At 37.2% G+C, this 72,089-nt stretch overlaps 3 protein-coding genes across 4 annotated transcripts; 2 read left to right on the forward strand and 1 right to left on the reverse strand.

Annotated features, from left to right (window-relative positions):
- Positions 1-20,047: 20,047 nt before the first annotated feature.
- On the forward strand, positions 20,048-21,947 carry LOC127118044 (transcription termination factor MTEF18, mitochondrial). Its single transcript, XM_051048178.1, has one exon. The coding sequence runs from the start codon at positions 20,099-20,101 to the stop codon at positions 21,830-21,832; it is 1,734 nt and encodes a 577-aa protein (XP_050904135.1). The 5' UTR covers positions 20,048-20,098; the 3' UTR covers positions 21,833-21,947.
- Positions 21,946-39,534, reverse strand: LOC127118045 (GDSL esterase/lipase At2g04570). Of its 2 annotated transcripts, none has more exons than XM_051048180.1 (3): positions 39,024-39,534; positions 38,210-38,699; positions 21,946-22,229 (listed from the first exon to the last, which is right to left on the reverse strand). In XM_051048180.1, the coding sequence occupies exons 1-3, from the start codon at positions 39,396-39,398 to the stop codon at positions 22,033-22,035; spliced, it is 1,062 nt and encodes a 353-aa protein (XP_050904137.1). In that variant the 5' UTR covers positions 39,399-39,534; the 3' UTR covers positions 21,946-22,032. The 2 variants fall into 2 exon arrangements, with proteins under 2 accessions (XP_050904137.1, XP_050904136.1); XM_051048179.1 differs by lacking the exon at positions 21,946-22,229 and adding an exon at positions 37,666-38,114.
- Positions 35,251-37,543, forward strand: LOC127118043 (transcription termination factor MTEF18, mitochondrial). The gene has a single exon (XM_051048177.1). It carries the CDS (start codon positions 35,299-35,301, stop codon positions 37,060-37,062), a length of 1,764 nt encoding a protein of 587 aa, XP_050904134.1. The 5' UTR covers positions 35,251-35,298; the 3' UTR covers positions 37,063-37,543.
- Positions 39,535-72,089: the final 32,555 nt, after the last annotated feature.

A 72,089-nucleotide genomic window follows, 5' to 3' on the forward strand; every position in this document is an offset into this window, starting at 1 on the left:
TAGAACTTGCATACCTGAGGTTGCTGCAACTTTGAAGATGGAAAAGAGAGAATGAAAGTGTGAAAAAGTGAATGAAGTGAAGGAGTGAAAATGTGAATAGCAAAAGTGAAAAGAGTGAAGAGTTTCTAGGGTTTAGTGAGAGAAAAAGGTGAGAAAATCTGAAAAGGTAAGACTAATACGAGACATAAAGGCTGGTAGGTTAGTAGGTGGAGTCTTTTAATTTTCATGAATGCAGGTTTGACCACTGCATATTCGCTTCGCAAGATTAGCTTCACATAGTGAACTTTATGGGTTTGAACGTTCACTTAGCGAATTCTGTAGCAATTCAGAATTCTGCAGTTTTGACAAATGTTGTATCATTCCCTTTGTGAGCCTTTAAAGTTCTCTAACAAAACAAAGTTACTTACAGAGTCGGGTTACCTCCCGAAAAGCGCTCGTTTAACGTCATTAGCTTGACGCTTTGTCACTTTTATGGTTTGTTCAACGAAATTGTGGTGGTAACTCGATCAATCTCACCACCTAAGTATAACTTCAGCCTTTGGCCGTTAACTATCCAAGTTGCATTAGTGTTTGGATTTTCCAGTACAATTGATCCATAAGGCCTGATGTTCTTTATTTGGAAAGGTCCAGACCACTTTGATTTAAGTTTTCCGGGAAATAATCTTAACCGCGAGTTAAAGAATAGAACCATCTACCCTACTTTGAAATCTTTGGGCAGGATTCTATCGTCATGATATCTCTTCACCTTTTCCTTGTATAATCTTGAAGATTCATATTCTTGTAGCCTTAGTTCATCAAGCTCATGCATTTGTAGTTTCCTTTTCGCACCAGCTTATTGTGAATTAAAAATGAGAGACTTTAAAGCCCCAAAAGCCTTGTGTTCTAATTCAACCGGTAAATGGCAAGCTTTATCGTATACCATTTGAAATGGAGTAAGGCCTATTGGTGCTTTGTAAGAGGTACGATATGCCCGGAGAGCTTCATCAAGCTTTAACGACCAATCTTTTCGTGAAGTTGAATTTGTCTTTTCTAAGATTCTATTTATTTCACGATTAGATACTCCCGCTTGTCCATTCGTTTTTGGGTGATATGGTGATGCAACCTTGTATTTGACGTCGTAATGTTCAAGAGCTCTTACAAGTTGTGCGTTACAGAAATGAGAGCATCCATCACTAATCAACACTCTTGGTGTACCAAATCTTGTGAAGATGTTTCTTTTCAAGAATTTCACCACTGTTTTGCTGTCTGCTTTTGGCGACGCAATAGCCTTTACCCATTTGGATACGTAATCAACCTCCACTAAGATGTATTCATTACTGAAAGGCAAATGAAAAGGCCCGACGAAATGAATCCCCCAATAATCAAATACCTCTACCTATAACATGCTTTGTAATGGAATTTCATTTTGCTTGGAAATTCCACCGGTCCTTTGACAATTATTATAATTATTGGCATGTTCATATGTATCTTTGAATAAAGAAGGCTAATAGAATCCTGCTTGTAAGACTTTGGAAGTTGTTCGTTCTCCACTATAGTGGTTGGCATATGGTGAATTATGGTAATGCCATGTGATGCTTCTAGCTTCCTCTCTAGTAACACATCTTCGTAATAACCCATTGGATCCGATTTTGAACAAGTATGAATCATCACATACATAATGAGTGGCATCACGCATTTTTTTTCTTCTTTTGTTGCCAATTGAGATCTTCGGGGATGAGACCAGAAGCCTTATAATTTGCAAGATCTGCAAACCATGGTGTTTCCTCAATCATGAGCAATTTTTCATCTGGAAATTATTCAAGTACCTCTCTTTCTTCTTTTGTAATCTCGGGATTCACCAATCTTGATAGATGATCCGCAACCAGATTTTCGGTGCCTTTCTTGTCACGGATATCTAAATCAAATTCTTGTAATAGGAGCATCCATCAGATTATTCTTGGTTTTGAGTCCGCTTTATTGATCAAGTACTTGATGGTTGCATGGTCAGTATAACAAATAATCTTGGATCCTATGAGATATGACCGAAGTTTTTCTAATGCGTACACTATAACAAACAACTCTTTTTTGTGGTTGCATAGTTAACTTATGCATCATTTAACACTTTTCTTGCATTGTGTATAGCATGAAAAACTATGGTTTTTCTCTGTCCTAAAACAGCCCTGACCGTGTAATCACTTGCATCGCACATGACTTCAAAATTGAATGTCCTACCGGGTGTAGTGATTACAGGTGCAGTACTTAATTTTTCTTTTAAACTTTCAAAAGCAATTAAAAAATCTTTAACAGCAATAGATAACCTGTCTATGTTGAGGAGATTGCTTAATGGTTTTGCGATTTTTGAAAAACCCTTGATGAATCATCGATAGAACCCGACATGGCCAAGAAAACTTCGAATTACCTTGACGTTGGTTGGTGGTGGTAGCTTTTCAATGACATCAACCTTGGCTTTATCTACTTCGACCCCTTTGGCTGAAATCTTATGCCCCAGGACAATGCCCTCAGTCACCATAAAATTACACTTTTCCCAATTTAATACCAGATTCGTCTCCACGCACCATTTTAAAATACGGTGTCCAAGTTTTTCAAGCATAATTCAAATGATTAACCAAACAAGAAGAAGTAGTCCATGAATACCTTGATTCACTTTTTGATCAAATCTGAAAAATGGTCTGCATACATCTTTGAAATGTTACAGGTGCGTTGCATAGACCGAAAGGCATTCTTCGATATGCGAATATTCCAAATGGACAAGTGAAGGTTGTTTTCTCATGGTCCTTGGGGTTTATGGTGATTTGATAGTATCTTGAGTATCCGTATAAGAAATAATAGAACTGTTGCCTGAATAATCTTTCCAACATTTGGTCCATGAAAGGAAGCGGGAAATGATCTTTTCTTGTTACCTGATTGTGTCTTCTATAATCAATGCACATACGCCATCCGGTTACTGTTCGGGTTGTAATCAACTCATTTTTCTCGTTTGTTATCACTGTCATACCACCTTTCTTTGGTACTACTTGCATAGTACTCACCCAAGCACTATCCGAAATTGGATAGATCATTCCTGCTTCTAATTGACTGCCTCTTTGCGTATGACTTCTTTCATTGTTGGATTCAAGCGTCGTTGTAGTTGGGCAATTGGTTTGTAATTCTCTTCCATCATGATGTTGTGCATACAGTATGATGGACTTATGCCCTTCAAATCTGATAGCACCCAACCGATTGCGCCTTGATTTTCCTTAAGAACTTGGATAAGCTTCTTTTCTTCATGGATGGCAAAAATTTGCTAATTATTACCGGTTTCTTGCATTCATCATCAAGGAACACGTACTTCAAGTGATCCGATAATAATTTCAATTCCAATTTGGTGTGCTTTTCCCCATAATCTTCTTTTAATTCCTCAATTTTTGCCTATTTCAATGGTATTTCTTTTATTGAATCCAATTTTGTTAAGCATTCATTGAGTTCCTTTTATTCTTTCAGATCAAGAACATTGAAAACATTCACGAGGGCTCTTTCTAATGATGCTGTCAAGTGTGTTTGTTTTTGTATTTTCAGTATTTCTTCATCAATTGTATCAACTAGAAAACAAGCTCCCTTATCCTTGGAATGTTTCACGGTGTCAAAGAGGTTGAAGGTAACTTCTTCATCTTGAACACGTACTTTCATTAAACCGTCATCAATATTAATCATCATGTGTGCGGTTTTCATGAATGAACGTCCCAAAATTAGTGGTACATCAACATCTTCCTCTATATCCATGACAACAAAATCGACAAGGAATAAAAATTTATCTACCTTGACCAGCACGTCTTCGGTAATACCAGATGGCTTTGTGACCGATTTGTCAGCTAGTTTCAAAATCATCCTAGTATTCTTCAAATCCAAATCACCAATTCTTCGTATTATTGAGAGTGGAATAAGGTTGATACCTGAGCCAATATCAATCAATGCTTTCCCAACATTTATGTTTCCAATTGTGACAGGTAACGTAACTCTTCCTGGATCTTTTTATTTTTGTGGAAGTGTTCGTTGAATGATCGCGCTGCCGCTTGCATCAAGATGCATTGTTTCTTCATCAGTAATTCTTCTCTTCTTTGTGAGAATTTCTTTCATGAATCGTGCATATGTAGGAATCTGTTCAAGTGCCACTGCAAAGGGAATATTGATTTACAACCGCTTGAAAATATCCAAAAATCGAGCGTATTGCCTTTCTTTATCCTTTTTTGTTGGAGCATGAGGGTATGGTAGGTTTTGTACTGGTGGCTTTATCATTTTTCCTTTTTCTTCCCTTGTTCTTTGATTTTTTTGACCTTCATTCGTTTATTTCTCATCTCTACCTTTTTCTCTCTTGCTCCTTTTCAACTAATTCTCCTTCTTTCTCCTCTTCTTCTCTTTTCTTTCCTTCCTCTTCTTTATTTCCAGCAACACTCCTTTCTTTTTTTCTCATTTTCGTCACTGTTTGCATTTAGAATTTTTCCACTTCTCGTTGTTATTGCCTTGCAATGTTCTTTTGGATTTGGTTGAGTTGTGGTTGTGAAGGTGCCTTCATGTTGCTTCGTCAATTGCTTTGCAATTTGTCCGACTTGAGTTTCAAGGTTTTTGATCAAAACGTCGGTTTTTTTCCTGATTTACCATAGATTGTTGCATGAATTGTTGCAAGGTATCTTCAAGTTTGGATGTTCTATCTGGATGATTTGCATTTTGTGGTTGTTGGTAGTTTTGATAATGATTTGGCATGGCGTTGTTTCCGTGTTGATAATTTTAATTGCCTTGATATGGTGCTAGTCTTTGTTGATTCCCCATATACTTGACTTCTTCATTGATTGGGGGACAAAAGTCAGTTTGATGGTATCCCGTACATAACTCGCAAAAAGCTACTTGTTGTGGTGTACTTGCCGAACCGTGTATTTCCTTAAGTTGTTGCGGCAATTTGGGCAGTTGTTTTGTCAATTCTTCTACAGTTTGAGTGAGAAGTTTATTTTGTGCTAGTATTGCATCGTTCATACCCAATTCCAGAATTCCGGGCTTCTTTTGTGTGGTTCCTCGATTATATTGGACTTCATTATCGGTGAGAGCCATTCGGTTGATAATTGAAACTACTTCTTCTGCACTTTTTGCTAATAAAGAACCACCATCTGTTGCATCAAGTAAGATCTTTGGTTGAGGCTGCAATCTGTTGCGGAAGATGTAGGTTTGTGTTAGATTGTCAAAACCATGATTCAGACATTTCCGTAGCATGGTTTTGTAACATTCCCAAGATTCACATAGAGTTTCATTTGTAGATTGAGAAAAAACAACAATGAGGGAAGAATCTGTTAAGAAAATTCACTTCCAATAAGTTCCAATTGGTCATGGTTTCAATAGGTTGGTCAAGATACCAATCCTTTGCTTTGCCAATCAAGGAGTGCAGAAACAATCTCATGAAATCAGCTTCCTCTTCAGCTTCGGGTGCACCTAACGTACTGGCCAGTTTATAGAACTTTGTGAGATGGGTGTATGGATTTTCATGATCCAAATCTACAAAAGGGTTAGCGTAAATAATCTGCAGCAACCATGTTTTCATTTCAGATTGCCTACTAGTTGGGTTGTTGGTGAGATGGGCATATCGCCTTGGGCTGCTTACCCAAGGACCGTTAATAGTCTCGTCTACCATGGTTTCTATGATAAGAGTTATTGATAAAAAAAGTGGATTCCTTCTCTTTTTTTTTTGGTTAATTGCTTTTGTTTCCCTGTATGTCTTTTGTTCTTTCAGACTATTCTTCCGATCTTGGGATCAAAAGGTACTAATTCCCTTGAGCTTGTACCTCGCATACACAGAGCTTTGCAATTTCTAACAAATAAATGTTAGGAGAAAGTAAGATAAAATATAGGTGTAAATATATATAAAGTATTTTTAATAAATATACAAACTTAAAAGATAACAATAATCGTTATGTTCGTAATATCTACATGTCGGTCCCTAGTAACAGAGCCATTTTGATGTTGTGTAAATCAAATGAAGTATTTTCTTATTGTATCCACAGAGACTGGAGCGATATTACCAACGTTTTAGATTATTGATATAGTTTAAGTTCAAGTTTTCAGAAAATTTAAACTTTAAAGCGAAAGTAATAGCGAAACGTAAGATAAACTGAATAAAATAAGAGGAATTGTAATATGACAAATTATATTGCAGGGATTGGATTTCTTCTACCGTTTACGTATGCAATGTACTGATTAATTTTGGCATAACCATGTATTCATTCATACTTCCACATACTTTTCAAAACAACATGTATGTCTACATGAAAGTTTCAAGATTCCAATCGGCTTGTTGATTCAATGATGTCTCAACCAATTAAACAATCCGATTGTATGAAGATCAAGTATTTTGAGGTGGATATTAAAACTAATTCTATGTCTCTAGCAATTAGAGTTTAATTGATTCATTATCTTTGATTCATGAGTTTGAAAGCAATTTTCATTAACAAATCGAATTCATAAAATTTGATGATAATAACAAGATAGAATCAATAATCATGAAATCATGTCTATATTAAGAATATAATCGGTAAATATACATATGATTACGGTAGATTCTTCTAATCCTAGTAAGAGAGGGAGATTAGCTAGCCATTTTCATGGTAGCTTGTACAAAAGGGAAGAACTGGAGATGAATGAGCATCAATGATGATTCCTCGATCCTTGATGTGTATCCAGCTTGATTCTTTGATTCCCTCCCTCAAGTTTCTATTATAACCCTTTTTGACAGAATATAACAACTATTACAAACTGTTATCAAAACACAAGATGACTCATTCTACATTGCTCTTGGTCCCTTTTTATAATGGCTCTGGCCGCCTGAGTTCGCTTAGCGAGATGAAGTTTCGCTAAGAGAACTATCTTATCTTCTCCATTAAGTTTTGAGTTGTAAAACTGCCTTCCAGGAGTTTCCAAACTTTGTTAAGCGAAGTATAGTTTGCTAAGCGAACTTCCTTCACTGCTCCTCGCTGCTAGCGAACTGGGATGTTTTGCCTCTAACTTGGTTTTGCTAAGCGAACCAGAGCTCGCTTAGCGAATTGGGCCTTCGCTACTATTCGCTGCTAGCGAACCTGGATATTTTGCATCTAACTTGGTTTCGCTAAGCAAACCAGAGCTCGCTTAGTGAACCGGGCCTTCGCTGCCTCTTCACTACTACTCGCTGCTAGCGAACCTGGATGCTTTGCTTCTGACTTGGTTTCGCTAAGCGACCCAGAATTCGCGTAGCGAAATAGGACATGCTTTTTACTTTGCTTTTTCCTTCCTTTGATCTATTCCTGTAATAATTAACCACAGATCATTAGAAGTATCATTTTCTTGACAAGGTGTGTATAATTTCATGAATAAGTGTTTTCTTAATTCGATAAATGCTATTTTTCATAAGTAAATACTATCCATTTTTGGGCATTTATCGGTGACACAAGAAATGAATCATAACATGCATAAGATGAAAGGAAATATGAGTTATTTTGTGATTAAAATTGATTTAACTAAAATATATGATATGCTAAAGTGGTCTTTCATTAAAAATATCTTGAAGGATATGGAATTTACTTTAGAGTTAATCACTATTATTATGACCTATACAACTTTGACTATTAATGTGAAATGAAACATAACTAGATCAAAATTTTTCAAACCTCGGAGAGGTATCAGACAAGGTGAACCTATTTATCTATACCTATTTGTTGTTTGTATGCATAAATTATCTCATCTTATTTCTCATAGTGTATCAGACAAGGCTCTTGGAAAATTATAAAAGAGGGTATAAATGGTCCTCTCATATCTTACTTGATGTTTGTAGATGATCTTTTATTGTTTGGTCAAGATACAGAGGTTCAAATGCAGTGTGTGCTCCATATTGTTAATCAATTTTTCCTATTATCTTGTCAACAAGTTAGTATTAATAAAATAAATATTCTTTTTCTCTAGAAACACGTTTGTGTCTATTCCACATAAATTGGTTGTTATGTTTGGCTTCCGTGAAACATAATCGCTTGGCAAGTATCTGGGTGTCCCTTTTCTCGGTAGAACACCTTTAAGATATGATTTTAATTATATCCTAGAGAAAGTTAAGTCGAATTTGACCTCTTAAAAAGCTCGACACATTTCTTTTATGTTGGGTAACTCTCTCTAAAGTTGTTATTGAAGCCCTTCCTATCTACACTATGATGACTACTTGCGTTCCTAATCCTTATTTGCCTGAGATTCAAAATTTCCAATGTTATTTAATCTAGGGTGATAACTGTAACACCCTTCTAAAATACCCCAAATATTTAATTTACAACAACAAATATATAAATCAGAGTAATTATTGCAGTTAAGGGTGTCACACAACACTTCACACATTTCACCATAAAAATCAGTCATGCTCATTATTTAATTCAACATAAACACTTCTTGCAAAATACGCAGCGGATAGAGATCATTCAACATATGTAATACATTACACATAAAATTATTCAACAAGTTAAAACATCCCGTCCCGATGTTACATCTATCAGAGCATGACCCACTAAAGAGACCACACTAGACTCCAAGCACTAGCTTCTACTCACTCACTGCTCGTTACCTGAAAAATAGTTGTAAGGGTGAGTTCCTCAATCGATATAATAAGCATTATAAATCATCATGTAATGCTAAGTAAATTTACACGTTAATCACCCTAATCATATCATGCATTCAGTAACGGCACATCAACTCAAACATCATACTCAATATCAACACAAACACCACTTCTCAAATTAAATTAAATATTCATACAACAACCAACAAAATGCAACTCTAATGAGACTCGACTCGTCATGCATGTGGTACCATTCGGAGTAAAACTCCCAACTTAAATCATTGCCATTTTATTGGGCATCAAGGCATAAGCCTTCAACTTTCAACTTAAAATTTGCCAATCCAGGCCAACGTGGTGTGAGCAAAGCTCCGACTTAATGCATATGAATGTACATGGCATACACGACTTTACAATTCCGACAACATAATAATAATAGCAACACAACAAGGTTTTCAACATAATCAACTTATAATCAACTTTGGCTCATCAAGCCTACAACTCAGTATTTTTAACAACTTTCCGTACACGGAACAACTTAACAACTCAGTCATACTTGCATCGACACTTTATAACACAAACCCAACAAATTTTACTCATCAAAATTGACTACAATATTACTTCATAACATAACTCAATCCCTACTATGTCACACACCAACCTAGGCAAATCACCAATTATGCTCACAACATTAAAATATCAATTTTTCACTTTTCCAACAGTGTTAACCGGTTAACGCCTTGGGTTAACCGGTTAACGCAGGACAAAACACACTTTCTGGCAAAACGCAACAGTGTTAACCGGTTAACGCCCTGGGTTAACCGGTTAACGCAGGAAAAACAGCACCTTTTCACAAAATATAACAGTGTTAACCGGTTAACGCCCTGGGTTAACCGGTTAACACAGACAAAACAGCAGTTCCTGCGCTAACACAAGGCAGAATGCAGAATTCTCCGCATTTTCCGCCGTTGGAGGACTTCCGGACCTCCGATTCCAATTCCGTAAAAAGCTCTACGTTCGGAAAATCACAACACACTCGAATACAAATTCAATTACAACTTTAACACAACTTATTCATCACAATATTTCAGCATTCAACATCCCAATTATGGTCACTTCAACGGTTTATCACTATCCATGACATGTTAATCTATAATACCCATTAAACGACGATAAACCCCCCCTTACCTGAGATAATCCGGCAATCTCTAAGCTTCAAGCTTTTCCGTTCTTCAACCTTTGCTCTCTAGCTCTTCCTCTTTGTCCTTTCTCCACTTTCCACTTTTCAGCCGCTTCTCTGTTTCACGTGAAAACTCTTTACCAACAATGAAAACCCTTTTCTCTTATTCCAACTTATATATTTTCCACTAATTATTATTCCAAATAATAATAATAATAATAATCCAATAATTTAATTTATTTAATTAAATTAATAAATATATTATCAACTTAATTTAAATAATTCTCTTATTTTATTCGGGGTGTTACAACTCTCCCCCACTAAAAGAGTTTTCGTCCTCGAAAACATACCTCAAGCAAATAACTCTGGATAAGACTCTTTCATCTGACTCTCCAGTTCCCAAGTCACATTGCCACCTGCTGGTCCTCCCCAAGCTACTTTCACTAAGGCAATCTCTTTACCCCGCAACTGCTTCAACTCTCGATCCTCAATCCTCATAGGCGATATTTCAACAGTCAGGTTATCTCTCACCTGTACATCATCTACTTGGATCACATGCGACGAATCATGAATGTACCTCCTCAACTGAGACACATGAAAAACCTCATGCAAATTCGCAAGTGACGGCGGTAAAGCGATACGATAGGCTACCTCTCCTATCCTCTCCAAAATCTGATAAGGACCAATAAATCGAGGTGTCAACTTCTTTGACTTCAAAGCTCGACCAACCCCAGTTATCGGAGTAACACGAAGAAACACGTGATCTCCCTCTCGGAACTCAAGTGATTTCCTTCTCCTATCATGATAACTCTTCTGACGACTCTGAGCAATTCTCATCTTCTCCTGAATCATCTTAATCTTTTCTGTAGTTTGTTGAACAATTTCCGGTCCAACCACAGCACTCTCACCGGACTCATACCAACATAACGGTGTCCGACATCTCCTACCATACAAAGCTTCAAACGGTGCCATACCAATACTCGAATGAAAACTATTGTTGTAGGTAAACTCAATCAAAGGTAAATAACAATCCCAAGCACCTCCCTTTTCCAAAACACAAGCCCTCAACAGATCCTCTAGTGACTGAATCGTCCTCTCAGTCTGACCATCAGTCTGCGGGTGATATGCAGAGCTCAATCTCAGCTTAGTTCCCAAAGCCCTCTGCAAGCCTTCCCAGAACTTCGATGTAAATCTAGGATCTCTGTCCGAAACAATAGTCGACGGAATACCATGCAAACTTACAATTTTCTCAATATACAACTCAGCTAATTTCTCTAACGGATAATCCATTCTGATCGGAATGAAATGAGCCGATTTTGTCAATCTGTCAACAATCACCCAAATAGCTTCAAAATTCTTAATTGTCCTCGGTAACCCAGAAACAAAATCCATACTGATATTATCCCACTTCCACTCTGGAATAGCCAACGGTTGCATTAGCCCAGACGGCTTCTGATGCTCAATCTTTGACTTCTGACAAGTCAAACAAGAATAAACAAAACTCGCAATTTCTCTTTTCATTCCCGGCCACCAAATTAACTTTTTCAAATCATGATACATCTTCGTAGCTCCAGGATGAATACTCAGGCCACTACGATGTCCTTCTTCAAGAATACTCTTCTTAAGTTCGATAACATCCGGAATACACACCCGATTACCAAATTTCAAAACATCATTCTCATCAACTCTGAATTCGCCACCTTGACCTTGATTCACTAGAGTCAACTTATCAACCAAAAGCACATCGGATTTCTGACCCTCTCTGATCTCATCCAGAATACCACTTGTTAACTTCAACATCCCCAATTTAACACTATTGTGAGTACTCTCACACACCAAACTCAAGTCTCTAAACTGCTCAATTAAATCCAATTCCTTAACCATTAGCATAGACATATGTAATGATTTCCGACTCAATGCATCAGCCACTACGTTTGCTTTACCCGGATGGTAATTCAAACCAAAGTCATAATCCTTCAGAAACTCTAACCATCTTCTTTGTCTCATATTCAGCTCTTTCTGATCAAACAAATACTTTAAACTTTTATGGTCACTGAAAACCTCAAATCTTGACCCGTACAAGTAATGCCTCCACAACTTCAGAACAAACACCACAGCCGCCAACTCTAAATCGTGCGTCGGGTAGTTCCTCTCATGAACCCTCAGCTGTCTTGAAGCATAAGCTATAACCTGCTTATTCTGCATCAACACGCCACCCAAACCCAACAATGAAGCATCACAGAAAACTTCAAATGATTCCGACGAACTCGGTAATATCAGAATAGGAGCAGTAGTTAACCTTCTCTTTAACTCTTGGAAACCTTCTTCACATTTTGAGTCCCAAACAAACGCTTGCCCCTTCCTAGTCAACATCGTCAATGGTAACGCCAACTTAGAAAATCCCTCAATGAACTTCCTATAATAACCAGCCAAACCAAGGAAACTTCGAATCTCAGCAACAGACTTCGGAGCTTCCCACTTAGATACCGCTTCTATCTTAGAAGGATCAACAGCAACGCCACCTCTTGAAATCACATGACCAAGAAAACTCACCTCTCCTAACCAAAATTCACACTTGGACAATTTAGCAAATAACTTCTTTTCTCGTAGAACTCCCAAAACCACTCTCAAATGTTCAGCATGCTCTTCTTCAGATTTCGAATACACCAAAATATCATCAATAAACACCACAACAAACTTGTCTAGGTACGGATGGAAAATCCTATTCATATACTCCATAAATACTCCAGGCGCATTAGTCACACCAAAAGGCATTACAGAATACTCATAATGTCCATACCTTGTTCTGAAAGCAGTCTTCTGAATATCCTCGGTTTTCACACGGATCTGATGATACCCAGATCTCAAATCTATTTTGCTGAACACACTTGCACCAACCAACTGATCCATCAAATCATCTATCCTCGGCAAAGGATACCGATTCTTGATCGTCACTTTATTCAGTTGCCTGTAGTCCACACACAACCTCATAGTACCTTCTTTCTTCTTAACCAATAGCACTGGTGCACCCCACGGTGACACACTCGGACGAATAAATTTCTTATCCAACAGATCTTCCAACTGACTCTTCAATTCAGTTAACTCAACAGCAGACATACGGTACGGAGCCATCGATATCGGCCTAGTACCAGGTACCAAATCAATCGAGAACTCCACTTCCCGCTCTGGCGGTAATTCATTCACCTCTTCCGGAAACACATCAGGAAAATCACACACCACGGCTAGATCGCCAATCACCAGTTTATCTTTAGCCTCTAAAGTCGCTAACAGCATAAACAACTCTGCCCCATCAGCTACTTCCTCACTCACTTGCCTTGCTGATAGAAACAAACTCTTTCCCTCCTCAGTCTCAGGAAAGACCACCGTCTTATCAAAACAGTTGATAGAAACGCGGTTAAACACCAACCAGTTCATACCCAGAATAACATCAATCTGCACTAGTGGAAGACACACTAGGTCCATCCCAAAGTCTCTACCAAAAATACTCAAAGGACAATTTAAACAAACCGAAGTAGTAGTCACTGAACCCTTCGCAGGAGTATCAATTACCATACTACCAAACATCTCAGATATCTCTAACTTAAGTTTCACAGCACAATCCAAAGATATAAAGGAATGAGTCGCACCTGTGTCAATAATAGCTACAAGAGGAAAGCCATTAATATAACACGTACCTCGGATAAGTCTGTCCTCACTGGAGGTTTGAGTTCCGGTCAATGCGAACACCTTCCCAGTTTGAGATTTCTTTGGCTTCTGACACTGACTTCCAATATGCCCTTCTTCGCCACAATTAAAACAAATCATTTCCTTGTGCTTGCAATCAGCTATTGCATGACCAGTCTTACCACAACGAAAACATCTCTTTACTTCAGCAGTGCATACATTACTCTTATGACCAGCCTGACCACATTTGAAGCAAACTATACCAGCAGGAGCACCTCCCCTACTAGTCCTCTGAGCCGGAGCAGCTCCTTGTCTCCCTTTTCCCACTGGAGCATCATACGGCTTGCCACGGTTTTGATGTTGCTTGCCCCTGCGGTCACTGACAATCTTGTAATGAGCATTATTGTCTTCTTCAAATATCCTGCAGCTATCAACCAATTCAGTAAAAATGCGTATCTTCTGATACCCAACAGCCTTCTTAATTTCAGAGCGCAGTCCATTTTCAAACTTGATGCACTTTGAAAATTCAGCACCAGCACCAGTGTAATGAGGATAAAATTTGGACAGCTCCACAAATTTCGCAGCATAATCAGTGACAGACATGTTTCCTTGCTTCAGCTCAAGGAACTCAATTTCCTTCTTACCACGGACATCTTCCGGATAATACTTTCTCATGAATTCCCTACGGAATACATCCCAAGTAACAACTTCACCTGCCACGGTCAACCTCTCGTGAGTCTCTAGCCACCAGTCATCAGCTTCGACTGCTAGCATGTGAGTACCATACCGAACCTTCTGAGCTGGAGTGCAATCCATCACACGGAAGATTCTCTCGATCTCCTTCAACCATCCTAAGGCTGCATCTGGATCATGCTTCCCTTTAAACACCGGCGGATTCTCTCTCTGAAAAGTCGCCAAGCTACGTGATCCAGCATCCCCACCAGCATTTGGCAAGTTCTGCACAGCTTGTGCCATCGCTTGCATTGCGGCAGCCATTGCAGCGTCATTCCTTCCAGTCATTTCAACTTATCAATACCACACAACTTAAAAGTTAGATTAGTAACAATACACAATTGTTAGACAGTAACGACACGACAACTGGCCGGACAGACCGACCTGCTCTGATACCACTAATGTAACACCCTTCTAAAATACCCCAAATATTTAATTTACAACAACAAATATATAAATCAGAGTAATTATTGCAGTTAAGGGTGTCACACAACACTTCACACATTTCACCATAAAAATCAGTCATGCTCATTATTTAATTCAACATAAACACTTCTTGCAAAATACGCAGCGGATAGAGATCATTCAACATATGTAATACATTACACATAAAATTATTCAACAAGTTAAAACATCCCGTCCCGATGTTACATCTATCAGAGCATGACCCACTAAAGAGACCACACTAGACTCCAAGCACTAGCTTCTACTCACTCACTGCTCGTTACCTGAAAAATAGTTGTAAGGGTGAGTTCCTCAATCGATATAATAAGCATTATAAATCATCATGTAATGCTAAGTAAATTTACACGTTAATCACCCTAATCATATCATGCATTCAGTAACGGCACATCAACTCAAACATCATACTCAATATCAACACAAACACCACTTCTCAAATTAAATTAAATATTCATACAACAACCAACAAAATGCAACTCTAATGAGACTCGACTCGTCATGCATGTGGTACCATTCGGAGTAAAACTCCCAACTTAAATCATTGCCATTTTATTGGGCATCAAGGCATAAGCCTTCAACTTTCAACTTAAAATTTGCCAATCCAGGCCAACGTGGTGTGAGCAAAGCTCCGACTTAATGCATATGAATGTACATGGCATACACGACTTTACAATTCCGACAACATAATAATAATAGCAACACAACAAGGTTTTCAACATAATCAACTTATAATCAACTTTGGCTCATCAAGCCTACAACTCAGTATTTTTAACAACTTTCCGTACACGGAACAACTTAACAACTCAGTCATACTTGCATCGACACTTTATAACACAAACCCAACAAATTTTACTCATCAAAATTGACTACAATATTACTTCATAACATAACTCAATCCCTACTATGTCACACACCAACCTAGGCAAATCACCAATTATGCTCACAACATTAAAATATCAATTTTTCACTTTTCCAACAGTGTTAACCGGTTAACGCCCTGGGTTAACCGGTTAACGCAGGACAAAACACACTTTCTGGCAAAACGCAACAGTGTTAACCGGTTAACGCCCTGGGTTAACCGGTTAACGCAGGAAAAACAGCACCTTTTCACAAAATATAACAGTGCTAACCGGTTAACGCCCTGGGTTAACCGGTTAACGCAGACAAAACAGCAGTTCCTGCGCTAACACAAGGCAGAATGCAGAATTCTCCGCATTTTCCGCCGTTGGAGGACTTCCGGACCTCCGATTCCAATTCCGTAAAAAGCTCTACGTTCGGAAAATCACAACACACTCGAATACAAATTCAATTACAACTTTAACACAACTTATTCATCACAATATTTCAGCATTCAACATCCCAATTATGGTCACTTCAACGGTTTATCACTACCCATGACATGTTAATCTATAATACCCATTAAACGACGATAAACCCCCCCTTACCTGAGATAATCCGGCAATCTCTAAGCTTCAAGCTTTTCCGTTCTTCAACCTTTGCTCTCTAGCTCTTCCTCTTTGTCCTTTCTCCACTTTCCACTTTTCAGCCGCTTCTCTGTTTCACGTGAAAACTCTTTACCAACAATGAAAACCCTTTTCTCTTATTCCAACTTATATATTTTCCACTAATTATTATTCCAAATAATAATAATAATAATAATCCAATAATTCAATTTATTTAATTAAATTAATAAATATATTATCAACTTAATTTAAATAATTCTCTTATTTTATTCGGGGTGTTACAATAACAAGGAGCGTATAAGACTTCATTCGGTGATGTGGGATGTGATGACACTTCCAAAGTTCTTAGGAGGTTTAGGTATTAGACGATTCAATGTTATGAATAATGGAGTTTGATCTAAGCCGTAACGTTGATGTTTTATCAACGAGTTCTTACTCATATTTCTCTTCTTTTATTAGTTGATTATATTGGAGTTTCTACTCCTAAATTGATTGCTATGCAATCTTTTTTCTTTAGACTTTGACCCTCTTTTCTTCGAAAAAAAAGGGACCAACAACGACATAAATAAAATAACGAGGCCAAAATAACAATTAAAAAATTTATCGTTTAATTAAAAATATTTAACTTTTAAAAAAATAGAATATACATCGTATAAAATGACTTTACACTAACCATCAATCACCAACCGGTATTCTACCAAATCATATTTATATTTTAAAGTTAGTTTAATACAAAATAGATTTGGGGATTTTTTTACTCAAACAACCCATCTTTTCGAAAAAAAATCCCAAAATAACCCTCTTTTCAGATTAATCCCCAAACTATCCAACTTTCAAAAAAAAAAGTTAAGACGTAGGTGCCAGATGAATTGGCGCCTACCCTTAATTTTAAAGAGGGGGCGCCAATTGAATTTGCTACAACACATGGTGCTTCCAATCTAATTGGCGCCCATGTGTAAAAAAGGAGAGAAGTCGCCAATTGGTCTAGTGCCTCTGTGTATTGTTTAATTTTTTTGGTATAAATAGAGGTGTTGTGTGATTTATTTTTCCACATCTCTTTTCATTATATTGCAAACATGGTTCATCTTCGTCGGTGCTATGGAAAGTGATTTATTCGAGAGATAAGCCTCCGATGGAGATGTTCTTCTAGAACACCTGTCGTTTCAAGCAACTACAGAGGGAGTTGATTCATTGGTTAGACAGAAACATACCTGAAGGCCAAAAAATTATAAGTACTGAGAGACTTGATGCCTTACGTGGATGGGTGCAGTAAGAAATGATAAGGATGCTAGGGAAGTGATGTTTGGATCAAATGATATCACTTTGATTGTTGTAATAAGTTAGAAATGTTGTTTTCAAATGTTGTGGTTAAGTTTTTTATCTGTTTTGATATCTGTTGTTTGTGTTGTTTATTCAGACCTGTTCGATTTTAAGTGTGTTTAAGTTGGAGTGATGTTTATTGTTAAACTTGTTGTAACAAAAAGTTATTAATATATCAAAATCAAAGGTTACAAAAATTAAAACGAGGTACTAAATTATGATGCAGAGGTTGATCCGAGATTGAGACATTTTTTCTTATTGTGTCTGGATTGACGACATATATTACATAATCTTATCATTTTATCAGCCGTATCCATTTTCGTTCTAATACGCGTGCTGCTTGGCTGTCCTTTTTTCTTTCTTCGCATATCATCATTGTGCCAAACTATGTCCCCTTGATATGGAGGCTAATACTCCTCCATTGCTAGCACTGAGAAACTTTCGTTATAGGCATTAATGATGGTAATGGCCTTGTAAACATCAAATAGATGGTTGTAAGCGTCCTGGCGAGTATGTGCACATGCTGCAATGGCATGGGAGCAAGGAATACGGAAGGCCTAGAACTTTCCACAATCGCACCAACTTCTGCTTAGTCTCACACATATCCATTGTTTCATGTACACTAAAATTTTGCCTATGACGGTCGAAGATTGTAATCACGTGTGTGCTAGATTTGATAGTTTCCTCTTTCATCATTTTCATACACCATTCACTGAATAATTAACCTGACATTAACACTGCACTCCATATTTCACCTTTGGTTGCGAAGGTCGATGCCAACCTAAAATAAGTTATTTTGACCAATGCGGTTATTGGTAGATTTCTTATGTCTTTGAATACGTTGTTCATGCATTCCATACGGTTTGTTGTCATGTGTCCCCATCGACATCCTCTATCAAATGCCCTTGTCCAATTCTCTAATGGTATGTTAGCCATCCACATTCATGCATCTGCATTTGACAATCTAATTTCGTCACAGTAATATAGAAATGACATGGTTGAAACGCCCAAAAGAGGCAGTGCAAAATTCTATTTCCAGTAACACAAGTTTCGTCTGACGTAAATGCCGGAAATGTTCCATAATTGCAATAGTCCCCGGTGCGTATGTTTTAATTGCCCATAAAAATTGTGGCAATTCTTTGTATGAATCCTCCCAATTGCCAAATACCTGTTCAACAACCTTTGTCCTTGCAATCCATACTTTCTTGTAAGAGGGAGTATAATTAATCGTGTGACGACCAATGGCATCTACGAAAAGTTAACGACCAATGGAACTTTAACCCTTGGCAAAGTTTCGCTAGATCTAAGTGCCAAAAATGGAAGCACCGACAAGACCATGTCTTAACTGACACTGTGATACCAACCGAAGAAAAACTAACTCGTAATTATATGGCTTGGTACAAATCGGTTAAATTTGAGTTCCTCGCCGAGGATATGTACCCATACGACCCGTGCCGGGTAACTTACACACAAGAAGGTTTAACATCTAACCCCTACCAATATTGCCAGACCGGTTATTCACAACTCCCTATCCATCAAAATTTTCGGCCCACAAACAGATAAACCTACGACCTTAACATGCCAAACTCCCAACCACAATACCAAGAGCATACCCCGTACCACCATCAACAAGTAGATCATCATCAAGACACCCAACATTGCTATGCATCCAACACATCACCCTACCATAGCCGCCTTAGCCAAAATACTCAGCGGTTATTTAACACCAACCCTTCATCCTCCTACTATAGCCAAGAAGCCCAAACATCACAAAACTAAAACATGCAACAACCATATGGATATAAAACACCACAACAATCATTTTAACCTTTCCTCGACGCATCATTCACACCAATGTCGCCCTTCAATCGTCATGGTCGCCCTCCAATAACTCAAACACAACTCAACTACTCTGCCATGGGTCACGAACTCAGCTATGACGGTAGCGCTTCATTGCATACGCAAGACTACGCGGATATGTCTGAATATCTTAGGTAATCTCCTGCAGGTGATGGTGATGTTCATGGGCACTCAAATCCTCAAACACCTGGGTGAATCATCAACGTGGGTTAGAACCACATGTTTGGGTAGCTAGAGGATGTGGTACTAGAGGTCGGTTAGGTCATCTCGGTCAACGACATTAGTCTTTTTGATTATTGTATGTAAACACATATTAATATTAATATCAAGTGGTCCGATTTCGACTTTTATTTAAAATGTATATTGTTTTAAAAAAAAACTACACAACACACACAAGTGTCATATCAATTAATTGACGCCTTCTTTAAAACTAAACACACATACCTCAATTGGATTGACAACACTAGGTGCATAAGTCAATTCAATTGGTGTCACCTCTTTAACTTAGAGAGCAAACGCCAATTCATCTGATATCACCTCTTCAAAGTTGGATAGTTTGAGAATTAATCTAAAAAGTGAGTTATTTTGATTCTTTAATAAAATAAATAAGTTGTTTAATAAAAAATTCAGATTTAAATGTTTATTGAAATTGTGCATTTCCATGAAATTCTTGACCTTATTATAATAGTGACTTTTATACTCCGTAATAAAAAAAAAAAAATTTACTTTTACCATATAATTTCCTCCAAATTTGAGTCTCTACTTTACTAAAACCTGTTAACAAAAACAGAAATCCTCATCTTGTTTTTGTTCCCAATGGTAACCCTTTCGCTTCTGCATAATCTAAAACTCGTTCCTCTCTTCAACCCTATTCTCTCCCACCAAAACCCTATTTCTTCAATCTCTCTCAAACCTTCAATACTCCGCTGTTCAAATTCCGCTAATGTTCCCGCTCAATCTCCCTCACCTCCGATTCGCATCCGACGCTGCACAAAAATCGAAGCGCAACGTGCTCTATTCGCTTACCTTCACTATACTCGACATTACACTTTGGTTCACGCAGATTTCATTGCCAAAAACTCTCCACGTTTCATAAATTCGCTTATAAGTAGAGTCAGAGTCAACGAAACAGACGATGATTTTGGTTGGGCTCTCAGAAGGTACCTTATTAATCACCCTATTAATGAATTTGAACCCTTTTTAGAGAGTATAGGGATTAAACAAAGGGATTTGAAGTTACTTTTGCCTAAAGATTTGTTTTTTCTCTGTGGTGATGATAGTGTTTTGGTTGATAATTTTCATGTCTTGTTTAATTACGGGGTTCCAAGGAATAGAATGGGGAAGATATATAAAGAAGCAAGAGAGGTTTTTGGGTATGGGAGTGGTGTTTTGTCCAAGAAATTTGAAAGTTATGAAAGTTTGGGTTTGAGTAAATCATCTCTTGTCCAGCTGTTTGTTTGTTGTCCATTGCTTTTAGTTGGCAACGAGGTTGATTCTCAATTTGTTGTTGTTCTTGATTGGTTGAAGAGAATTGGGATTGAGACCGGATGGTTTGTGAGTTGTATGTGTTCTAAAAGAACATATAGATGGGAAACGATTATTGATAGTATAGAGCTTTTTCATCAAGGGGGATATTCTGAGAAACAAATGTATGATTTGTTTAAAGCGGATCCGAAATTGTTGTTGGGGGGTTTAAGAAAGAAGACATTTTTGGTTATAGGTCGGTTGATTAAGTTGGGTCTTGACGTGAATGAGATTTGTTCTTGTTTTAGAGAGCATCCTGATATGTTGTCAAGTCCGCGAATGGAAAATTTGATGCTTGTGATTGCTTTTTTGTATAATATTAGAATGGAACAAGATGCTATTGCTCATGTTTTGTATAACTACATGCATCTCCTTAGCAGACATTCAATAAAAGGTTATAAAATGATGTCTAATGAGCTGGGAGTTGGAAAAGCTAGTTTATGTCAAATGATACAGGATGATCCATTACAATTTTTTAGTTTGGCTTTAAAACGGAAGCAGAAGAAGAATATAAATGAATTCAGATATGACCCGCAGAAGCATTTGGAGAAAACAAGTTTCTTGCGAAAACTGGGGTATACTGATAACTCTGAGGAGATGGAAATAGCTATGAAGAAGTTTCAAGGAAGAGGTGATAAGTTACCAGAAAGATTTGATTGCTTGGTTGAAGCTGGTTTGGAATATAACACTGTAGTTGCAATGGTAAAGCAAGTTCCTTCGATTTTAAATGTTAGGAAAACTGCATTGCAAAAGAAGATTGATTTCTTAAAGAACACTTTAGGTTACCCGATAGAATGTCTCGTGGGATATCCAACATATTTATTCCGTGATTTGGACACAATTTATGCAAGATTTGCGATGTATGAGTGGTTGAAGAAGAGAAATGCAATAGATCGCGAGTTATGCTTGAGTACCATAGTTTCAACTCCTGAGAAACAGTTTGTAGAACTCTTTGTGAAAGCGCATCGTGAAGGTCCAACAGCTTGGCAAACTATAAATAGTTTATCCAACAAATTTAAGAATTAACGGCTCCTTATACGTTTAGTTCAGAGATGTAAATACACGCGTGGCTAAACCTTGCACTTACTTTGGTTTCATTTTATCTCTCTATTTAATCCAATCCTGTTATATCTTTTATACAAACACATCAACATGCAGAAAACCATACTGGTGAACATCTAAAAGTGGTGAGATTACAATACATAAAATTCCACAAGTAATACTATTTATTCTAAAAGCTGAGCTAACACATGTTCCATCACATACTTTGCAACAATACTATTCGTTTTCTCTGTGGGATGAAAAGAGTCCCAAAACACAAATTTGGAAGCATCAGAACAACTGAACATGCTTCCCCTGCTGCATGCATAACCCATCTCGAACATTCCAGTAGCACAACATGCTACTGAGGCTGATTCAAACCCTGTCATCGATCTAAAGAAAGACAGATCAAAAGACAAATCAAGTTTATAATATGTTTCATAACTTTAAATAATTTGTTTTAACTTTCTTATTAGGTGGTCCGCCCGTGGGATGAGTTACGATAGATGTCCTAGACACTGCACCACGTCCTATCAAAATCTTTTGGATCACTTAGGACCAGACGATGTATTAACAGTAAATTATTCATTTCATGATAATTTATTTTTAATATTAATCATTTACTAATCCAATTTATTTTTTCTCTATAGTTTATTTGGAGGCCATATATGGGTCTGGAACATCAACATGAAAGAAATGAAGAAGATCCGGTTGTTTGGACTGCAACAACACTGATCACCAAATTCACTAATGTGGAGATGCACCATAGTGACTGTGTGAAATTACAATTCAACGTGCATCACGAAATCCCTATCCCTCAAGGTGTCTGGGAAAATGGCTTCAACGTAAAGTATTAGAATAATGGAACTTTTTCGAGAGTCCTAACTGATGTTGGCATGCCAACTGAATCTAAACCAACTCCTAATTATATATATATATATATATATATATATATATATATATATATATATATATATATATATATATATATATATATATATATATATATATATATATTGGTATATATCAATTACAATTGAGTTTCTATCTAAAAATAGGTATTTAGTTGACCCACACTAATAATATTTAACATCTAACCCCAACAAAATTACCAAACTACTTACGCATAACTCTTTGCCCAACAAAATTACCAACCCACAAACACCTAAACCCACCACAATCAATACATGCTATACACCCAAACACAAAACCAATAACATACCTTATACCACCAACAACCACATAATTATTATCAAAACACACAACAAACATATTTCGCCAACACATCCTACCATAGCCAAAACACCCAAGAAACATATGATACAAACACTTCCTACCATGGCCAAAACATCTAAATATCTAAATATCTCAACACCAAAACACCCAACAAACATATGGCTACCTGAAGCTAGTTGAAATATGGCCATCGAACGCATCGCACGCTCGAAGGTATAACAGAGTCGCCATCAAACTTTATTTATCCCAAAAGAGGGAAGGGAAAACATCAAGAAAACCCAAGAGAGAAAAGAAACACAGAGAAACGGATAAGGGAAGCAGTTATGCAAGGGAAATGTATGAGCAACCATCACATCCATGATACTCCATGGGAACCGTCTTGAACGTTCTTGCTTGGATGTGTGTTGCTATCTTCATGTACCTGCAAAACAGAAAAGGGTTAGAAAAAGAGTGATCGAGGAGGTTTGAAGCCCTCATGCCTACGTATTCTCATAGTGCAATGAGAAAGTTAGAGCTCCGTGGTGCGGAGAACCAGAGAGAGAAAGGGGGAAAAGAAAGAAAAGTGCTCGTCAAAGATTCACATCCTCGTGCCTACGTATTCTCATAGTGCAATGAGAAAGTCAAAACTCCGTAGTTCGGAGGATAAAGACTGAGAAAAAGATGAGATTGGGGATGATGTTTAAACCAAAAGAAGAGATGAGGGTTAACCATAAAGGTGTGTCCCAAAAGAAAAGGAATTGCAATGGTGTTTAAGCCAATAGAAAGAAAACTTGTCAAAGTCAGAGACTCACATGACAAGGGTCTTACCAAAGCACTAGGTCTGACATGGTAAGGGAAAAAAACATAAACTTGTCAAAGTCGGAGACTCACATGACAAGGGTCTTACCAAAGCACTAGGTCTAACATGGTAAGGGAAGTAGAAGCCTGTCATAGCACTGGGTCTCACATGACAGGGACCTTACCAAGGCACTGGGATTGATATGGTAAGGAAGAGGGAATAACCATAAAGGTGTCAACTCCAAGGAATAACCGTAAAGGTGTCAACCCTCAAAGAAGTGATTGTAAATGGTGTTAAAACCAACAGGAAAAAACTTGTCAAAGTCAGAGACTCACATGACAAGAGTCTTACTAAAGCACCGGGTCTAACATGGTAAGGAAAGGGGAATAACCATAAAGGTGTCATCCCAGGGAATAACCTTAAAGGTGTCAACCCTAGAAAGGAGATGAGGAGTGATGTTTAAACCAAAAGGATTTTAAGAGATGAGCCACAGGGCAAGGTGCAGACTTGACAGGGAATTGATTAGAATTGCATTAAAGTCTACGAATAGAGGCAAATACTATGAGCAACTGGGTCATTCGTCCCGTACTCAAAGATATTCTAGACAAGTGTAAGGAAGATCTTCTCTCATCATTCTCTATTTCTTAAGGCTCATGGCATGCAAACCCAATCATTGACTGACAAGTTGTTGGAGCAGGGTCCTAGAGATGCTTGGAGATGAGTCGGATGAATGAATGTTGATGAAATTTGTATTAATTTGTATTCCAATGAGGGTCTTAAACTTGTTGGGATGTTGATGCTCCAAAATGACCGAGGTAATTCTCATCAAGTGACCAAGGGACTTATGATCACTTGGCAAAGACAAAGATGGTTGTAACAAATGAAAGGATCTAGTTAATCAAATGGGGATTTGATCAAGCCAAATCAAAGGAAAGGAATTGATGGACAAACAAGGATGCATGAACATACAAAATTAACCTAGGGTCTCATTATTAGGTAGCCCAAGAGAAAGCCATGTGGGTGCAAAATGTATTGTCATATGTCTCATTGTTAGGTAACCCAAGAGAAAGCCACGTGTGTGTAAAGTATGCTAATCCTAAGCAGATAAATGCAAGAGGAAATAGTTATAAAGAAGATGAAACAACACACAAAACCCAAGGTTTCAACAAGAACAAAAACAAGTCAGAGTGTCCATAAGGTCTCAGGGTACAAGATCACTTCAAGTCAAGCAAAGGAGCCTAAATCTTAAGTCAAAGTCCAAAGTCCAAAAGATCCTCAATACTCCAAATCAAACATAGATTTAAGATTAGGTCCAAGTTACTTTATCATGTTTTGATTCATTAAGATTAACAAGCAAGTAATCACACATGATAAGAGGAATATATGAATATGATAAGATGAAATTGTATGATGATAATGGGACATGAAATTAAAATGCATTAAGTAAATGACATAAACTTAAATGAATTGAATTAAATGACAAGAAAGTAAATGACAATAATGTAAAGAGTAAGATTAATGTTAAGTGTTAGTAGTTAGTTAATGATGCCTAGACAATGTCAATGTATGTGTTTGACAAGTTAGAGAAGTAACACAAGGTTAATCTCAACCAACAATGTCCCACAATGAGTAAAGAAATAGAGATGAAGATGGAAAGAAGTGAAAGGGAGAATCAAGCCAATTACATGTGATCATTCTATCCTCAAATCAAAGGACTCAAAATATGGCGCATCGAGGGTTAACATATCATTGATGCAAAGTATTGAAGATGATTTATAATCATCTATCAACAGTTTTGGATCAAAGAAGGTTGATCAAACTCAAGTCCATCTATCAATGATTTGAGATAAGGAAGAACACATCAACCAAGCAATTAAATCAACTCAAAACATCAAGAAGTCAACAAAAAAACAAAGTAAATGAATTAAAAATGATTTAATATTGATTAAATAAAGAAAATAAAAGGAAAAATCTCAAAGAGAGGTCAAAGCATAAAATAAAACTCAAAGAAAAATATGGAAGGTCAACAAAAATATGAGAAGTTTGACCTCAAAAGTTAGGGTAAAAAATATTTAAAAATGATTGAAATACAAATGCAAACAGGAAAATAAATAATAAAACAAAATAAAATAAAAATTTAATGAAAAATGATTTTAAAAAAATGCAAAAAATGGAATGAGGTAGAAAATAATTTTATGGAATTATGAAAAAAATTGGATAAAAAAAGATAAGGGAAATATTTTTTATTAATTTTAGAAGAGAAAGGAATTAAAAACAAATTAAAAACAGAATTAAAACACACCAAAAAACAAGAACCATCAGATCTGATTACTTAAGTCTAGTCAGATGATCACATGGCCAGGATTTAAAGTCAAAGCGCGCTCACCCAATGTATCACTACACCGAATTACAACTAACAAAACATTTGAAAAAAACACGCGTTGCAACATGATTGGTCAGATATTTGAAATTTGGAGTGAAATGATTGAAACGCGAGGGAAGCGTGGTCGTCTTCAACCTCAACTCATATTTTTGCGAAGTCATGAACTCGTGCTTTTAACATGAATCAACCATGGATTCAGATGCGAAACACTTCATCATTCATGTCTCCATGCATCCGAGTAATTGATTTGCTCTGAGCAGGGATAATTTATTCAAAAATTCGAAGAACCCTAGTTCTTCAAAATAAAACTAAATGGTTAATATGAAAAACAAATGACAAAGAGGTTAGGGCTTTTGATCAGTGAAACCTCACGAAGAGAATGGTTACTTGTTTGCTTGAAATGGTAACTCACATCTACCTTCTTAATTGAAGCTTTAGAAGTTAACAATGATGGATGAGGAAGCAAGGTTGTAGAAAGATTCAGACCAAAGCAAAGCTTCAAACACCTTCAGAGGATGCCTATGAAGGATTATGGGCAAAGAAATTGAAGGAAAAAAGCTTGAATAAAAAAAGAGATGTCTGATTATTTGAGGTATTCAGCTTCAAGTGTTTTAGAGTTTTCTTGGCTCTCATAGCTTGAATATAAATGCAATAGCTTCCACTGCTTATAAGAAATTAAATGAGATCAGAATACATGTGAAATTGGCTCGAATTCGTGTGAATTGAATGGGAAATTTTTCAGATCTCAAACGCGTGAAAGTGTGATGCCAAACTCGTGCATTTGAAGTTTTTTCAGGTCATTTCAAGTTGTCATCAGATGCGTTTGGTCATGTGTAATTGATTTGCATGCGTGACAAGTGGTCCTAAAGTGTTTTGTTCAAGTTTCAACATTATAGGTCACAAACCAAAACAAAGTTGGATCCCCAAGTTCAAGCTTAGGCCAAATTCAATCCACTCGTGCATTTTGTGATTTTCTTTGATCCAAATGTTCACTTCATGGAGTAGAACAAGATGAAAAAAGAATCAATCCAAAAGGAGCTTTGAGGTGAAAGTTGTGGGCATGGAAAGTTGAGGTCGTGACTTGAAAAATGGGTTACGCAAATGGTCAAGCACCTTGCAGCATGCTAGGTCATATTGAGGCCCAGTGTTCATGATGCCATAACTTTTGATTCCCTCGTGCATTTTGAGAAAAATTGGACCAAATGATTGTTGCCATAAGCTTAACACAATGCAAAACGAATGAGGCCAAAAGGATATTTGAGTTGAAAATGGCAAGGGTGGAAAGTGGGGGTCATGACATGGTTTTAGCCCAAATTGACAATTTGGCCAATGGCACAAATGAGGTCCTTAAGGCAAGAATTGGTGTTTGACCCTTGAGTCAAAGTTGTAGAGGATCCCAAAAGGCATGTTTGCCTCAAAGAATTTTGTCATTTGGATGAACATTAAGGAAGTTATGGGGTTTGGACCAAAAGTAGGGCATACTTGGAAATTAGGTCAACCACACTTATACACCTCTTGTAAACTTGATGTTTTCTTGCATTTCAATCCATGATGATGATACAATGAGCAACCCTTGATGAAATATTGCTGAGGGCTTAAGTGAACTTGAAGATAGCTTGAAGATTGGGTGATGTGGCATGGAAATAAACACATGAACCACCTTGGAAACACCATGGACAAACTTGCATTCCTCTTGCCCCAAAAGACCTTGTTTTTGCCTTGATTTGAAACATGATCACCTATATAAGTAACAAGAGAAAACAAGTACCATCTCTCAATGTAATTAGGGTTAGTTGACAAATAAAACAAAATGAAATCCTAGTGTTAAGATACAAACCACAATATGGCCATGCTTGAGGCCATGACCAAATGCAATGATCATGTATGATATGGTTTAGATGTATGCAAATGAGGTATGCACAAAGGGAAAAAGGATGATAAATTTTGGGGTATGAAACTACCAAACACCACAACAACCATATCTTTCTTTTCCCTATGAAGCATTCACACCAATGTCGTCATTCAATTGACCAGGCCGCCCACCAATAACCCCATCAACCCAAACAACACAACCAAACTACGACAACATGGGTAACAAAATCAATTACGACAACACATTAATCTAGATACGAGACTTCATAGAATTACGATAATTACTTATGGACGGTGGTGATGGTGATGCTCCAGGGACCTTGTACCAAACACTTTAGTTGAATCAAGGGAGACCTGTACAAGAAAGGGCACCTTGAGAGTGTGAAACCGGTGACCACTATGATCAAGTGGGTCGTTATCATTAGTGTAAAAAATCTTATCGCATGTAATCTGATTTAAATTAAATAAATATTAGTATTTAATAATTTTTTCTTAAATAATTAATTGTTTTAATCAAATAAAAAGTAAAAAAACACATGCAAAAAGGGGATGCGCTAGATGAATTGATGCTCCATTTGAAGATCAAAGTATAGGTGTCAGTTGAATTGGTTTGTCACACTGAAGGAATCAATTGGATTAACTTATTCTGGTGGAAAATAGAAACGTCAATCCAATTAATTTGAAATATCTATTAATTTTTTTTGGAAACATAGTTATTTTTTTATATTATTATCGAAGAAAGATGATTATTTAAAAAAAGATCATTTCCATTAAATTCTTGACCTTTATTATAATACTGAGATTTTTTTTAAATAACCATTTAAAAAAAATCAAAAATAACAAATAATTCAAAAAAAAAACCAAAATAACCACTTTTAGAAGAGGATGCACCAGATGAACTGGTGCATCCCCTAAGCAACCAAAGGAGGCGCCAATAGCATAAGCGCATGCATTAGGCTCCTCATGAGGAGGCGCCAATGCTATTGGCACATGCATTAGCCCTTATGAGGAGACCCCAATGCCCCTGGCGCCTTAGTGTTGCATGTGGTGTATGCGCCAATTCATCTGGCATATACACCCATTGTATTATTATTATTTTTTAATTTTTTTAATTTTTAATTTTGTTTATTTATTAAATAAAAAAGAATAATGTAAAATAAATAAATTTATTGATGTGGTAATAATTGGTTACATTGGACTGACAATAAACTAATGATCGACCCAATTATAATGTCCACCTGTTCCACATCCAGGTGCGTTAGCTTGTCTCCGAGGTCTCCCACGATTTTCTTGAGGTGTTTAAGGTCTTTGTGTACTGACCTGATCGAACGATGGTTGGTGGGAAGGTCCGACGGAAGTTCCAGCGGTATTTGACAGATGTGTCATCATTTGTTCCCAATATCCGGAGGGGCTCTAATCAATGGCGCTTCCGTAATGGAGTTCGGTGCCCATGTCATCGTAGTTAGGTCGTTGGGGTTGGGTGGATTGGGGACAATATAGTTGCCTAAATTGGGCCATTGAATCGTTTTGGAAACGAAGCAATGGTTCCTGAGGCGTACTATAGTTAAACAATGGTTTGGTGTTATGGTGATGAGATGTTTGGGTGGTCATTGGTGGGGGCTACGATGAAGTGACCCATATGAATCATCTGGGCTATAGACTGTTGTGGTTGCGAGGTTTGATTCTTGGTTTTGTGTTTGGGTGGGTGGTATGAATGAATTGCGACGTTGGATGGTTGGTTGTTGGGTGGATGGCATGAACGGGTTGTGAGGTTGGGTATTTGGTTGTTATGTGTATGTGGTAGGTTGATGTTGTGAGGTTGATTGTTGGGTTTGGGTGGGTTTACATTGGTGTTGGGTGGGGAATTGTTGTGGGGCGTACGATGACGAAGCAAGTTGGCGTGGATCCATCAAATACCGCGACTCAGATACAAATTGTTGAGTTGTTACCGACCTAAACCATGTCATATATTATTGAGTCGGTCTTGCATCATGGATGGCTGGTTCGTTTAAGATGTGTTGTCGTCGATTCCTCCATTGACGACACATCTCTTTTGCAAAGTCTCTCAAATCAGAATAATCCCATTGTGCATCAACCCTTTTTTGATGCCAATTCCCCAAACACGTGGGAGATTCTGGAATCTATTGTAGCATGTCGAACTGCAGTTTGACCCGGTCACTCTGGTGCATTTCCACTGTAGTAAATTGGATAATCGGTGTCTTCGCTGTCCAAACTGCAACATCGTCATGGTTCACATCATGATCAAGACCCAAATATGGCCTCTAGATAAACTGTAAAGCAATACGAAACGATTAGGTGAAAAATAATTTGATAAATATTTTTAAATTAAAATATAGTTGTGTAGGAGTATTACATCGTCATGTCCAATATAGTCCAATAGATTGCGATAGACTATAATAGCGTGTTTGGGACACCTATTGTAGTTCATCCCCCTTACTGACCACCTTAGATAAAAAAAATGAAAAATATTATTTACTGTTAATTATAATATAAAATATAATTAACTAAATAGTAAAGTGTTAGACTTACTTAGTTGCAAACTGGAACACGAATGGGTTCTCGTTTATCGGGGCGAGCGACGACATTCTTGACCAACTCCAAACTTGTAGCAAATATGCACATGAAAAAAAAATACATGTATTATTTTTTGCAATTTTACACATTGCACTATATAGATGGGCCAACACACCTGAACCCCAATTATATGTGCTTACCTTATTAATATTGCGTAACAAAGGTAAATATATAATATTTACTGAATTACCTGTACTTTTTGGAAACAAAAAATTACCAAATAAAATCATAATATAACACCGAGCTTTAATTATTTTCTCGTACTTGATTGAATCTTCGGACAATACTATACTGGAATAATATTGTTTAAGGTATTTTAAATTTATACCTTGCCCCCTTGCTTGACCGGATGACTCTCTCTCAATTTCGTCGTCTAACAAAGGGGCACCCAATAATTCATTGAAGATAGAGTTGTCTTGGTTAACTCTACCATTCACAGTCTTTCCATCTATACGGAGATCCAACAACATGTACACGTCCTCAAGTGTGACGATACACTCACCAATCAGAAGGTGAAATGTGTGAGTCTCGGGTCTCCACCACTCCAACAAAGCAAGAATGAACTTGTAGTCCACCGAGTACGAAACAATGTTAAGGAGATTTCCAAATCCACATCCTCTAATATATGGTTCTATTAAATGATCGTGGGGTACATATTCATGTACACGACATCTAAAACGCTTCGGATCCTAATAACAAATAAGTCAGAAATGCAATAAGAAGAAGAAATACATAATACAAACATAGATAACAAAGGTATACGACTTAAAAACGGAATAAGTAAAAAGAGAGTGATAACATAAAAATGTCAAGATATTCTCGAGTGTTCCTCTGTGTTCATCACCCATAGTTAACAGAGACATAATTTGATGTTGCAGAGCTTGAGTGTGGCAGAGAAATAGTGTGGCAAAGAAAGATTATAGATGAGTAGTGTTAGAGATGATTTGATATTGTGATATGAAAGGCTATTTATAGATGAATGAGTTAGTAGGTTTGCAACCTACGAAGCATGGGATTGGTTGCATGCAATGACAAAAGTAGACTAGCCTTTATCTTAGGCGCATGCATGTGAAGAATCACATGCAGGGAAGAGGCGCCCTCCCTCTTGGCGCCTGCATGTGATTAGTCACATACAAGGAAGAGGCTCCCTTCCTCTTGGCGCCTAGGTGTAAGTGAATGGAAGAGGCGCCCTTCCTCTTGGCGCCTTGGTATAATTGAATTGAAGGAGCGTCCTTCCTCTTGGAGCCCATGTTGCTTTATGGTGCCTAGGGAATGGGCGCCTGTTAGAAATATTAGGGCACAAAGATTCCTTGATTCAGAGATTCCCTGAGCGCATGTGTGTTCTTGTCATTCTTGTCACTGCATGTGGATTCTTTTCACTGCATGCATGGTTAAGTCTGTACAGACGAACCAAGTGATCAATGCGTTCAATGTTTACGCTATTTAGGCTGTGCAGATGAACAACTTAGCAATGCATTCAATTTCAGTAAAGAAAAGAAAGTTATATTTTTAAAAAATGTCTTCCACACAACATTACATGATCAATGCCCATATTGAAGGTGAAATATTTGATCATCAGTTATTCGGTTTTTGTTTTCGAAACACAGATGTAACTCGGTTTACAATAAATCGGCGATCAAATTTTTCACATCTGAAATAAAGAATAGAAAAGAAATTGCAGTGCAGTAATGTGGGCCAAATAATCTATAAAAATCCGGTTTGGTTTGCAGAAAACCAGGTGAAGTTTTATCAGAAGAAGATTCGAGACGATGACGATGTTCAACATATGTTTGTCAGTCACGAACAATCCGGTTACAATGATATAGAGTTGTATATATTACCACATCAATAACAAGTGTCTCAGTTCATTGATCAGTCACAAGTGTTTTGTGAGACTGATGACTAACAAGCTGAGGCGAATGTTCCAGATGACGAAGAAGAAGAAGCCGAGATCATGGTTGACTCAATGGTGAACGCTGATGAGGAAGAGGAGCCAATAACAGTAAGTCATGTATATTGTCCATCACAATACATGACAAGGTTGAATTTGGGTTCCAATGAACCTTCATCAGATATATGGTATAATCCTTATGTGAAAATGCAAGGATCTTTGAAACAAGGAGACACATTTCGCACAAAAGAGGAATGTGTAAAAGTCATTAAGAAATTACACATGCAACTATTAGCTGATTTCAAAGTTGACATAACTAACGCATTGAGGTATAAAATTTATTGTCCGAATGAGCACTGCCTTTTTAGGTTATCAGCTTCGTACCGGAAGAGGAGCGAGTCTTGGGATATTGGATCAATGGGTCCAGATCACACATGCATTGCCCGCATATACACCAGACGGGACGTGTGCTGTTGGAAATGGAATATTCCACCGTCTTTTTTGGGCGTATCAACCATGCATCATAGGTTTTTCTTTCTGTAAACCAATTATACAAATTGATGATACATGGTTGTACGGGAAATACAAAGGAACATTACTGATGGCAGTGGCACAAGATGGGAACAACAATATTTTTCCAATCACCTTTGCCCTAATTAAATGGGAGACTGTCGAGGGATGAAGTTTTTCCCTAAGAAATCTCCGATTGCACGTTGCACCTCAGCCTAACTTATGTTTGATCTCCGACAGACACCATTCAATCATTAGTGCATATAATAACATTGATAATGGCTAGCAAAATCCTCCTTCGACGCATGTGTTATGTATTAGACATATTGCTCAGAATTTCATGCGAAAAATCAAAGATAAGACGTTGCGGAAGAAGGTTGTCAATGCAGGTTACGCATTATCAGAACCTTCTTTCAAACACTACCGCGAAGAAATAAGATTGTCAAACGAAAATGCAGTACGGTGGATCGATAATATTCCATTGGAGAAGTGGACTAGGGCATACGACAACGGTCAACGTTGGGGCCACATGACAACAAATCTTGTGGAATCAATGAACTCTATCTTCAAAGGCATCCGTAACCTACCTATAACCGCTTTGGTGCAGGCAATATATTTCAGGCTAGGGGCGCTGTTTGAAACCAGACGCTCAAAATGGAGTTCAATGTTGCAATCTGGACAGTTGTTCAGTGATGCTTCAATGAAATTCATTAGACATGAAGCTGCCAAAGCAAACACACACATGGTTACGGTCTTTGACCATGCTAAAGGTTGGTATAATGTTGTCGAGTCCATGGATCACAATGAGGGCATGCCGATGCGACAGTATATAGTCAAACTAGATAGAGGTTAGTGCGACTGCGAAAAGTTCCAAGCCTTTCGTACGCCCTGCTCCCATGTCATTGCGACATGCTCAAAGGTTCGAAGGGATCCATCCTACTTGCTATCTGAAGTTTACAAAGTCGTCAGCCTTTCAAATGTTCATAAAATTAGTTTTTCCGTAGTGGCAAAAGAGGATTATTGGCCAGAATATCAAGGAGACATCGTCTGACACAACGAAGTTATGCGAAGGAAGAAAAAGGGTCGCCCAAACAGCACCCGGATTCGAACCGAAATGGATACGACGAACAAAATGGTTAGACTATGTAGTTCATGCTGTCAGCCAGGTCACAATCGTAATAACTGTCCTAGTGTTGGAACGAGCACAACCAGATAAATTCACATGTACCTCTATTACAATATATGAAAAACTAAACTTATTTTATATTAGACATTTGTGACGAAAGTACCATTACATAAACAGTAACACAAAAAAATTAAAACTAGAATACAAGAACTATTCGATTACAACCATCAAAACAATTTCGAACATGTAATGCATCATCATACGAGCGTCTTGGTCGACCTTAATATCCACCCATTTGCGCACTTCTCCTTTTTAGTTAAACGTGGACACAAGCCATTGTATTCTTCTAATCATTTCACCCTCTCTAATTTCTCCCTCTAACCAACTGTACAACGTCCAATTAAGACGTTCAAACATATCTGTGTTCCAAAGCCGAATCTGTACCAGAGCCGCAACGGCGAAAAATATTACATCAGCATTTCGTTTCTGAATGTATGCAGACATTGTTAAAACACAGAAACCTGAAGGTGAATGGGGTTGAATTAGAGAAAATATGGTAGTAGGAGATGATTTTATGTGAAAAATATTGCATCCAAGGCGTGACATTTACACAGAGTGGACATAAAATGCATGCGCCAAGAGGGTTGACGCCCAACATGACATGACATGCAGGCGCCAGAGGCATTAGCGCCTGTACTTAAGGCAACACTAAGGCGTCAGGGGCATTGGCGCATCCTCATGAGGGCAATGCATGGCCAATAGCATGACGCCTCCTCATGAGAAGCCCAATGCATGCCCTAATGCTATTGGCGCCTCCTTTGGTTGCTTAGGGGATGCGCCAGTTCATCCTGCGCATCCTCTTCTAAAAGTGATTATTTTAGTATTTTTTTTGAATTATTTATTATTTATAATTTTTTTTTTTAAAATGATTATTTAAAAAAAAATTAATAATGACTGATATATAAAAAAATATTTTTACCTTAATTTCCGACACATTTGATTATCTAGTTACTAAACCTGTTAACAAAAACAGAGATCCTCCTCATCTTTTTTCACTTCTATGTTTTTGTTCCCAATGGTAACCCTTTCGCTTCTGCATAATCTAAACCTCGTCGTTCACTTCAACCCTTCCACACACCAAAACCCTATTTTCTCACACCAAAACCCTATTTCTTCAATCTCTCTCAAACCTTCACCTCTTCGCTGTTCAAATTCCGCCAATGTTCCCGCTCAATCTCCCTCACCTCCGATTCGCATCCGACGCTGCACAAAAATCGAAGCGCAACGTGCTCTATTCGATTACCTTTACTACACTCAATGTTACACTTTCATTGACGCAGATTTCATTGCCAAAAACTCTCCATGTTTCATCGATGAACTTATCCTCAGAGTCAGAGTCAACAACAGAGACGATGATTTTGATCGGGCTCTCAGAAGGTACCTTATGTATCACCCTATTAATGAATTTGAACCCTTTTTAGAGAGTATAGGGATTAAACAAAGTGAATTGAAGTTACTTCTGCCTAAAGATTTGTTTTTTCTTCGTGATGATAGTGTTTTGCTTGATAATTTTCATGTCTTGTTCAATCACGGGGTTCCGAGGAATAGAATGGGGAAAATTTATAGAGAAGCAAGAGAGGTTTTTGGGTATGGGAGTGGTGTTTTGTCGAAGAAATTTGAAAGTTATGAAAGTTTGGGTTTGAGTAAATCATCTCTTGTCAAGCTGTTTGTTTGTTGTCCATTGCTTTTAGTTGGCGACGAGGTTGATTCTCAATTTGTTGTTGTTCTTGATTGGTTGAAGAGAATTGGGATTGAGACTGAATGGTTTGTGAGTTGTATGTGTTCTAAAAGAACATATAGATGGAAAATGATTATTGATAGTATTGAGCTTTTTCATCAAGGGGGATATTCTGAGAAACAAATGTATGATTTGTTTAAGGCGGATCCGAAATTGTTGTCAGAGGGTTTAGAAAAGAAGGCATTTTTGGTTATAGGTCGGTTGATTAAGTTGGGTCTTGACGTGAATGAGATTTGTTCTTGTTTTAGAGAGCATCCTGAAATGTTGTCAAGTCCGCGTATGAAAAATTTGATGTTTGTGATTACTTTTATGTATAATATTCGAATGGAACAAGATGTTATTGCTCATGTTTTGCATAACCACATGCATCTCCTTGGCAGACATTCAATAAAAGGTTATAAAACGATGTGTAAAGAGTTGGGAGTTGGAAAAGCTAGTTTATGTCAAATGATACAGGATGATCCGTTAAAGTTTTTTGGTTTGGCTTTAAAACCGACGCAAAAGAAGGATATAAATGAACTCAGCTATGACCCGCGTTGGTATTTGGAGAAAACAAACTTCTTGCGGAAACTTGGGTATACTGATAACTCTGAGGAGATGGAAATAGCTCTGAAGAAGTTTCGAGGAAGAGGTGATAAGTTACTAGAAAGATTTGATTTCTTGATTGAAGCTGGTTTGGAATATAACACTGTAGTTGGAATGGTAAAGCAAGTTCCTGCAATTCTAGCCATTAAAAAAACTTCAATGCAAAAGAAGATTGATTTCTTAACAAACACTTTAGATTACCCAATAGAACGTCTCGTGAGAAATCCAAAATATGTGTTATATGATTTGGATAAAATTTTCCCAAGATTTGCAATGTATGAGTGGTTGAAGAAGAGGAATGCAATACATCGTGAGTTATTCTTGAGTACCATAGTTTCAATTTCTGAGAAACAGTTTCTAAAACTCTTTGTGAATGCGCATCCTGAAGGTCCAATAGTTTGGCAAACTATAAATAGTTTATCTAACAAATATAAGAATTAACCGCTCCTTATAAGTTTAGTTGAGATGTAAATTTAAATACAAGCTTGGCTAAACAATGCACTTACTTTGGTGGTTTCATTTTGGTTTTGTTGAAGGATTATTTTCTCATCTGCTTAATGAGAATCAATCAAGCACTTCTTAGTTTTCTGACTTAAAAGAAATAATCATAGTCGTCTATGTTGTCAATAGTGCATTATAGCAGAATAATGTGGCGGTAGTAGGCTTAAGCGCGAAGCTATTGGATTGTGAGCTGCTGTCACTAATAGCGTTTGTTGCGGCCCAAACTGCCGTCGCGTTGTTATTATGGGTTTGGGGCAAAAAAATTCAGAACCCTTGTATTTTTTTAAGTAGTAAATGTCAATTTGTACCCGATTTAAGGGTAAAATTATGTTCTTCATTCTATTATATTGATACTCACAAACAATTGTTTTGTTATTCTTCTCATTTTTAATTCAATTCTGTTATGTCTTTTTTCTCTCTATGTAAGTTCATTGCATGTACTTTGAGTTATTTAATTATATTAAATATGACTGTTTCTCTCATTTTGAGTATTCTTATGTTTGAGTATTTATGGTAACATTTACACCAAATTTCAAGAACAAATTTCACCCTCTAAAACATAGCTTTATATTTATAAACTCGAACACATATATGAATACACAGCGGAAACCTATATATTAGTCCACACAAAATGACTAATTATTCTAAATATCAGCACCTTTTATAATGGAAGTGCTGTATTAACATTCTTACACACATATATATTTATACACACATCAACATGCAGAAAACCATACTGGTGAACATCTAAAAGTGGTGAGATTACAATACATAAAATTCCACAAGTAGTACTATTTATTCTAAAAGCTGAGCTAACACATGTTCCATCACATACTTTGCAACAATACTATTCGTTTTCTCTGTGGGATGAAAAGAGTCCCAAAACACAAATTTGGAAGCATCAGAACAACTGAACATGCTTCCCCTGCTGCATGCATAACCCATCTCGAACATTCCAGTAGCACAACATGCTACTGAGGCTGATTCAAACCCTGTCATCGACAAATCAAATTAATAAGAATATATTTCATAATTGTAATATTTATATGGAAAGCTGTAAACTAGATTTTCTGCGGCAGTATCATACCGTAGAGTTCAGGTTTCTTTATGATGTGCAACATGATGTGATATGGATTTGAAAACAACAACTTCATTCCAGGGAGCTCTTGATTGAGCTTAGTAGTTATATTCTGGAGTTTACCATTGAATTCAAGTGCTATGTTATTGTAGTTCGTAACACAACCATTCTGACCCATAAAATTTGTAGTTCTCTCCAATGGCAAGCATCCCATGGGAGGTAACCCTCCAAGGGAAATCTTCCTAGCACCAAGACCATAGAGATTCCTTATGAAATTCTCAGCAATTCCGGCGAGAAAAGTTTGGTACTGTTGAATTGTGTATTGTGATGCCCTACCAGGCATGGTATAGTAATTCTCTAGAAAATCATTTGTTCCAATACTCATAAGGTGTAATGATTCAGAAATGCTCTCTTTTGCTTTGGTTTCACCAAGATATGCAGTTAGATTCTTTTGGTATTGTTTGTAGTACTCTAATTGCTTCCATAATGGTATCACACCCTGTATCAAATATCATATAGTTTGCATTATTATTAGAGTTGTTTTAGTTTAACTGTAATAACTTTTCGACCTTGTGTGAGAGTCTGTCTTACCTGCCCTAAAAAATTGTCCAGATTATTATATACGTTAGTAACTTAGCTTAGAGTATAAGCTAAATAAAATATTTTTTTTTCAAATTTTTTGAAACAAGAAAATCATTTCCATTTTCTTATGAGACAGAGAAACAGAGAAATGGCAGCTAGTAAAATGGAAAGCAAGAACTTATAGCAGGATCTAAGTTTTTTGCTATAGTAGGAACAAATTAGAAAGACTATAAGGACTTACAAGAACAGCTGAAGTTGCATTATCATAACCAGTAGCAGCAGAAGCAAAACTGACACCAGTTGCAAAATCCGAAATATTATTCTTAGGATCCAAGTATGCAGGCACATATTCTTTTATACCAAAAGCTTCTGATATGAAATCCGTTGGTATTCTCCCATTCGAGAATCTTCCGGTCGCTTTCCCCCCTAAAAAGTCACGTCCATACGGTTGAAAATTGCTCCGCGCAACCGTCGGAATGAAGTTGTTGTTCCCGGCGTCAACGGAGGAGTCGCCAAACACGATGATTGCCGGAACCTTTGCATTGGCCTTGTTCAAAAGAATGGAGAAAATGTGAAGTGAAAATAATAATGCTAGTAGGTTTGATTGCAATCCCATATTGTGTGGGTTAAAGTGGTGTGACTTGTGATGAAATAGATATGGGTTAGAAGTATGTATATTTATGGAAGTTTGATCTTTTGAAAATTCGGTGAATAAGTTGTTGGGTCATAAATTGCATAGACAAATCCGTTTTGCGGTGGGAATGTAAGTTTTTCAGTAGATTTAAAATATAGTAGCAAATTTTATTTGTTGGTATAAATCGATCTTTTACACACAAATTACAGTGATTAATTTCTCGAATTAGAAAAAAGAAAAAATTATCATAGACGGGAAAGGTTGTCCGCAAGAGAAAATTATAGCACTTTGATATAAATTTAATTTTAGTTAAATTTTTTTTATATAGGTTAATAAATAAAAATTACTCAAAAAAGTTAACAAATTTAGATATTAACTAAAAATGCATAATCTAATATAATTGTACTATATTAACTTGAGTTGGCTGATTTTGATAAGTTTAAAATATTTTTTAATTTAGTTAACAGGTAGGATTCTATATTTAAAGATGAATAAATAATAACTAATTACACAAAACACATTGGATACCAAGAATTTAGTACTAAAAGTTACTATTCCTAAAAAAAGCACTTAGTTACTATCTTAACTGTATTTATGAGATATTTATGGTAATTCTCATTGGGTCCTATAGTTTTTTTTGGCTTATGGGTCCTATAACTATAACTATACTAATAAATAATAAATGAACCGAATAATTTGTCTAATAATTATGAATATGTACCTTTATTATTCTTTTGCGCTCTTTTACATAATCTAACTTTTATTTCTTCTCTATTATTGATAATAAAAATAAATAAAAACTTTCTATGTACGTGTAAAGCTGAGGATGGCTCGACGTGACAAACCATAAATAAGTTGGTGAGTTTTTTCGTACAAAAAAGTTCGTCTGTAAAGTCATTCATTTCCATACTGCATGACCTCAATCTTCTCCATTTGCATTCATGTCAAATTCGTGCACACATCCCCTTTTTTTTTACTTCTGCGTGACCCTTACAATATTTCTAAATTTTTGTAATTCTTTAAAATGCTAATATAACTAATAAGATAAAAATTATACTATTTTATATACGTTAATTATAACTTATTGTAAATATTGTTTAAAGTTTTAGGTGCAAATATGGGATGCAGGATGTTAATATTCGAGTAGAAGAAAAAAGCGTGGTAAACAAATTTGTTTAAGGTTAGATTAGGGGTCATTGTTGGCTGATTTGAATATAAGGTTAAGAAAGTGGTTAAATATGAAGAAAACATATTGTTTTGGAAGGAAATATGGTTTCCATAACCCTATATTTGCGATAAATTTAGCAGACTTGTTGATTTATATCATTAGAGAGTTGGGATGAGTTGGGGTGGGATGCCGAGGATGATGGATGGAGATTGTGTCAACACCTTTTTGCGTGGAAGGAAGACAAGGTTATGAAGTGTTGTGGTTAACATTGTTTCGTAGTTTAATGTTGTTAGAACAAGATTTGGTTATGCATCTCTACCTTGAGTTTTGATGATAACAATATTGTATTTGTTTGAGAACAATTTTGACATCCTAATGAATTGTTATTGTGTATCTTTAACAAACAATTTTGATTCTGATCATATGATGTGTAACATCATCAGTTTCTGAACTTTGTGCTCCAAATTCGCTTCTGCGTTGCAATTAGAAGTTCTGAAAGACATCAATATTGTTGTTGCAATGCTCTTTCTGCTTCTGTGTTATCTCACCCATAAGAAGCTTAGGAGGAAACACTATGTTGCTGTTGCAATATTCTCTCAGTTGTTTTGCTTTTGGATATGACTCTGATCAACAAGCTTCTGAAGAATGACAACCTTCTGAAGTTGTGTTAAGTAGCTGAAGATTCTGAAGATCTCAAGACAGTCGACTGAAGTTATCAAGGTTCTGACCGAGGTTTCTGAAGACTCTGAACAACTCAAGCCAGACTACTGACGCTGTCAAGATTCTGACTCAAGGTTCTGAATCTAGCTTTCTAATTCTTCACTTCATGCTTCAATCATCTTTTATCATAAGCCAATGAATGTGAAGATAAGATCAAATGGGAACTTGATCAAATAATACATAGTACAAATTGAACAACCTTTCCACTATCTGATTTCGTGGGCAAGGACTGTACTATTCATCACACATGTAACTGATTTTGTGGGTAAAAGGACGTACATGATATCATTCCTTTCTCATCCAACAATGGGCAGCCGCTCAAGGAGCTTTCCCCATTTTTCCCTACAACGGTCACATGCTTACACTATATAAGCATGTATTAGAGACTTGAAGAACTCTTGTGAAATTCTAGTAACAGACTATCGATGTCACACTGGATGTTATGACATCTAATTCTACGCAGACAGGTAATGTATGCAGAAGGTAAATGTAAAAAGCAGTAAGTGACACAGAGAATTGTTAACCCAGTTCGGTGACAAACACACCTACGTCTTGGGGCTACCAAGCCAGGGAGGAAATCCACTATAAGAGGTATTAATTCAGGACTTAAACCAACTGTTTAATCCTATCACTTAAGACCTACCCAATGCAATTTCAATCTAAACTAAGACCTGAGTTCCTACTCACTCCCCCCTCAATCACAACAGTGATTACAACCTTTAATAATTTTAAAGTAGTGGTGAAGATAACCTTCAAACAACTCTTGATTGTGCTTAAAAGCTTTAATCAAGAAACACAGCACTCACGCTTAAAAGCTTAGAGTGACACAACAATTACAAATCAATAAACACCCTAGTCCAATGCAATCATCTAGGTGATAATTGCTTGGCTCACAAGTAAAACCTAATACAAGACACAATAAAAGTACAGTAAGGATCTATACTGATATATTTAAATCTTCACGCTTCAAACCCCTGAATTTCTGAAAGTAGGATTGCCATCCTTTTATAATGCAACACTTGGGCCTTGTACTTGAATTTCCTAAAATTAAGGTCAAGCAAGTTAACCTAATTTCCACACATTAGGGTTCTAACAAATATGCTATATGCTAGGTCTCTTTATTTTTGCACAGTTGTTAGTTTCCTGGATTTTAGCATAGCTTTTAGATTCCTGAAAAATAGCCTGAGATAAATACTGAAGCATAACAGAAAAACTAACTAGCCTACACTTTAGCATATGCTGTCAGGAATGAATGTCATAACATTCAGTTTGACATCCAGAAAATAGGCTATATGCTAGGTCTCTTAATTTTAGCACAGCTGTTAGTTTCCTGAAAATCAGCCTGAGATAAATACTGAAACATAATAGGAAAAACTAACTATCCTATACTTTAGCATCTGCTGTCAAGAATGAATGTCATAACATTCAATTTGACATCCAGTAAATCCTGTATTAGCTAATCCTGCAGCATACTACTTAAGCATGTCATGACATCAGTCAAGACATCTAAGTACAGTAAGTGTTTTAACACAAAATGCAGCCAATCAAAAACATCTACAAACTCCCCCTTTGGCAAATTTTTGGCTAAAACAACTTGGCATCACAATAGAGTTCACAGCAGCAGAAAGTACACATCCAAGCAGAGAATCAAATTAGCTAATACACTTAGCACATATAGAAGTTAAACTTCAAATAACAGCAACACAAGAGAAGATCAAGCAGATAGCAAACAACAACATAACCTCTTGTTTAGAGGATCTTCAACTTCAAAGAAATCTGTTGTCATGGGGTACATGTGTTACTCCCCCTTTTTGTCAAAAATGTTGCCAAAGCAACACTTAAAATTACAGACCAAAACAGACAAAAATACAAGCAATTATCAGACACACAATCTTGATTTTACTTCACAGCTTCAATCAAGAAGACACACTCTTGATCTTGTTTTACAACATTGATAAAGACGACACCCACTTGATCTTGCTTCACAGCTTTGATCAAGTAGACACACACTCTTGCTTCACAGCCGTGACAACCATATTAGATGCCATGACTTTGTGTATGACATCTTGAAACACTCCTGCATGAACATGTTCTTGAACTCCAGCAGGTACATAGGATGTCTCATGTTCAGATATCCCCCATAACATCTTGTGAACACACTTGTTGCAAGTGACACAACTATTATCTGTTGACCAATCAGAGCACACTTTCAATTGTTTAATAATTTGAAATATTAAACAGTAAATTCCTAACATCCTTAGTTGCTATAATTCCTCAGAAAGACATATTCCCAACTTGCCCCTTAAATTTTCAAACTGAGTAGCATCCAAAGCCTTTGTAAATATGTCAGCAAGTTGTAGTTCAGTTGCTACATGTTCCAAGGTAATCACTTTGTCTTCCACCAGATCTCTTATGAAGTGATGTCTAATGTCAATATGTTTGGTCCTGCTGTGTTGGATAGGATTCTTTGAAATATTGATGGCACTGAGATTGTCACAGAACAATGTCATGACATTCTGAGAGACATTGTACTCAGTCAGCATCTGTTTCATCCATACCAGCTGGGAACAACTGCTTCCAGCTGCTATGTACTCAGCTTCTGCAGTGGATAATGATACACAATTCTGTTTCTTGCTGAACCACGATATGAGATTGTTTCCCAAGAAGAAACATCCTCCTGATGTGCTTTTTTTGTCATCAGCACTCCCAACCCAATCAGCATCACAATACCCAGATAAGATAGGCTCAGAGCCATGAGAGTATAGCATACCATAATCACAAGTCCCATAGATATTGTAACTTTATCTCTACTATTTATATAGTACTTTCTCAGTTTTCTCTTCTATTTTTATTTATCTTAAATTAATTTTTTTATAAATATTAATATGATATTTATTATTTTTTTCACTAACTTATTTTTTATTTAGTATATTTTAAATATGTAATTACTGTACTACCTATTATTAATAATATTATTTTAATAAATAACATTTGTTTTATCATTAAAGTCAATATAATTAATCATAATTTTAAAGAGTGAAAATCTCAAAGATGATATCTATTATGGAACACAAAAAATATTATTATATCATCGTAATTTAAACTCCCCGTCTCCACTTTCTAGAATATAGTTTTTCATAATTTAGGATGACAACAAGTGACTTAAATATGCAATATCATAAATATTGTTAAACATGAAGATAAGAAGATTAGATAAGTTATTTATGTATCAAATTAACTCATTATATTGTAATATTTAGTTAATTAGTTATAACTAACTCTCACAAGTTTCTTATGAAGAGGGTAAAAATAACTAACTTATTACGTCATATATAGTTATTGAAATAGAATTGTAGATTTCGAATTTGTGAAATGCAATTTCTTTTATATTGAATTCTCTCTTTCTTATTCTATAATGGTGTTCTTGTTTTTGAGCTTTCACATTGTATATCGACCTATGGTTCCAGATTCACCATCACCGTTGCATTTCATCGCATTACTTTACAAATCTTATTCTCTTTTTCTTTCATTGATCTCCACTAAACTTTTTCAACAATGTCTATCGAAAGTTCATCTAACACCAACAATAATGGCCACTCTTCATCACACCATAACAATTATGTTCATTCATCTTAAAACCCTAATAAAGGTTATCAAAATGATACCTTAAAACCATATTTCATGCTTCCTAAAGAAAATTTATCTCTTGCTCTAATTACACCCCTGTTGAATGTTGGAAATTATCACTCTTGATCCCGATCCATGAAAATGACTTTTAGGTCCAAGAACAAGCTTCACTTCATCACTGGAGCATTGTCAATACCATCAGATGAAGATCGTGATCTGATAGCTTGTGATAGGTGCAACACTATGATCGTGCCATTAACAAAATTCGAGGTTATAAAGATTCTGATCAAGTTATCATATTCTTGAAGGGTTCAAATGAGTAATATTATGATAATAGATCTCATACCATGTTGATGAATCCTCTTCCTAACATTTCAAAGTGTATTCCTTGTTTGTTCAACAAGAAAGAAAAATTGTCACTCCTATAGATGAATCCAAAATATAGGCATTCCCTTATGGTTAATCTCAGGGTAAAGGTAGTTATTCTTTTCATGGAAAAAGCATTAGAGGTGGTAGACAATCTGGTGGTCGAAGTAGAGGAACCAAAATTTGCAGACATTATGGTTTGACTAATATATGCTACAAGAAGCATGGTTATCGACCTAATTTGCAACAATAGGGTATCAACAACTTAGCTCATGACAACAATCAAGATGGTGGTTCTCACTCTGAGATCAATGAGAACATCATAATGAACAAGATTCTAATATATTAATGAAATTCTAGTTATCAGACTTTCTATGTCACACAGGTTGTTTTGACATCCAATTCTGCACAGACAAGAATTATGCAGAACTTAAAAGTAAGTGCAGTAAATAACACAAGTAATTGTTTACCCAGTTCAGTCCAACATGACCTACATCTGGGGGCTACCAAGCCAGGGAGGAAATCTACTATCAGTAGTATTAATTCAAAGCTAAACTCACCCGTTTACAACTCTTCACTTAATCCCTACCCAATGCAATTTCAATCTTACTCTAAGATCAGAGTTCCTACTCACTCCCCCTCAATCACCTCAGTGATTACTACCTTTAATCAATATTAAAGACAATTTTGAAGTCACACTTCAAACAACTCTTGATTGTGCTTAACAGCTTTAATCAAGATACACAGCACTCACGCTTAAAAGCTTAGAGTGACACAACACTTACAACTCAATGAACACCCTACACCAAAGCAATCATCTACGTGATAACAGCTTGGTTTACAAGATATGTCTAATACAAGACTCACAAAAATACAGCAGTGAAATATGATGGACACACTAAATCTTCACGCCTCAAAATCCCCAGTTCTGAATGAAGGAACGACTTCCTTTTATATTGCAGTACTTGGGCCTTTGCACTTGTATTCTCCTGAATTTAAGGTCACGCGAGTTCCCCTAAATTCCACATCTAGGTTACTAACAAATAGGCTATTTGTTAGGTTCATTAAATGTAGCTTGGTTGTTATTTTCCTGGATTTTCTCTCAGCTGTTGAATCCCTGAAGAATAGCCTGAGAAAAAGCTGAAACAGAAAACTAAACAACCTACAATATAGCATATGCTGTCAGGAATGAATGTCACAACATTCAGCTTGACATCAAGGACCATATGCTAAGTCTGTTTTTCCTGAAAACAGACTGTACATAATTTGCTGAACTGTACAGGACCAACCTGTCCATTCTATAGTAGCAGCTTACAATAATAAATGTCAAAGCATCCAATTTGACATTTACACATGTAGCCTTAAGTCAGTTCTGTTTTACTCTTGAAGAACAGACTAAGAAACATACTGAAGTGTAGCAGAACTCCACTCTGTTTATTGTTCAGTATATGCTGTCAATGATGAATGTCATAACATCCAGTTTGACATTCAGACAGTAGGCCTTATGCCAGGTCTGGTATTTCCTTGATAACCAGACTGGAAATGAATACTGAGCTCTAATAGAACACCAACTGTTCTATTCCTCAGTATCTGCTGACAGGAATGAATGTCACCACATCCAATTTGACATTCAATAAATCCTGTATTAGCTAATCCTGCAGTAATCTACTCAAGTATGTCATGACATTAGTCAAGACATCAGAGTACAGTTAGATATTCTAACCTACAATGCAGTCACACCTTCACACCATGTCATGACATCAGTCAAGACATTAGAATCCAGCTAGTGTTTTACCATACAATGCAGCCAATTAAACACCTACAAACTCCCCCTTTGGCAAATTTTTGGCTAAAACACTTTGATCCCCATAATAGAGTCCATAGCAGCGGAAATCACACATCTAGCATGAAATAGACCTAGCTAATACACTCAGAGTGGTAGCACACTCACACATATGGAAGTTAAATAAACTTCACACACACATCAGCACACAAACAGAAGTTAAATAAAAACTTCATCACACATCAGCTGCAGGGGAGGGGATGTTGAATCTGTCATGAAAATCTGTTTTAACACAATAACAATAACCTGTTGTCCTGGGGTATCACCTGTTACTCCCCCTTTTTGTCAAAAATGTTGCCAAAGCAACACTTTAAATTACAAGCCAACAACATAAATAGAATTACAAAAGAAATGACAGAATCCCAGAAAGAGGTTTATTCCTCAGCCTCATCATCAGCCTCCTCATCAGACCTGGCCTCCTCCTCATCCTCAGAACTTTGCCTAGCAGCTCCATCTGTATCCTCAGCAGACGCCTCCAATTGAGAGATCATCTTTTCCAACGCGTGCTTCCTAGCCTCCAGCTCTTTGCAAGTCTCTCTGAGCACCACAATGACAACAACTTTTTCTGGGTGGTTGCCAACATTGGATGTTTCTCCAGATGTCATGACAATGTCAGGAACATGCTTACCCAGGAACAGTTTGTAACTGAAGGCCAGAGGATTCTCTCTTCTTTGCACAAAGTCATTGTCTGTCAAGATGTTTGGGAATTGGTTCAACACAATGCCACAAATGAGAGACGGAAAGGCTATAGGTCCCTTCACACTGAAACTTCCAGCATGTTTCATCGTCTGATCAAAGATGTAGGTACCACAGCCCACCTTTGCCTTGGTACCAACATCATAGATGAACTTTCCTAACATCACAGACACAGTTGACTTGTGATTAGTAGGGACCCAGTTTGCAGCTCCAACTTTGTGTAACATGGCATATTTCACACTGAGTTGGCTGGCCACCAGCTTCCCTTTAAGAGGCCACTTCCGGACTTGATTTGCAGTGATGACTTGACAGATTCTGTTGTCAGTCACTTCAAGCTCTGGGTGCACTTCATCTGCTCTTCCCAAATACAGATTGATTACTGAGGGGGAAAAAGTCACACACTTGCCACGCACATAGACCTTTCTAAATTCTCTGGACTTCCCATCTGCACACTCCTCTGACAGATTGACAATGAACTCCTTCACCAAGGTCTCATAGCACTTTGGGAGTTGAGTCACAGTTCTCATTAGCCCTGCCTCTTTAATCAGGTCCACAATCTCCTTACACTCCAAGGCATTCTGAGCCAGTTCCCTCTCCAAGGCCAGTCTTTTGTGGTAGACATACTTCCACCTGTTCACACTAGAGGCAAAGTGGAAGGACACATTGTCAATGGGTACCTCTGGAACACTAGCAGCCAACTTGCTAGAGGTTGGCTTCTTCTTGGACAGGGATGTTGTGACATCACATGGAACATCCGAATCAGACTCCACCACAACCGCCTTGGTCTTCATTTTCTTGGGCACCTCTTTGCTCCAAGATTTAGCAGGTCCATGTCCTTTTCTTTTGCGTGCACTCTCTGTCACTGTTTGCTTGGGAGAGGTTATCTCATCGACTTCCTTGGTTGGGGACCTCTACACCACAGTCTTTTTCTCTCTCCTAGTCCTAACCCTCTTGGCTATGCTAGGGATAACAGAGGCCAACAGTTCATTATCAGAGAACTCTTCCAGGTTAACTGTGTCAGCTCTAGGGTTGTCATCAACATCTTGAGTGACACTGACCTTCTCACCTCTCACCTTGTTTACAGGTTTATCATTCTTAGGACCCTCTTCAGGTAGTCCAGACACATTCTCTCTTAACACAACTGCGGTTTCTCGACATGCAACATCATCGGGTATGATAGTGTTCAAGGGAACGGAAACCCCAGGAACATTCTGATCACCGGACAGAATCTTAGTGACAATAGAAGCAATGGCATTATGCACATACCTCGATCCTTCCTTGGAAGGGTTGTCCAGAGCGATAGCTGAGGAGATTCTGGAGACCATTTCTTTTGGTCTTCTTGCATGGGAAGACGTTGCAGCGTTGACACCAACCTCCTCCCGGTTAGGGTTGCAAGACTCCGTGCTGTGGGAATCGGACACGGTAGTGTAGGAGGTGGTATCAGATTGGTGTGCCATGCTGAATATCTCAGAGGAAAGTTGAACCGTTTCTTTGGAAGAAGGTTTGCACGAATGAGAGTTGAAGCGACGGAATGTGAAACGCTTGATGCAAGAGTAAGGTCTATTAGTTTTTGACCACTCAGAGCACACTATTTGTTGTTTAATAATTTGACTTACTAAACAGTAGCTAACTAACTTCATTAGTTGCTATAAATTATCAGACGTACACATTCCCTCTTTGCCCTTACTATTGTCAACCTGAGTAACGTACAATGTCATGACATTCCGGGTGACATTGTACTCAGTCTGCATCAGGTTCCTCCATACTAGGGTTGACCACCTGCTACCAGACGCTAGGTATTTAGTTTCTGCAGACGACAATAATACACACATCTGTTTATCTCTTGCTGTCATATCATTTGTATGATGACCAATAGGTGCCAATGACTCATAACTTTCAATCAGACATTTTCCACAGTCTGTCCTTTTATCTAAAGACAGATATGGGACTCCTCTCATAGTTCCCTTGGAAATGCTCTTCTTCATTCCTTTTACATGAAGTTGATCAAGTCTTCCATGTCCCAGCTTCCCTTCCTGATCTCCCTTGGCTAAGGGGCACTTGGGGAAGTAGAGTGAGTCTTTAGATTTCCATAGATAACAATTATCTTTGGATCTGTCTCCTCTCATCACTTCCTGATTACAACCATTCAACACCACACATCCTCCATTAGTAAATTCCACCTTGCATCCTTGGTCACATAGCTGGCTTATGCTTATGAGGTTTACAGTCAGTCCTTTTACTAATAATACATCACTCAGTTTTGGAGCTTCAGGACAGTCCAGCTTACCAACACCCTTGACTTATCCTTTAGTTCCATCACCAAATGTCACAAACTTGGTGGTAGGAGGTTGTAGATTCACCACTAGGTTTCTCATCCCAGTCATATGCCTTGAGCAGCCACTATCAAGGTACCAGTCTTGTCTGATAGGTGCACTTGGAGATGTGTGAGAAAGGTTAGCAACACATTGTTGATTCTCAGGAGAGGGATGAAGCTTAGATGCCTACTGCTTAGGATTGACCTGAGGGGTCTGCTTAGCCGCCCATGTTTGTTTCTTAATGGGGACATTATGCTTAGACACCTTCTTCTTAGGCCTACCTTGCGAGGTCTGGTTTGGGTAACCATGCAGCCTATAGCAGAAGGGTTTTATGTGACCGAATCTACCACAGTAATGACATCTCCATCTCTGAAATTTCTTCTTCTGATGTTTGCTCATTCTGGTTCTCTGATGTTGAGACATTGGATGTGACTTCTGCTTGAATTTCTGAACTCCAGCCTTAGACTTTTTGAGTTCAGGTGACGAGTTCTTAGTGAATCCTAAACCAGATATGGTTCCTGACTTCTGTCCCACTTTTAGAATCTCTTCCAAGGAGTCAGATCCTTTACTCAACATTCTGATGAATTTGGTCATTTGGTCTAGCTTCGAAGTTAGCAAAGAAATCTCACCATTCAGACCCTCTATGACTTTCAGCTGCTCCTGTTTCTCAGATTCTAGCTCTTTGATGAGTTTCTTCTGCTTTTCTCCTTGGATACATACTTCTGCACTTTTAACACATAGTTCTTTATATGAGGCAGCAAGTTCATCCAAGTTGAGCTCATCTTCGCTTGAGTCATCCTCTGAACCACAGACACTGGTCAGAGCTGTGACATGTTTAGCAGATTCTCCTTCAGATTCACTCTCAGTGTCTTCCTCTGACCAGGTGGCAGATAGCCCTTTCCTTTGCATCTTGAGAAAGGTAGGGCATTCAGCCTTAATATGACCATATCCTTCACATCCATGGCACTGGATTCCCTTGCCTTGGTTGAACTTTTCTTCAGAAGTTGATCTTTTCCTTATGTCAGACGGGATGTTCTTGACATTAGGTCTACCCTGTTGATCAACCTTCTTTATGAACTTGTTGAACTGTCTTCCAAGCATGGCTATGGCTTCAGAGATGCTTCCATTTCCTCCACTGTTTCCTTCTTCTGACTTCTCTTCAGTGTTAGATACAAATGCTATGCTTTTGTTCTTCCTGCCAGCATCCTCACATAAGTCCATTTCAAAGGTTTGGAGGGAACCAATGAGCTCATCTACCTTCATCTTGCAGATATCTTGAGCCTCTTCTATGGCTGTGACCTTCATAGCAAACCTCTTAGGCAAGGACCTGAGAATCTTTCTTACAAGTTTCTCTTCAGCCATTTTCTCACCTAATCCACCGGCGGTGTTTGCAATTTCAAGAATATTCATGTGAAAGTCATGAATAGTCTCATCCTCTTTCATCCTCAGATTTTCAAACTTGGTGGTCAGCATCTGAAGTTTGGACATCTTTACCTTGGAAGTACCTTCATGAGTTACCTTGAGGGTATCCCAAACTTCCTTAGCTAGCTCACAGTGGTGTACCAGCCTGAAGATGTTCTTACTGATTCCATTGAACAATGCATTCAAGGCCTTAGAATTTCCAAGGGCTAATGCCTCTTGTTCCTTGTCCCACTCTTCTTCAGGAATTTGCACACTGACTCCATCTTCACCTGTCTTCGTTGGATGTTCCCATCCTTTATTGACAGCTCTCCAGACTTTGCTATCTAGAGACCTTAAGAAGGCTATCATACGAGGCTTACAGTCATCATAGTTAGAGCCATCCAACATGGGTGGTCTATTTGAGTGTCCTATATCCTTGTCCATGGTACTAGAAAGTAACTTCCCTAGATCTCACCCAGAAATTAACAGGCAGGGTGCCTGCTCTGATGCTAATTGAAATTCTAGTTATCAGACTTTCTATGTCACACAGGTTGTTTTGACATCCAATTCTGCACAGACAAGAATTATGCAGAACTTAAAAGTAAGTGCAGTAAATAACACAAGTAATTGTTTACCCAGTTCAGTCCAACATGACCTACATCTGGGGGCTACCAAGCCAGGGAGGAAATCCACTATCAGTAGTATTAATTCAAAGCTAAACTCACCCGTTTACAACTCTTCACTTAATCCCTACCCAATGCAATTTCAATCTTACTCTAAGATCAGAGTTCCTACTCACTCCCCCTCAATCACCTCAATGATTACTACCTTTAATCAATATTAAAGACAATTTTGAAGTCACACTTCAAACAACTCTTGATTGTGCTTAACAACTTTAATCAAGATACACAGTATTCACACTTAAAAGCTTAGAGTGACACAACACTTACAACTCAATGAACACCCTACACCAAAGCAATCATCTACGTGATAACAGCTTGGTTTACAAGATATGTCTAATACAAGACTCACAAAAATACAGCAGTGAAGTATGATGGACACACTAAATCTTCACGCCTCAAAATCCCCAGTTCTGAATGAAGGAACGACTTCCTTTTATATTGCAGTACTTGGGCCTTTGCACTTGTATTCTCCTGAATTTAAGGTCACGCGAGTTCCCCTAAATTCCACATCTAGGTTACTAACAAATAGGCTATTTGTTAGGTTCATTAAATGTAGCTTGGTTGTTATTTTCCTGGATTTTCTCTCAGCTGTTGAATCCCTGAAGAATAGCCTGAGAAAAAGCTGAAACAGAAAACTAAACAACCTACAATATAGCATATGCTGTCAGGAATGAATGTCACAACATTCAGCTTGACATCAAGGACCATATGCTAAGTCTGTTTTTCCTGAAAACAGACTGTACATAATTTGCTGAACTGTACAGGACCAACCTGTCCATTCTACAACAGCAGCTTACAATAATAAATGTCAAAGCATCCAATTTGACATTTACACATTTAGCCTTAAGTCAGTTCTGTTTTACTCTTGAAGAACAGACTAAGAAACATACTGAAGTGTAGCAGAACTCCACTCTGTTTATTGTTCAGTATATGCTGTCAATGATGAATGTCATAACATCCAGTTTGACATTCAGACAGTAGGCCTTATGCCAGGTCTGGTATTTCCTTGATAACCAGACTGGAAATGAATACTGAGCTCTAACAGAACACCAACTGTTCTATTCCTCAGTATCTGCTGACAGGAATGAATGTCACCACATCCAATTTGACATTCAATAAATCCTGTATTAGCTAATCCTGCAGTAATCTACTCAAGTATGTCATGACATTAGTCAAGACATCAGAGTACAGTTAGATATTCTAACCTACAATGCAGTCACACCTTCACACCATGTCATGACATCAGTCAAGACATTAGAATCCAACTAGTGTTTTACCATACAATGCAGCCAATTAAACACCTACAATTAACTTTCACTCTAGATCAACATAAATTTTTACTGACATTAATCAACAATAATCACAATTGATTTCTCATAGTGTGAACCACATCACCACCAAATCCAGCCCATAAACATGTATTATCAGAACTTTTACCAACATAATTAACTTGAATATTTCATCTTAGACATTGGTGCAACTGACCATGTGTGTTTTGCCAAAAAAAATTATTACATGAAGAGAAGTAAGCCTATTACTAAAAACTTCTAAATGGTTCTTTAGTTACTACCAATTTTGCATGGACCATTTTCTTTGACCCCAATTTTATTTTAACTAATGTTTTATAATTGTCTAAGTTCACTTTTAACCTCATATCAATACCGAAATTGAATCAAAGCCCTAAATTCCAACTAATTTTTTATAATTTAAATTGTTTGATACATAAAATTACCTCAAAGATGATTGGTGTAGCTGAATTGAGAGGTGGATCGTACATTGCGACTCATCCATTAATTACCTTCTTACACATACCACCATTTTCTAATGATCCTCATACAAATACCTACCCCTTAGGTTCACAAAATTGTATCAATTTTGTTCTAGGTTAGCCAAAAGCCTAAATAACTAAGGTCTAATTCATCTCAATTTCGTTCCATTTTGCCCAAGGTATAAAATCAAGTCACACGAGAAAGAAAGGTACACTCTCTGATCTCCACTTGTCACTATATTTATCTTGAATATTAAACTTATTTGGGGTATTGAAGTGCTAACAATACATGTCCACCCCATGCCGCTGTATCAGAGATCAACACCACGGATTCAAGAGATTCAGTTCACCAACTGCATCCATTTCTGGTTCCTAAACAGAAAAATGACGCCGTCTGTGGGAATCGACTTCCGATTCCTACAATTTCCATGATTTTAGATTAAATCTTTGATTTACTAGTTCGTAGCCTCCTCAGGTCACCAGGTCAAGAGCATTCATAATTAAACACGAAAATCCGTCACATTCAGATTAGTCAGTTATTGTTTCAATTATGATCCATCGGATTTCCAGATCTATGATTCCCTCAGGAACTCCGTGAAGTAAAAGAAGAAAGGATCCTGAATCGGAAGTTCATAGTTAATCCAAGTGCACAAAAGGTGGATCCTATAGACATCCACCTTGATTCGAGCCAAGCCTCGGGGGTAGGGACGAGGATCTTACCCTTGGTCGAGGAACATTTCTTTGAGATGTGAAGGGCAATACAAAGAGATAATCATATCTCATCGATATCTCTAATTACGAGCGCCACCGCGGGAAACACAAGAAAGACACTCAATACAACACACAATATGCTACTGTAACGGATACTAAATACAACAGGCAAACAATCACTAAATACAACGAACAAATATAGAAACAAAAAATGGTAACTAACAACTTCAATGTGCTAATCCGCAAATCATGACGACCATTATCAAGAAAGTACTAATAGCACTTCAATTACTTCGCCACAACGAGGCACCTCTTTCCTTCCTAGAGGAAAGAAATTGGGGTTCCCACACCCTAAGCAGACAAACCTTCACATATGCCAAGGCACATACTCACAAATCACTTGTAAACACCAGCAACACCTGGTGGTCTGCAAACCTTTCATTGTAGGGTGATCACATACTATCATTGAACATCATTTTGCAATAAAAACAAATAAATCAGACGTAAAACGAGCAAGTTAGAAGCAAAAGAGTGGAAAAAGCATGGAAAATGCTTTTGGGTGAAGAAAATCACTTGTTGTGATAATTGGTGAAAAAAGGAACAAAAACATGTTGCTAGCTATAAGACCCCAATTTTGACCCTAAGATCCCCCATGTTATCTCATCATATGCATTAACATTGGGATTATACCTTGACATCCTCCTCACCCCTCATTCATTGGGTTTGTATTGGGAGAGATCACCAAGCATTATGTGATTGTATCATACCTTTTATTTTATCATTTACTAACCAAAATACCAAAAATATGTCTTTGCATTTGTCTAACTCTTTTGTAGGCAAGGCACATAATCACCTTTAATTTATCATGCTCACATCTAGGGTTCAAGACCCTCATTACTAAGAGCTCAACCATGAAATGATCCACAATGGCTCTAGGCATCATATATTAGTCCCTATGATCTTTACATGGTATTATGATCAAGAATCCTTCAAGAGTTTGGAATTGGTTTGCAGTGGAAACCCTAGTTCATCTGGGTATCTTATGTAACTTCTTCACCAAGCTTCTTCAACAATTGATCAAATATTTCATAGGATACTTCAAATTTCATCATATTATTCATATATGATCCTTCATGAGTCCCAAAAATCAAGAGAATTGCAAGTTAGCAAGTTGGTTGATTGTGGTTGACCAAAAGAATTCATCTGATAAAAATTGGGGTCCCCTAGACCCTATCTTCTACATTTTTTATCATATAAAAATGATTCTAAGAGAAAAGTTACTCTAAATGACATTCCAAACAACTTTCATGTTGAGGTCTAGAACTATGTTTTCTTGGAAAGTCATTTGTTATGGTGAAAGATTATAGGTCATTTTGTCTAAACCCTAATTTGGAGGTCAACTTCCCAAGGCCATAACTTTCTCAATTTTTATGAGATGAAAGATTTCCAAGTTTAACAATAAAAATCAATATGTCTACTTCAACTTTTATGTTTGGAGTAATAGCTACTTCAACTTCTTGTCCTACCAATATAGGCAAGAAGATTGAGTTGCTTTAAGGTTAAATCGAAGCAACTCAAATCATGTACCTCAAATTTCAACTCCATATCTCTCTCAATATACTTGGAGTTAGGATGAATTGAGGTCAGATTCATGATCAATGCCATTTTTACTTTGAAATCGTGTCCTTCTTTTTTATTTTTGTCATGGTGATGAGTGGACCAGTCTGGCCAGGGTCGCCTGAGAAGGTGACCGATGTTTTGCTCCGATGATGAGCTGGAATGGTTCAGAGCCACATGATCATTTCGTTTTGTTTTAATCACGAGCGTTGGTTTTGAATACCGTTTGTGTGACACGCTGACTCAAGTGCACGGTGGAACGCGCGTTTGGATCCACTTGATCTGCCACCTCAATTAATGAGGGAGATTAAGTGGTCCACGTTTTTTCTGAATATTTGAATTTCATTTTATTTGTGTTATTTTCATTAATTCATATTAAATTTAATATTGATCCAAAAAATATGAGAGTTTCACCAATTTTTTAAAAATAAATTCCTCTTTCATTTTCTGAATTAAAATTATTTTTTAGATCATTATTAATATTTTTCATGATTTAATTGATTTTGTGAATATATTTAATTGTTTAAAAATACTTTTAAGTTTTCAAAAATTATGAAATTTTTTCTCTAAGGTCCTTTGACCTTGTTTGACCTATGATAAATCGCATGGCCATTTCTTTGGTGTTTTGATGAGGTTTTAGGAAATTGATCTACCATAACTTAATTTAATACATATTTTTATTATTTTTAATTGTTTAAATGCCAAATTAATTGTGTAGAGCCATTTTAATTGTATAGAGCCATTTTAATTGATTTGGTTAGTTTGACTTGTGTTGTTGGGCCTTAGTCAAAGTTGATTTTACTCTGTTAGATTAAGATAATTGGATTTAGGGGATTGATGGAATGTACATTCCATCTCCCAAAATGAATGAATGATCTTAATTTGGTAAAAGTCCTCCTTTGACCAATTTGTGTTGAATCCATTCCCCCCCTCTTCATCTCATTCCCCTTCTTTAGTCATTTATGTCATGGACCTATGATATCTCTATATCCTAAGGCTAGTTGATTGCAAAATCAACATGAGTATGGATGAGATTAGGTCCACCTCTTTGCATATTCTTTTTGTGTGTGGTATGTTTCATGAGCATAGTCCATTATACTATGTCTCTAACATGCATTAACAGCAAAATTCTATTGCCCGACCTCAAATAGTTGTGACTTCTACATAAGTCCAATTACGATTGCTTAACATAACGCTAAAATTGTGACACAAAAGGCATAGCATTCTAGTTAGTGAGATTGTAAGTCTCCCCTCTTTCACGATATTGTGTGGAAACTTGGCCTTTTTTCCTTCCTTTGGAGGATGTATTGGTTCAAGGATCCATGCTTGTGATAAGTGGGTTAACTGTTCTCAAAAGAATGACTTAAACAAAACAAAGAAAAAGAAATACTAACTTCTAATCAACTATAACTAACATTTAATTTCAAGTCATTTACTTTTATGTACTTTAACTTTTAAGCTTTTAATTCATTTGCCATTATTCATACCATTCAATTTGTTTACTTAATGTCATTTTCACTTTGCCCATTTGGGCCATATCTTGTTATATATTGTGTTTGTATATACTTGTTTGTTTGTGTGGTCTTTTGACCTTAATGTACATAATAAGAACAAAAACCCTACAAAATATCTTGCGTGGGCTGTTGGTTTGATCTGAGACTATTGGACTTAGAATTTAGGCAACATTCCCTATGCAAAAGACTTGGCCAATGCCAACTTTCATGAAACCAAGTGCTTGTGAAGTGAACATTCATCTGATACAATATTGAAGATCCATTTGAGTTCATATGCAACATGGTCATTGTGAAGCTGTTATTTTGAACTTGTGTCTCATGCCATCTTTGAAGTCATCTGATACATGGGAAATTTTGAAGAAGATCATGGAGTTGCTAAGCTTGGATGTGGCTATCTTTATTTGATGCCTTGCTTTTCACCTTGCTATTTGTGTATTGATATTGTTTGATTCTAAAGTCCAAGGGAAATTTGGGTTTCTATATGACATTCTTGTCTGTGGATTGCATCCCATTGGTTAGATCTTTTCAACTCTTAACTTTTAAACTTGTGCTTAGGACTAGTCTCTTCATCTCCTCCCTATTTCTTTAATTTCAAATCTCTCCCTCCTTTTAAAATATTATTTGCTTGTATTTGTTTTCTATACTTAGACCATATTGCAAATTAGAAACTTTGGCCTTATGCCATTGCATTTTTCAAACTTATTTTCTTAATCAAACTTGTAAATAAACTTAACTATACTTGACTTAAACTTTCAAAATCCAGAAAGAACTAACACCCATCCAAACCTTTTTAGGCCCTTTGTGCCTCTTTCAAACTTAAATTTTGTTAAAAGCAACTCAACTCATTTTGAAATTGATACCACAAACTACGAGGTTTTGATCCCTCATTTTTATGTTGGTACGTAGGCACAAGTCCGAAGGTCTTGTTAAACACAAAAAATATAATTAATGAATTATTTTCTCATCCCTCCCATTCTATTTATTGTAAACATCAATTGTACAAAAATACATATGCACACAAGAAGGGGCTCCCAAGGAGTACCTAGGACACTTTGAGTGCTAATACCTTCCCTCAGTGTAACCAACCCCCTTACCTGTAATCTCTGGAATTTTATTAGTTTTGATTTGAAAACTTCTTATCTTTTGGGTTTTGTTCGTACTTTCCCCTTTTCCCTTGGAAACAATAAAGGCACGGTGGTGACTCTGGTTTTATTGACGTCTAGCTTATCCATAGTTTGATGGTCATGAATTTACCGCTACAGAAATTAAGTGGCGACTCTGCTGAGGATTAGTCTCCAGTGGGTTTAGCCTACCTTTTCGTGTGTATATAACTTTATATTTGATGTTTGTATGTTTGTTTGTATGATATAATTTGCTTGTTGTGCTTTGTGATCTCTGAGTGGTGAGATAAGTTCTAACCCGAACTTGAGTGAAATTAAGATAAGAGGATAATATAGTCATGTTTGACTTGTGTGGAGTAGTCCTTAACAAGTTGGATTGAGACCCATCTACTTAGTGGAGACCCTTTTGGAGTTAGGAATGTCACACAAGTTATTTGTGGTTAGACATTACTATCTCTGATTTGGGGTCCGAGAAGATGAGGACCGTAGAACGTTTAACCCCTCTTGGCCTATTTAGGACGTAGTGCAGAGACTGTTCAGGTGTAGACTTGATAACAATTGTTATATGATACTACACTCAGATAAGTTTCTCTTGAGAATATTATGGGTTGATGAGTCAGTCATCCTAACCTGCAATATCTGATAGATGGAATTAAGACTCTGGGAACTTTTTAGAACATGATATATAGATTTTTATCCTTATTTCACTCCTTTGGGATGGTTCTTACCCAGACTCCATGCTCGTGACTCACAACAAACCCTTGATTCTTAGTTGATCCAATCATGTCTTGTCAATATCAATGGAACTTGGGTGCTGATAAGGTGAAAACCATAATCCACCAAAATGGATGATTGATCTTGACAATGACTTGATTCATCCCTTGACCTTTATTTGTTTGCCTTGTGTGTGATCCCTTATTTGTGATTGTTGCATTCATGCGCATCATAACATTCATCATACCAGAAATAATTTCAAGGAACTGAGGTCTTATTTGCAAATATTTTCAGACCATGGATTGTGGATGAAGGAACACTAAGAAGTATAGTTTCAGATGTCCCGACTTGAAAGAGTTAAGGAAGCTAGCATCTTTTGTATTAGATCTCTTGGGCTTGAAGCAACGTCATGGGAAGCTTCTGTCTATTCTGTCTGCTGATGTGGTTGAAGGACTTTTGAGCGTGTTGGTTCAGTTTTATGACCCTCTCTACCGTTGCTTCACTTTTCCTGATTATCAGCTCGTGCCTACGTTGAAGGAGTATGCCTATCTCTTGGGAATACCCGTTTCTGACAAAATGCCCTTTAGTGGATTGGAAGAGATTCCCAGATCTCATCGTATTTCTGAAGCTCTTCATATGAAGAAGTCTGAGATTGAGGCTCATTGGGTGAAGAAAGGGGGATTGTTTGGATTGACTTCTGAGTTCCTCATCAAGTAAGCTACTGCCTTTGCTCAAGCCGATAGTGTGGATGCTTTTGAAGCTATCTTTGTGTTGCTCATGTATTGGTTGGCTTTGTTCCCTAACATCGACGGTTTTGTTGATGGTAACGCCATTAGAATTTTCTTGATTGGGAATCCTGTGCCTACTTTGTTGGGTGATATGTACTTCTCTTTGCATCTAAGGAATTATAAGGGTGGTGGAACTATCGTCTGTTGTGTGCCTCTTCTGTACAAGTGGTTTATTTCGCACTTGCCTCAGACGCCCGCTTTTGTGGAGAACAAACAATGTCTAAGGTGGTCTCAGAGACTTATGTCTCTCACTAATGATGATATAGTTTGGTATGATTCTTCATTAAGTAGCTTGGAGATTATTGATTGTTGTGGTGAATTCTCTAATGTGCCCCTCATTGGTACACAAGGAGGAATTAACTACAACCCTGCTTTGGCTCGTCGTCAACTTGGGTTCCCCTTGAGAGACAAAACTAATAACACTTTATTAGAAGGTCTTTTATATCAAGAGGCTAAAGACCCCCAACATTTGAAATATAAGATTGTGCATGCTTGGCATAATGTGCATAGGAAAGGAAGATCTGAGCTTGGTCCGCACAACTGTGTAGCTTTGGAAGCTTACACTCTTTGGGTGAAGAAGAGAGCTTTGGAATTAAAGATGCCTTATGCTTGTGAAAGACCTATGTCTTTGGTTGTGGTTGAGCCATTAACTCTCCCTAACCAAGATGTAGAGGAGTTGGGAGACACGCTCGCCAAGATGAAGCAAGAGAAGGACATGTGGGAAGAGCGTTCCCATGCTTTGAGCCAAAAGCATGAGGAGTTGCAGCTTAAGTCTAAGGACAAAGATGCACTTATTGAGCTTCTTAAAGACCGAGTGACGAAGAGACAAAGAGAAACAGAGGTTTCATATTCCTCTAGTATGCCTCAGCCTTCCGTCGCTTGGAAGAAGATTGTTGATCTGCTTCTCCTTGAGAAGGCTCAGATGAAGACATCTTTTGAGACCGAGATCCGACGCATCCAAAGGAAGTACGTGCCTGCCACCGGATCTTCTGATGTTGTTATTAGGGATCCTTAGGATGTTTAGTCTCCTTTACTCTTGTATTTTTGGGTTTCTGAAGTTGTACTCAGTGTAATCCTTCCAATTATATAAGTAAAAGAGATTTTTTGGTCATATCGAATTATTGCAATTATTGTTAAATATATATATTTGCAAATAATATAGTAGGTTCCTTGAAAATAAAAACAATAAAGCATTGCATCTTCATGCATCATTTGCATAACAGGTTTCTCTTTTGCCAGATGTCTTATTGGTATTTCTTTTGTGCTTCAGCCAAGCTGACTCATCGATACAATACCCACGCCAATCACTCAAAGATTATAGAGCATCTAGAGCAAGAGAACAGAGACTTGAAGGATGGGATTGCCTGTAACAACCCAATTTTAATAATTATTTCTTATGCTAGTATTACTATATTTTATTTTATTTATTTGGAGTGTTAATTAATTAATTGGTTGTTAGGTAGTATAATAATCGATTATATTAATTAATTTGGTGTGTTCATTAATTATTTAGTTGATAAGAGATATAATGAATAATGTAATTAATTAACTTGGTGTGTATATTGAGTTGGTTTGATTTATTTGAATTAAATAGAGTTATTTAAATATTAGGTCTTATTGGGCCTATTAATTAAATTAGAGGTATCATGCTTTAAGCCCAAATAGAATACTAGTATATAAGAGGTGAGGAGAGTGAGAATTAGGATTCATTTGATCATTTGACAACAATAGAGAAAGAGAAGAGGAAAAGTAAGGAGAAGAGGGGAAGAACAAGAGAGAAGCTAGGGTTTCCAGAAAATTGAAGAGGTAAGGGGGAGAATCCTTATTATTATGGGTTAGTATAATTGGGGCAATGGGTAGAAATGTGTTTAGGTTGAAATCCCTAAACTGCATGGTTTTGGAATTGTTAGGTCTTGATGAATATTCTCGATTTGTGGTGATTTGATTGTGTTAAAATTGTAAATTAATGTTATATACTTAGAGTATTGTATGAGTCATAATTTTCTGAACGTTTGGCTTTTTACGAAATCGAAATCGGAGGTCCGAAAGTCCTCCAACGATGAAAGATGCAGAAAATTCTGCATTCTATTTTATGTTAACCGGTTACCCACCGAGCGTTAACCGGTTACTTGTTTAAAAATATGCGCAGGAAATTGATTCTGTTTTATGTTAACCGGTTACCCACCGAGTGTTAACCGGTTACTTGCTTGAAAATCTGCGCAGGAAGTTGATTTTGTTTTATGTTAACCGGTTACCCACCGAGTGTTAACCGGTTACTTGCTCTGTTTTGTGTTAACCGGTTACCCACCGAGCGTTAACCGGTTACCACTGTTGAAAAATGAAAAATTGAGATTTTAAAAAGTTGTATTCATTTGCAACGAGATCTAGTGTGCGTAGTTGATAATTAGCCTATATTTGTGAATGATATATTATTATGAATGTGTATATGTACCATTGGTGGATAATTCATAGAGTTGAATTATGGTGATATGTGGAATGTTAAGATGGTAGAGATGATCTTAATTGCATATGTGTTAGTTGTTGTACATTCATTCATGGCATGGTCAGCTTCATGGTGGAAGCGGTGAAACTGTGGGTTCACATGGTAGCATACGTTGATCCTTAATTGGAAATAGGCGTAGTAGACGTTGATCCTTGAATGGAAATAGGCATAGCATACGTTGATCCTTAATTGGAAATAGGCGTAGTAGACGTTGATCCTTAATTGGAAATAGACGTAGTGACTTTTATCTTGTCCAGATCGGAAGCGTGGCTTGGATTCTAGATATTGAATCAGAAAGCGGTGAAACGTTGGGTTCACATTACGGTACCACATGCATAGAGTCACATGTCTTGCATTGAGTCACATTAGAGTTATGTGATAATTGAGTGTATGCATTATTGTGATTGCGATGCGTGTATGAGATATGGTAATTGAATTTGATGATGTTTGGATACATAACTTGGCAAAGTATATGATTATGTGATAATTGTAGTTATGTGTATTTTTGGGAATATAATATTGGATTTGAATATTATACTTCTTGAGTTTTATGTGTGCTTGAAACATGTGAAATAAATGTTGGTTAACATTATTTACATGGTTATATGAAGTTTGATGGATTCCTTTAATTTTTGATTTAATCATTGTGCTTTATTATACTTCTTCATAATAATTTGAATTCTCACCCTTCTGTTGGAATGATGCTTTACATGGTATCGTGCAGATACTCTGGAGTAGTATTGCTGAAGTAAGTGGACGGTAGCTCACTCGAGATTAGCCGGAGAGTTTCCGTATTTTAGTTGAGGACTAGGTAATGAGTCAATGCTCTGGTCATGTAACACGGGGTAGATTGTTAGTATTGAACTCATATCTTATTTGGATATGCATTACGTTATTACTTGTGAACATGTTTGATTGCAATTGCTGTTGGAGAGGCCATCGTGCCAAATATTCTGGATATGGTTTTATTTTATCTTGAGGAGATTATTGAGAGATGATCATGGTATGGGACATGGATCATTTTATGAAATGCATGAGTATTCATTATTTTCCGCTGTGAACGCATATTCTTGAATATTCATGATAATTGAAATGTGTTATTTTAAATGACCAGGTGTATTGTGTATTGATGATGAATGATGTTGGTTTTTGAAAGCTTTTAGTTTTTGAAAACGTTGATGTGACGCCCTTTTGTTTATATGCGTGCTTACTTACTCTGATTATATGTTAAGTATTTTGGGGTAGAAAAAAGGGTGTTACATTAGAGGTATCAGAGCATGGTCGACCAGTTGGTCAATAGTCGTTAGGGTTTTCAATCCCGTTGTATTTGATTTGTGTATCTGACACGATCGATTCTGTTTGTCTGGTTGTTCGGGCTGTTCAGGACGATGGTGGCAGGCAGGAATGATGATGCAATTGCTGAGGCGCTAAGGATGTTGGCTGAATCCATTGGTCAGATCCCTCAAGCGAATGCTGGTAACCGAAATGGAGATGATGATGAGTTCCGTGCTTTGGGAAGATTCCAGCAGAACAATCCTCTTGTCTTTGAGGGTGAGCATGAACCTGATAAAGCTCAAGCTTGGCTGAAGGCAATTGAGAAGATCTTCACAGTCATGAACTGTACTGATGCTCAGAAAGTGCAGTTTGGTACTCATATGCTTTTGAAGGAAGATGAAGATTGGTGGAATAATACTCTTTAGAGGTTTGAAGAAGACAACATTGAGGTTACTTGGGCTCTTTTCCGTGATGTCTTCTTGGAGAACTATTTTCCGGAAGATTGTCGTGGGAAGAAAGAGGTGGAGTTCCTTGAATTGAAGCAAGGAAATGGTACGGTTGCGGAATATGCTTCTAGATTTCAGGAGCTTATCAAGTATTGTCCTCATTACAATACTGCTAATGCTGAGAGATCTAAATGCTTGAAGTTCGTGAATGGCTTGAGACATGATATCAAGAAGGCCATTGGTTACCAACAGATTACTCGTTTTGAGGAGTTGGTTAACAAGAGTCGGATTTATGATGAGGATAGTAGGGAGAGTGCTTCTTTCTATAAGAGTTTGAAGGGGAAAAACCAAGATCGTGGGAAACCATATGATGACAAGAGGAGACAATCTGGTTTTGGCAAGAAGCCAAGTGGGGGAGGATCTTCTACTCCACTTAAGTGTTTCAAATGTGGCGTTGAAGGTCATCGTGCTGTTGATTGTAGTAAGGATTCTGTGACGTGTTTCAATTGTGGCAAGAGTGGTCACAGAGCAAACAATTGTGGAGTTGGTTCGAGTGTGACTTGTTTCAATTGTGGTGAGAAAGGTCACATTAGTACCAAATGTGATAAGCCAAAGAAGGAGCAAGCGAAGGGAATGGTGTTTGCATTGTCTGGTGCGGAGGCCACTACCGATGATAAACTAATCCAAGGTACGTGCTTTATTAATGGTACACCTTTGACTGCCATTATTGATACCGGTGCAACACATTCTTTCATTTCTTTGGATTGTGCTAAGAGACTGAATCTTATATTATCTGATATGCATTGAAGTATGGTTATTGATACACCTGCTATGGGTTCTGTAGCGGTGTATTCGTCACTTTATGATTTATTGATTAAATCAAAAGCAATGCATACAAAGATAGAGTCGCCACCGCACTTCTATTTATCCAAAGGAATGGCTAGAAAGCGAACAAAAGTCTAAGAAGTTTTACAAAGAAAACTAATAAAAGGGGTACAGAGATATGGGTAAGGGGGTAATTATGTTGTGGGAAGGTGTTAGGCACCCACAACATCCTAGGTACTCCTAGGGAACCCTTTTCACAACTTGTTGTAAAAATTATTATTTGTTTATGAAATTATTTTGTGCAAACATTGATTGAAGGGATGATAAAAGAATATACAATTTTTATTATTTTTGTGTTTGAATGGAAGAACCGATTGCCTACGTACCTTTCATGAAAGATAAGGATCAAAACGCCGTAGTTCGGCTAAAAGATTTCCAAAAAAGTGAGTGAATTGATTTTAAACAAAAGCCCTAAGGTCTTTCATTATCAACGGGAGAAAACTCAACCTGAACCAACAATCCACCATGTGAGAACAGCTTCAACACGCTAGTGAGGGGTTAACCCTATAATAAGCATGGAAGTCTTACAATTCAATCACTAAGGATGTGGTGAGATTTACATCAACCACTATGATAATTCAGATCTATGGCTAATGTATGAAAACTTGATTAAGAAGTGGACAAGGGCCACAAAAACAATTGAATGGGTTGAATTAACCAATTAGAAGTATTCACAAAGATGGTCAAAGTATGATTAAGAGTTCAATTCACAATGAGTATTTATGAAAGTGAAGTTTGAAAATCAAAGGCTTAAGGCCTAGGTTTCTAGTTTTGAAAACAAGTGAAAATGTTTGCACAAAAGTTTTCTGGTTTTGGGTTAAGGATGAAAACAAGGTTCAAGGTTATGCACAAAAGGGGTTAAGGGACAAAGCCACAAATAGGAGTTGCTTTCTCAAGATCATAGAAATGATCCAAGGAAGTTCCTTTGGAAATAGGCAATACAAAGCAATAAGCAAATAAGCAAGCTCAAAGGAGCAACAAAACTGGAAATAGATGGCCAATCAATGGTCTTATATCCAACTCCGGAAACAAATGGGAAACGGAGTGCCAATAAATGGTCTTACATCCAACTCCACAAAAGGAACAGGAAACAAATAGCCAATCAATGGTCTTACATCTAACTGCACAAAAGAAACAACAATAGGAAATAGATAGCCAATCAATGGTCTTACATCTGACTCCGCAAAGAAATAAAACAATATAGGAAATTGAGTGCCAATCAATGGTCTTATATCCAGCTCCCCAAAAGGAACAGGAAACAGATAGCCAATCAATGGTCTTACACCTGACTCCTCAAAAGAAAACACATAACAAATGCAAAACAAACATATGAATGAGGCACAAATAAGCAAACAAGCAATCAATTATCACACGCTATACACAACCAAGAGGCTCATACAAGGCTGGGCTTTAGTCAAGGGGTCATATCGACCTTGACAAACAAGCCAAATACTGGAAGGGGTGTTGAGACTCTTAACCACTGACATTGACCGTCAGGGTGAGCAGATGAAATGGGAGATGAGGGTTAGTCCTCATAGCTCTTAACCCTGGCCTGGGTGAGCTTGAATCAAAGAAGGTGTGGGAGTCCAGAATGAGGAACTCTATTCCACATGACTGACTCTATATACAAGATTTTGGGTGTTTATTCAAATGCACCAGCACGTAGTGCGAGCAAAGTGAAAGACTCAACTGAATAGCAGGGGATGGATTGCACATCCCTTCTATCTGCCAATTGCCTCTTCACTTAGGAGGACTTGAAGTACATGGCACAAATATAAACAATCACAGACATTGCCTCTTAAGGAGGACTTCAGCCAAATGCCTGCCAAACAGAAACGACAGGGCTTCCAGACTACATGGAGTTAGAGAGATTACCTAAGTGGTAAACCAACCACAAGCAAAGCAAAGCAACTTAAGTAATGAGTTAAAGCTACTAAAGTACCTGTAAGAAAATCAAACAAGTCAATATTCACATTCAGACAAGCCAAACAAACAGTCAACAGTGAGACAACCAATATACACAATGCAAGTCAACAACTCAAGTGAGTTCATCACCAAGGAACCTACAACATAACAAAGGTTAGTGGACAAAGAATTTTGCATCTCAATTCATGAGATTAACATAAACCATTGGGACTAGGAGCTTGAACCTGAAATGCAAAACTCAAAAGATGAGTACAAACCACTAGCACCAAGGCTAGGGTCAAAGGCAAAGTAAAAAGTCAAAATAACAACCAATATTCAACATAAAGCTCATTTGAACAAGTAAGGACATGTCCTAAAAAGGACCAAGTCAAAAGCATTAAGCAAAGTCATTACATGAGCAAGATATGGCAAAGGCAATTACAAAGCACACAATTGGTCATCAAGAATGAAAATTCCATATTAAAACAGAAATAATCAAACAATCATGGAAATTTTTATGTGCACACAACATGTCAAATACAATCATCATGCCAAAAATTATAAACAGAAGAGCTCATTTGACCTAGGAATGAAAATGCACAAGTATGACATCAAATTGTGTGACACACATTGTCACACCATGCATTCATGTGTCTAAAACAGAGATGAAAAATTCTAAAAATGCACAATCAAGCCTCAAAAATCATGCAACATGTTGGGAGTCAGCATACCAAATTTCAGATTAATTGGCCAATGTATGAGCATTTCACAATAGAATGAATGAAGCATGTCACATTTGCATACATGTCCAAAGAAGCCAACACAATTAAAGTTCCAGAAATGAAAAAAATCATGAAATCAGCATCACAAAATAATAGACATCCATATGAACATGTAGCAAAAAATTGGAAGTGATTTGGACTAATTTTCAATTTGTTATGATTTTTGGAAGTTGGCATGAATAAGATGAAATAATATTGAAAACATGAAATAATATGAAAATTGAAATGGGAAAATGGCAGTTGCCTCATGCATGGATTGAACCGAATAGCAACCAAAAAACAAGCGCTGAACAAAATAAAATCCAAAGTTGCATCAGCCAGGAATCGAAGTGTGTAGCGTATCAAAACGCTGCGCTCAATTAAATGAGTTGGCGCCCAGTCAGCGGTCAAGGAAACGCGTGGATGAGTCAACAGAACAACAACCAATGGTTTGGACATGTAAGCGTAGGCGTGGCAGGATGTATGGACAAAAACCCTAGCCAGCTCAATCTGTTACAGACGGCGGCGGCAGTGGTGTTTTCCACCGTCTTCTTCATGAAGACGGTGGTGCTACAGTGGACGTGCATGATTTTTTTTGCAGAAACAGGCAAATCATATATCATTCGAAAGGTTATCACACGTACATCACGAATCCAGTATTATTTTGGCCAGAAACTCCATAAATCGTGCAAATCGAACGAAAACATATTTGACATTCAAACTTTAAATCAGCATAACTCAGTCAATTCTCAACCATTTTTCATGAAATCTATATCAGAATGATCAGCATGCAAAGATCTACCTAAACATGTGCATAAAAAGGAGAATTAAGAGGTTCGAATTTCACACCTCTTGAAGAGCAGTCAATGGAAACAAGTGATTCAAGGCCTAGCAATCTCCAGATTCACTCCTACATTGATGTTATGAAGCTTGAAGTAGAAATTGAGGCTTGGAACTGCTTGGATCTTGATCAATTTTCAACTTCCATCTTCATGTTCTTGAGCTTGATGTGCTTGATTCTGGCTCGAATTCTTCAATCAAGAGCTTGATCTGCACTAAATGATGATCAGAGAACAAGAATATCCAATAAAATCCAAGTGTTATGTGGAAAAATTTCAAGTTTCAATTGAGAGAAAAATTTGGAGGGAAGAGAAATTTTGGATCTAGAATGTTCCAAAACTCCAGAATTCTGTTATGATTTGGCATTTATACTCTCTACTAATCACATTGCTAATCCACATTTGCATTGGTTAATTGGGATTAAGAAAAAAAAGGTATATGACCAAAATTGGAAAATGTGAGGTGCCATGCAAATTTGGACGTGAACAGTGCTGTATGGATGCTCAAAATCATTTAAAATCATCTCATGCACATGTTGGCAATGGTATTTTGTTCATATGATGCACCAAATTCAAATTTCCAAATTTCCCTCCAAAATGTTCATGAATGAGCAAATGGTCATGTGATGAAATTTCATGCAATGCAATGAATGATTTGGAAAATATTGGTCATAAGAAGCATAATGCAAAAAGAGGCACTCAATTTGGAGCTTTGGATCAAAAGTTATGGCTTGTTGAAGTTCGATGCACACTTGGCAATCATTTGATCATATCTTCTCAACAATTCATCAGATGCTCATGATCTTGGACTTTTTGGAAATGGGAGAGAAAGATATTCAACTTTAATGTTGGACAAAAATTCATTTGAAGCTTTTTTGATGTTGGAAAGTTGAGTTGAATTTGGTCCAAAAACTTGCTATTTTTGGAAACTTGAAATTATAGGTCACTTTCCATTTTGGGAAACTTTTGCACTGGCTTCAAATTCTTCAACATTGATGTTTGACATGATGAATAAGCCTTGTTTTAACATGAATGGGATAAAGAAATTCAATTCCCACACTCAAAGCCTTCAGTTGACTTTCAGTTGACTTGCATTGGTCCTTAGATGACCTGAAAATGCCTGATGAATTTGAGCTTCAACCACTTGGGGAATTTGCTCCAAAATGAACCTCTAGCTCATACAAGCTCAAGACAATGACATGTGGTCCTCATACCAAGAAAATACCATCACCTCCTGTACAAATGATTCACTTGAATTGCCTTGACCTGTTGACTGCTTAAGCTGCAAGTAACAAAGGTTAATGACATATTTTTGTACATTTTGGTTAGTGATTAAACAAGAAAAATAATGATATACAATGAAAGCAATGCTTGGTGATCAAGAATCACTCTCAGGAAAGATCCCACCCACAGGGAAGGAAGCAAGGTGCTCAATGATCCTTGAGGCTATGTAATGCTATGATATGATGCCATGAGGGATCTTAGGGTCAAAAATTGGGGTCTTACAGGTTCTGTTTCTACTTCCTATGTGTGTCTGAAGTGTCCGCTGAGTATCTTTGGTAGGGATTTTGGAATTGATTTAGTTTGTCTTCCTTTAGAGCAACTTGATGTGATTTTGGATATGAATTGGTTAAAATTTAATCGGGTGTATATCAACTGTTTCGAGAAGACGATTATTTTTCCTGAGGTTGGAGCTAAGGAAGATTGGTTTGTGTCTGCTAAGAAAGTTGATGAATCGGTGCAAGATGGTGCCGAGTTGTTTATGTTGTTGGCAACTTTGGATATTCGTGAGAAGAGGACGATTGAAGAATTGCCAATAGTTTGTGAGTTTGCGGAGGTATTTTCGGAAGATATAAGTGATTTACCGCCGGAACGTGAGGTTGAGTTTTCGATTGATTTAGTTCCTGGAACTAGTCTTGTATCGATGGCTCCCTATCGAATGTTTGCTTCTGAGTTGAAAGAGTTGAAGAGTCAACTTGAAGACTTGCTCGAGAAGAGGTTTATTCGTCCTAGTGTGTCGCCGTGGGGTGCACCTGTTCTGTTGGTCAAGAAGAAAGAAGGTTCTATGAGATTATGTGTTGACTATAGACAACTGAATAAAGTGACGATTAAGAGCAAGTATCCACTTCCGAGGATTGACGATCTGATGGATCAGCTAGTTGGAGCTTGTGTGTTTAGCAAAATTGATTTGAGGTCTGGGTATCATCAGATTCGTGTAAAGGCTGAGGATATTCAAAAGACTGCTTTTCGGACAAGGTATGGTCACTACGAGTACTTCGTGATGCCTTTTGGTGTGACTAATGCACCTGGTGTATTTATGGAGTATATGAATAGAATTTTTCATGATTACCTGGATAAGTTTGTTGTGGTGTTCATCGATGATATATTGATTTATTCAAAGAGTAAAGAGGATCATGCCGAGCATTTGAAGGTTGTGTTATCGGTGTTGAAAGAGAGGAAGTTGTTTGCTAAACTCTCTAAATGTGAGTTTTGGTTGAGTGAAGTAAGTTTTCTTGGACATGTGATTTCCAGTGGTGGTATTTCTGTGGATCCTACGAAGATTGAAGCCGTATCTCAGTGGGAAGCTCCTAAGTCTGTTGCTGAGATTCGAAGTTTCCTTGGTTTGACTGGTTATTATAGGAAGTTCATTGAAGGATTTTCTAAGTTGTCGTTACCGTTGACGCAGTTGACTAGGAAAGGTTAAGCTTTCATTTGGACTTCGCAGTGTGAAGCGAATTTTCAAGAGCTTAAGAGAAGATTGAGTACGGCTCCTATTTTGATTTTACCGGATCCGTTAGAAACTTTCGTTGTGTATTGTGATGCTTCTTTGTTGGGTTTGGGAGGTGTTCTGATGCAAAAAGGGAAAGTGGTAGCTTATGCTTCAAGGCAACTTAAAGTTCATGAGAGGAATTATCCGACACATGATTTAGAGTTGGCCGCTGTTGTGTTTGTGTTGAAGCTTTGGAGACATTATTTGTTTGGATCGAGATTTGAGGTGTTTAGTGAT

This window comes from Lathyrus oleraceus, chromosome 2, assembly GCF_024323335.1.
Source record: "Lathyrus oleraceus cultivar Zhongwan6 chromosome 2, CAAS_Psat_ZW6_1.0, whole genome shotgun sequence".
Lineage (NCBI taxonomy): Eukaryota > Viridiplantae > Streptophyta > Magnoliopsida > Fabales > Fabaceae > Lathyrus > Lathyrus oleraceus.

Bases quoted from the DNA above. Each gene is read 5' to 3' on its own strand.
- LOC127118044 (XM_051048178.1), top strand. From the start codon at position 20,099: ATGGTAACCCTTTCGCTTCTGCATAATCTAAAACTCGTTCCTCTCTTC.
- LOC127118045 (XM_051048180.1), bottom strand. From the start codon at position 39,398: ATGGGATTGCAATCAAACCTACTAGCATTATTATTTTCACTTCACATT. The intron at 38,700-39,023 runs GTAAGTCCTTAT...TATTTGATACAG, and splicing joins ATGCAACTTCAGCTGTTCTT to GGTGTGATACCATTATGGAA. The intron at 22,230-38,209 runs GTATGATACTGC...GATCGATGACAG, and splicing joins AAAGAAACCTGAACTCTACG to GGTTTGAATCAGCCTCAGTA.
- LOC127118043 (XM_051048177.1), top strand. From the start codon at position 35,299: ATGTTTTTGTTCCCAATGGTAACCCTTTCGCTTCTGCATAATCTAAAC.